The sequence below is a fragment of the Sus scrofa genome, chromosome 14 (genome assembly GCF_000003025.6).
Source record: "Sus scrofa isolate TJ Tabasco breed Duroc chromosome 14, Sscrofa11.1, whole genome shotgun sequence".
Classification (NCBI taxonomy): Eukaryota; Metazoa; Chordata; class Mammalia; order Artiodactyla; family Suidae; genus Sus; species Sus scrofa.
This window is the reverse complement of record NC_010456.5, coordinates 27,274,228-27,346,316: the sequence shown is the minus strand read 5'-3', so window position 1 is coordinate 27,346,316 and position 72,089 is coordinate 27,274,228. Positions and strand designations below refer to the sequence as shown.

General features: G+C 42.6%; 1 long non-coding RNA gene across 1 annotated transcript; it reads left to right on the top strand.

The window, feature by feature from the left end:
* LOC102165372 lies at positions 38,796–64,322 on the top strand. The gene is made up of 5 exons (XR_002338810.1): positions 38,796–39,402; positions 40,030–40,104; positions 46,281–46,402; positions 60,759–60,911; positions 64,121–64,322. It is a non-coding gene; the product is annotated as an uncharacterized LOC102165372 (long non-coding RNA).

The window sequence follows — 72,089 nt, the reverse complement described above, 5'->3', positions numbered from 1 at the left end:
TAAACAAGAGATGATTCTAGAGGCATGTAACATCATGTAAATGGGCATTCTTGCTCATAAAAAATATCTGTAGCAAAGGGAGTTCCCCTGTTGCTCAGTGGGTCGGGGATCCGGGGTTGTCGCTGCCATGGCACGGGTTCAATCTCTGGCCCAGGAACTTCCACATGCCACCAGTGGGACCAGAAATAATCTGTAACTAGGTAACTGAATCGCTCATCTGCCAACTACATGTGATGCAGACCTATTTATGCCTTTCGTCTCAACTAATTATTTATAGTGTTCTCCTTTCATGCTCAGAAATGTTCAAGTATAGAGAATAAGTTACTTCACCATCCTAATTATAAGCTTCTTTCAAGGCCTTTGCTTTCTTGGTGTTTTAATAGTTCATCTGATTTAAGGTGCTTTTCAGAATCCCATTGGCTGAGGAGACTAAGAGGGGCATCCTCTGACCCTGTACATGTGGCTTTGTACTTTGTGGGTGGAAGGAAGCAGGATGAAGCCTGGGATTCTGGTACAGCTGTGGGCAACATCATTTAGGTGTGAGGCTCTCACTTGGGATTGAACACTGGGATGCTTCAGGATGATCAGGCTACAAGTGATGTGCAGTTATAATGTAAGAGACAATGTTCACCAATAGAACCTAAAACCCCAAACAACTATAAAAATAAAACTAACATTTTTAGTCTCTAAAACTTAGCCATTTGTGGAGTTCCCATTGTGGCTCAGCAGGTTAAGGACCCAGTGCTGTGTCTCTGAGAATGCAGGTTTGATTCTTGGCCTCGTTCAGTGAATTAAGGATCTAGTGTCTCTGCAAGCTGTGACACAGGTTGCAGATATGGCTCAGACTCAGCATTGCTCTGGTTATAGTGTTGGTCCCAGCTGCAGCTATGATTTGACCCCTGGCCTGGGAACTTCCATATGCCACAGGAAGTAAAAAGGAAAAAAAAGAAAAGAAAAGAAAAACAAAAAACTTGGCCATTTGCTCCACAAACACAGTAGTTAATAGCTTTGAGGATTTTGTGTTTATGCTACCCTGTCTGCTTTGCCACGGGGAGAAAGAAGCTTCCTGTTCATTACAGTTGAAGCCCATTTCAAAGCAGTCATGCTGCCATCTGAAAGGCTAATTCCTTCTACTTTGATTAGTCCTTGGAGAGAACAAACTTCTTCAGAGACCCCAGAAGAAACTTGGGTCCACTGACCCTGTTACTAAGCTCAGGTTCAGCTGCTTGATGCTTGAAAGGAAATACTCCAGAGACAAATGTTGGTAGGAAAGGGAAGATTGCTTTATTCAAGAGTCTGGCAACCTAGGGAGAAGGCAGACTCCTGTCCAAAAGGCAACTACTTACCGACAATCAAGGGGCAAGAGCTTTGAAAGAGGAGTTTTGCAGGTGTATAGGCAGAGGGAGGGGGCTATGTGCAGAACAGCACAGCAGGCTCTGACAGTCATCTTGAAATTGGTCACACAGTGATCAGCATCACCTTGATTGCTTTAAGTGCAGTTCACCTTCAGTTCCAAGGTTCATTTGTTCCCATTTCTGTAAGGCCAGTTCTGAAAATTGTGGCCTCTTATGTCATGGCTACAATCTGGTCATCACGTAGTTAACTTCTTCCCCTTGGTGGGGGTTTCAGTATCTACAAGACAGCTTACAGGCAACGGCTCAGGGTAATACCTATAACCCTTGTGGAGGAACTAAATGTCCTTGGCTTTGTTCAGTAGCCAAACTATGTTATTTTGTCTTGTTTGTCTATTTTCCTTTGCTTATGCATTTTTATAATTTTTCCGATTCAATTTATTATTAGTTTAAAGTTTTTTATACAGAGAAGAGGCAGGCAGAGGACTTGCCAGGGGACAGGGGGGTCCTGTGCCAGATAGGCCTCATACGTTGCTGCTCAATCATAGCCTGACTGTCCATTATGAGGGTCTGGGAGTGTCTTGTGGTTGGCACCACCACCTGGTCAGGTAGCATCAGTCTGACTTCCTTAAAGGCCTCTGAGAATCCTGACCTAGGGTTCTAGCTGGCTAGTCTCTCTTGGCACCATAAATGGCCATTATAGTGCTTCTTCTTACACTCTGTACATACTTATTTATGTATTATGTGTTGAGTTGTTTAAGCTCTGTCTCTCTAGGGTGGAAGGCTGGGGTTACTTTGTCCATTCTTATTTATTTTATTTTCACTTTTTGGGGGGCATTATTTGTCATCAAATCATCCAGTGCTAGGCACAGAGTAGGTGCCCATCAAAGTAGGTGGTCACAGATTTTACTTTCTGTTATTCACATTTCTTTGCAAACGACTTTTCCACTGAAGAGTCATCAAAAAGTCAGCTCCCATCAAAAGGGGGTCTGTTTCTTCACATCTTGCATCTGGATTTTGCCTTGAGGAGTGCTCTGGATGATGGTAAACTAGTAAATACTGCTCAGAGAATTAAAAAAAACACGTGCCCATGGAAGCTTCCCTTCTCTTGCTCTGGAAATCCTTGGCCGCTCCCTCCAAACAAGCCAGGGTGAGTATGTGGCTGAGAACAGCACATGGCCTGTGACCTCCATTGCCTTTCTGAGAGCCAGGACCAGCTGCCAGACACAGAGTGAGGTCACTGGACCCTGGTGACTGTAAACACAGGCTAAGCCCCTGTTGCTGAAGCCAGACCACATCTCCAACCTGGAGAATCATAGGTAAACAACTAATTCTATTTAAAGCTAACATTGGTTGCTCATAGTTTGTTATGCAGGAAAAGCTAATTGGCATACCCAATAAATATTTATGAAACAGATGAATGAGTAATGGTCTCAGAACTTACCAAAAAATGAGACATCTGTGAGTATATATTTATTCATTTTTTTTGTATACCTCAAGCAATGTGGATATTATACATATTTATTCCCTTCTGGTATGCATGAAGGAATTTCAAGATTCCTATTTGTATTAGTCAGAGGAATAGTCTCAGTAGGAGATATGTAGACATATGGAGATTTATTATGAGAAATTGGCTCACATGATGATGGAGCCTGAGAAGCCCCATCATCTGCAAGGTTAGGGTTAGGGTGAGAGTTAGGGCCAGGTTTAGGTCTGCAGGCTGGACACAAGAAAGTCAGGGTGATTCCGGTCCTGATCTGATGACCTGAGAACCAGAAGAATCGACAATGTAAGTCCTAGTCCAAGGGCAGGGGAAAATGACGTCCTAGATGAACCAGGCAGACAGGAGGGGAAAGGGTCCTCCCTTCCTTCACACTTTGCTTCATTGAAGCCCTCACATTGGTTGATGCTCACCCACACTGGGGAGGGCCATCTGCAGAGCCACTAATTCTAATGCTAATCTCCCCCTCAGAGACACACAAAGGAATAATGTTTAATCTGGGCACCTGAAGCCCTGTCACGTTGACAGATAAAATTAACTCCTACACCAATAAAATACTCATTTTATAGAGCTCCCTGGTGGCTTAGTGGGTTAAGGATCTGGTGTTGTCACTGCTGTGGTGTGGATTCTATCCCAAGGAGCTTCCACATGCTATGGGCATGGCCAAAAGAATTAATAAAACTAAATACTCATTTTACCACTGTTCTTTCTGTAGCTCTTGCCTTACTGAAAATAACTGGTATAGATATTTCCAGCTGGTATCTGAATATTGTCAACAGCAGGATCCAGAATTTATTTTTATTTATTTATTTATTTACTTATTTATTTGCTTTTTAGGGCTGCACCTGTGGCATATGGAGGTTCCCAGGCTAGGGGTCGAATCGGAGCTATCGTTGCTGGCCTACACTCTGGCCATAGCAACGCAGGATCCCAGCTGCATCTGCGACCTACACCACAGCTTATGAGTGAGGCCAGGGATCGAACCTCAACCTCATGGTTCCTATTCAGATTCATTTCTGCTGTGTCACAATGGGAACTCCAGGATCTAGAATTTAGAGGTGAAGACATTGAGAGGTTACAGAGGATGGGGAACGGGCCTGAGGTCATGGGGCCATCAGCAATCGCAGGTGTCAGATCCAAGGGCTGGAGTACCCATCCAGAGGACATCAGGGTTGAGGGCAATGTGGCTTCCCCAAGTTCCAAGGGAGGCAAAGTCAGCATAGCTCACCCTTGAGCTTGAGTTAGGTCCGCATCAGAAGGCCTTGAAGAATAAGAAGGGCAGGTGTGGTGGAGATGACAGTGCGGTGAGGGTAAGATGCTGAGGTTGCCTGTTCATCCTCCTAACTCCAAGATAAGCTTCTCTTCTCTACCTGCTTGTTACTGTGATTCAGTCTGATGGAAAAATGATGCTCTTCGCTGCTGTGGTTGCTTCCCGTTAATTTATGTTCACCTTCGCTCCAACTCATGACTCACATCGACTCACATTTTTTTTTTTTTTTGCCTTAAATGCGCAGAAGGCGTGAATCACTGTGGAGCACCTCTATGATTTAGGGCATGTTGGTGGCAGAAATGCCAGAATGAAGATGATGGTCATTTACTTACGAACCCAGTCAGAAATTCCAACACAAATCTGTTCAGGATGAATTCACATGGACTTGAATAACATTCACGTGGAGTAAATTTCAGGGCCTGTCCATTTGCAGTACACATGGAGTATGATCCATAGATGTTATGGTTACAGTGTTACTCCTGCCCCAATGCTTAATTCCTGTCCTGTTCTATTTTTCAGTGTATAGTTAAATTGCAGATTTATAATTGTGATTGTGTTTCTGATCTGAAGCAAAGGGCCGAAACTTTTTTAATGACTGTGAAGCATGACTTTTTAAATGACCAAGTTGAATAAGACATAAACAACCCCAAAGAGGTGACAGACAACAAAGTAACTTTTTAACAGGATTTCTGCCTCAGCCACTTGGAAAGATCTTGGATTCTTAAGTGACCTTGAAAGAATACTGTTTCTGCACTTTGGAATCAGAATAATAATTATTATTATTCAATTAATAATAATTATTCAATAATAAGATTACTCCCCAATAATCTAATTATTCAACACTTAAAAAAGTACCTTCTGGGAGTTCCCGTCGTGGCGCAGTGGTTAACGAATCTGACTAGGAACCATGAGATTGCAGGTTCGGTCCCTGCCCTTGCTCAGTGGGTTAACGATCCAGCGTTGCCGTGAGCTGTGGTGTAGGTTGCAGACGCGGCTTGGATCCTGCGTTGCTGTGGCTCTGGCGTAGGCCGGTGGCTACAGCTCCGATTAGAACCCTCACCTGGGAACCTCCATATGCCGTGGGAGCAGCCCAAGAAATAGCAAAAAAAAAAAAAAAAAAAAAAGTAACTTCTCCTTCTAAGGAACAGATGTGCCTTTAGAATGGTCATGTCTTATTGAGACAAAGAGCTCATTCCTTCTCATTGGATAAAATGAAAAAGTTGAACCTTGGGAAGAATATGGTACAGTTTCAAAACAATTAAACTTCCTAACTGCCAATATGCTTTTTCCTTGAGAGTAAAGTCAATTTTGAACTTAATTTATGTTTATTAAATATATATTATTTTCTTATACATGTGTGTATATACTATATATTATTTTATTATATAGGTATATATAATACATACAAGAATAATACACATTATTTGTATATTTGTACATTTTAATATTGTATACAATACATAAAATAAAACATTCAAAATAAAATAATAAAATATATTATTTATATATAGTATATATGCTATATGTATAATATATAAAATTAAAATATATATTATTTTATTGTGTGTGTGTATACGTTTCTAAAGTCCCACCCCAAAAGATACTTTCCTACTTTTTCCTCTCTCTGACCTTAATTGTCAGAAAAGCCCTCGAATCCATTGACCTACCATGACATCACTGTTTATTGCCTCTTCAACAGCTGTTCTTTTCCTGCTTCCAGGACCCTGATTTGGTCAGACTACCAGGTTCCCAGCCCCAGGAGATGAATCAACTCTAGTCTAAGTCAGTGCTTCTTTGTGATTGGTCTAGACTTGCACATGTGACCCGCTTATGGCCCATGAGAGAGGAGGGGAAGTCATCTTGGGGTGCTGGGAAATATTTTTCTCCTTATGAAACAAAAAATATTCACACAAGGTAAAGACCTTTCTACCACCCTCCTATCCCTTCCTGCTTTCTGCACTTTGGAGGTTTTGGAGGACAGGACCCCTGGATGGGAGGCAGCCACCTTGGGATCACGAAGGATGAAGCCTTGGAAAACAGGCTCTGCGCCAAGGAGTGCAGAATGCAAAGAAGACTTTCATCTAAGCTCCAAGTCAACCCTGAGAATGCCCACTGTGGTGAGCAAAACCATAGCAAACATGTATGTCTTCAAGCCTAGAAACCTGTGAATAAGCTACTTTCCCCGCAAAAGAGAAGTAAGGTTGCAGATGGAACTAAGGTTGTTGATCAAGCAGATTATCTTGGATTAACAGGGTGGATCCCATGGCACCACAGGGTCCTTAGTTATGGAAGAGGGAGGGTCACTGTCACAGTGATGTCATGTGAAAAAGACTAGACTGGCCATTGCTGACTTTGAAGATGGAGGAAGTGCCCATGGGCCAAGAAATTCCAAAAGCTACTAGAAACTGGAAAATGCAGCAGAGCCTCCAGAAAGAAACACAGCCCTGTAGACATCTGATTTTAGCCTGGTAAGAACTGCGTAAGACTTCTGACCCTCAGAACTATAAAACAATATGTTTGTTTTGATTTAAGCCACTAAGTGTATGGTAATTCACTATAGCAGCAACAGAAGACTAATATAACCACCTATAGATGTTCAGTTTGAGAACAACTCTCTGTTTGAAACCACCCCAAATATGTTTTACTCTTTGTAGGATCTAAAGAAACTTGAAAGAAAGATGAAAACCACTGATTTATGTAAAAAACAGAACAAGTGTGTAAAAGCACATATGCGGTCATTTCTTTGTAGTAGAGTTTGAGGCATTAATTCACATGGGAAATATTTAGTGTATAAAATTTTGTATAAAATTGAAACTGTCTTACTGACATTTTAAAAAATCAGAACAGAATTCCAGATTTGCTTTCTGAAATTGGCAGCACTGTCAGTGATGTTTTATGGTAGAGTATGGTCCTTTGTATTTCTCCAAACTTTGAAAACTTAATGGATACAGAGTTCCTGTCATGGCACAGCGGAAACAAATCCGACTAGGAACCATGAGGTTGCAGGTTCAGCCCCTGGCCTCACTCACTGGGTTAAGGATCCGGCCACGAGCTGTGGTGTAGGTTGCAGACGCGGCTCGGATCCTGTGTTGCTGTGGTTGTGGCGTGAGCATCTATAGCTCTGATTGAACTCCTAGCGTGGGAACCTCCATATGCCTCGGGTGCAGCCCTAAAAAGCAAGAAAAAAAGAAAAAAGAAAAAGAAAACTTAAGGGATAAAGTTAGTTCCCGTGGTCTTTATGTTGAATTATATTAATATACATGCCCATACATTAGATGTCGTACAGATTAAAATTACAGTCCTCATTTGTCATTTAACCTTTCCAAGCACCTCTTTTTTTCTGGCCAATGGGAATTCGTAATCATGACAAGGTTTCTTTCCCTTGTGTGGCTTTGTCAATTTCTTTGTTTAGTTTATACCATTAATATCCCATCACTGTGTGGCTGTGTGTTACAGGAAACAAAGTTCTAGTAAGTGTGGTGGGTTCACCAGGCCCAGGGCCAGTCATGATTGGAAAAGCTCTAGGTATGCAGAATATGAAGCCATCCACCCATAAACCCCTAATTGTATGTAGATCATAAGTCATACTTTGAGGTTGTAGGAGCACGTTTCCTTAGGGTCTCTGGTGTGAGGAACACACATGAGGTTCCCTTGCTAATGAAGGTTGATCCATAAGCTGTTTCCTCTTCTCCAAACTCTCTTGTGGAGTGCCCATTCTCAGCAATCTGCTGCAGCCCTGGGTTCAAGCAGGTGCCCTCTGATTTACAGATCTACCCCATAACGATCTATCTGGCTCTGTAAAACCCTCAGCTTCTTGTCACCATCATGGCAGAGCGACTGCAGAGGGGTGACCATTGAGATTGCTGATGGGGAGATTAACCCACTGGCAAAGGTGACCCCTGTGGGATGGAGGTGGACCCAGACCTCCTGCTTTAGAGTCAGATCCCCCTGCCGGCTGCTGAGTGCAAATGTCTCTCCATCACCCCTTTGGTGGGAGAGGTGGATCCTCCAGGTAGCGTTGAGACCTGTGCTAACCTCAGAGCGTCCCCACCCCCACCCCCCACTGCCCAGCTCATGCTGGTCTTGCTGTGCTGGTCCTTGTGCATCCACAGCCCTCAACTGCCATCTGAGGAGCCCATTTTCTACCTGGGGTCACTCAGGGCCACTCAGTGGGATGAGAAGGCAGAATGCATCCAGTTACAGAAATTTCCTCTGGCAAAAACCAAATCTGTTTTGGTCCACCTCTTTCCATATGCCTCCGTGTTGTCATCCATCTACCTTAAATATAGGTGATATGTAGGTACGGAGGTTCATTTTCAGTATTTTTTAATAATTTAAAATATCTTGCTTTATGATTGACCAAACTTGAAAGAGGAACCTTGGTGTGGAGTAGGGGGCTCAGCATGCAGAAGTTCCTGGACCCGGGATCTAACCCATGCCACAGCAGTGAGCTGAACCACTGCAGTGACAATGCCAGATACTTAACCCTCTGAGCCACACTGGGACTCCCTGTTTCTGTGTTTTAAAATCTTTAATGTAGAACCCTTGGAGAGTGAATGGCCAATAACCAGATTAGATATACCTCTGTGTCCAAAAGAGGGCCATATCGTTTCCATTCTCAGAGCAGCACCAGGAGCCTGTATCTGTAATTCCTTGCGACCTGCACTAATGTTTTATGGAATCTGCTGCTACTTGGTTGCATGTGGGAGAGTGAGTCGCCTGTGGGCCAAGTGCATAAAACATAAATACAGCAGGGCCCCCTCACCAGCCCCCTGTCACAGCTTCCGTTGGGGAAAAAAGTCCAGCAAATTGCACAACATCCTTTTCACCCAAATTCAAATGAATGGCATGTTTTAGCATCCTTCAGTCTTTGTAAAACCAGAGTGTCATTTTCCGCTTTGGAGCATGAGAAACAAAGGCAATTTTGAGTTACTGGAGTGTGAGATTTTGACTTGCGGTTAACGTTTATCTATTCCTCTGTTGCATTGCTATGCTCCTGCAAAAGCCTTTAGATTGATCTTTGAGAGGAAAGCACAGCGCGGGTCCTTAATCTGACTGTCTCGGAGCCAACTGAGGGCAGTGTTCTCAGCACCAGTGGTGTAGGCAACTTTGCAGCGGTGCACTCTGCTTTGCTTTGTCAGATGGGCTACTTCTGCAGAAGAGCACAGAGGCTGCAGGGCACACTGTGGCCCTTTCAAAAGTGTAAACCTACTCCGTAGCGGATGCCTCAAATGCAATAAACTCGGCGTGTATGACAAGCGGTGTTTAGGATTTGGATTGAAAAATAAAATATTGCCCACCCTATTAGAAAACCGAGGATGGGAGTTCAAATTGTGGCTCAGTGGTAACGAATCCAGCTAGTATCCCTGAGGAGGCAGTTCAATCCCTGGCCTCGCTCAATGGGTTAAGGATCTGGCGTTGCCATGAACTGTGGCGTAGGTTGCAGATGCGGCTTGGATCCCACATTGCTGTGGCTGTGGTGTAGGCTGGCAGCTGTAGTTCCTTAGCCTGGGAACGTCATATGCCATGGGTGCGGCCCTAAAAAAAATCCAAAAAGAAAAAGAAAAAAAAAAGAAAGAAAGAAAGGAAACAGAGCATGTCACAGTCACCAGTGATTGCAGCCACCTTCTAGCTGGTGAGCCCTGAGGTAGCTCAGGAAGGAAACAAAGCATCCCTGCCATCTAGCAGCCATCAGACTGCAGCCACTCCCCATGGTGAGCCCTGAGGAAATTTGGGATTAAAAACTCAGGATACTAGATAGCTGAGGTGCCTATCAAAGGAATGATTTCAGTGAGCCCATACCCTTGCCTCTTCCTGATACCAGAAAGATGATACTGGAATCCGGGTGCTTGTTCACGGCAATTGAAGGTGGGGAGGGGCAACAACCTGGGGTCCAGAAAGATGTGGTTTGCTCCCATCGGCCTTGCTCAATTACCTCTATCAGTCCTTGTCCAAAAGGGGTCTTAGGGTTGGAAAAGTCTCCTAAGTTTTATGGTTTCTTTGTCCTTTTCTTTCCTTAGATTACCATTTCTCTCATTCCCTTTGTATCAGTTGAGGAGTGAGCTAGAGATTTGCGTTTCCTACAGTAGACAAAGCCTGTGGGAAATGTGCATTTTCTATAATAAAACAAGGCCTGGAGAGGTGTTACTGCCTGGAGCCCTTACACTGCAGTGGTTAATCAAACCACCATGGTTAATCAATATCTGTAACAAAGGAATGTATTGGAGCCCATGCTCCTACACTAACTACCTGAGTTAGCATTCTGTCTCATTCTCATGTATAGAAAAGCATTAAACTCCTTAACTTGAGCCATCTGGTTTTCTGTTTCTGTTAGTAGCAGTAATCTTTTATTCCTACTACCTGTTCTTTGTTGCAAACCTCCTATATACCCTGGCTTCCTCTCCCCTCCTCAGAGTAGTTTTCTCAGGGTTGCTTGAGATCCTGCCTCCCTGGCTTAAGTCTTCAGTTTTGTCCACCCAATAAAACTTCACTCAACTTTTAGAAGATATAATATGTTGTCAACATGATCAACATGATTAAGAAAATTCAAAGCAGAAAAACTGCAGAAGCTGAAAATTGGAAACTAGGAGCCTGTCAGATTCTTTTACTTGTCCTTGACTCATTTTTTGTTGTTGTTCAAAGGATTTCCTTCTCTGCAGCAAAGCTGAGGAAGAGAAAATGGCTGTTGGGGAGATGCAAAAATAGAAGAAGAGTTGACAATAAAAGTGGTGGGGAAAGACTCGATTTCTGAAGCACAGACTATCAGTAAGAGAAAGCAGAGAAGGATGGATGGGACAGTCTCTCTCTTTGACCCTGACGGATGGACAGTCCCCAGGGGGTCCTCAGCAGTCAATAAGGACCGGAGAGGTGCTGAGAGATACAATATTGGACCAGATATAATGGTCTCTGCAATAAGTCAGGAAAATGATTTCAGTAATGTTGCTGAAATTTGACTTCTGTCCACAGTGCCAAATAGAAATGCAGAGACAGAGTTTGGGGTGAAGGAGAACATTTCCATCCCAAGCTTTAGCATTTCCATCCCAAGCTATATAAAATCAGGGTGTGATGATCATTGTACAACTAAAAATGTAATAGAATTCATTGAGTTAACAAAAAGATAGCTTTATTGCTTTGCCAAGGCAAAGGATGCCACAGCAGGCAGATGCCTTAAAGACTGTGTCCTCCATTGGGGAAGAATTGCGGGGAGTTTTATAGTAAAAAGGGTAAGAATCAAGGTTGAGGACAAATACGCCTTCTTCTTTCTTTAGGGGAATCTTCAGTCATCCAAGTTGATGTCATGAGATCTCAGCTTGATCCTGGTGATCTTCCGGGTTATACCTCGATGTTTCCTAAAATAAAAATACTTGCAAAAAGGGCATAATGATCAGAGATTATGAGGCAGAATATTAACTCAGGAAGTCAGTGTAGGAACGTGGGCTCTGATACATTCTTTGATATGGGTATTAACATATTGTGGCTTAAGGGCTCCAGGAAGTGACACCTCCACAGGGCTTGTTTTGCTATAGGAAATGCATATTCCCCACAGACTTTGTTTACTGTAAGAAATGCAATGTCTAGCCCACTCCTCAACTGATACAAAGGGAATGAGAGGATTGGTGACTTAATCTAAGGAAAGAAAAGGACAAAGAAGCCATAAAACTTGAGGGACATTTCCAACCCTGGAAGCCCTATTGGACCGGGACTGATATGGGTAACTGGGCAAGGCCAATGGGAGCAAACCACATCTTTCTGGACCCCCCGCTGGTGCCCCTCCCCACCTGTATGAGATAAAAATCCCAATAGGACAATAAAGAAAGGGGCCCTTCTCCCCCCTCCCAGCAGCCCTGGGAGCTGTTTGCTTTCCTGTAATAAAGACTTTGCTTGCTTGCTGCCTGTGTGTTCACGGATTCAACTGCCCTGAGCAAGAACCTGGACTCTGGTATCATCTTTCTGGTATCAATTAGGGCAGTCTAGGAAAGTCCCTTTTAAAAAAATCATGTGCTTATCATCTTTGATCCACAGGCAGTTGTGCCCAGGGTGCCTAATCTGTCGCTTATGGATGATTGTGTTTAGGGTGCAATTAAGACAGGGAGAAACACAAGGATGGGCTCTAAGCTATTTGGTGTTAAACCAGTCATTTCTAAAAGAAGCCTAAGCAATATAACTTGTCTCTTAGGTGTGTGAGGTGCCTGCATCAGTAACACCTTTCATGTAACTGAACCAAGTTCACTTGCCTGACATGCAGCAAGCCAAGGGCTGAGACACCCATGTGTTGCAGCAGAGAGAAGGTTTATTCACAAGGCATTCACGCAAGGAGGCAGATCACAAATTCGAATCCCAGAAGGTGAGAGGCTCGGGATATTTACGGGGATAAAGAAGCAGGGTGGTCTGAGGCCCAGGGAATGTGTGCAAAGGTGATTGGAGGTAAGAAAAAGGTCAAGTAGGGAGTTCCTGTTGTGGCTCAGTGCATCAGGAACTCAACATAGGGTCCACGAGGATGTGGGTTCGATCCCTGGCCTTGTTCAATGGGTTAAGGATCTGGCATTGCCATAAGCTGTGCCATAAGCCTGCAGATGTAGCTCAGATCTGGTGTGTTGCCAAGGCTGTGATGTAGGCCTCAGCTGCAGCTCTGATTTGACCCCTAGCCTGGGAACCTCCATATGCTGCAGGTGTAGCATAAAGAGAAGAAAAAAAAAAAAAAAAAAAAAGACAAGGAAAAAGAAAAGGTGAAGCAATAGTTTTTCCGTGAAGGCACAACTAAGCTACAGGCTTCTTCATGGGAGGCATGTTCAGAAGATGAGGGCTTTATCATGCTCAGAGGAGGGGTTGTGGGTCTCTAAAGTCCAAAGATCACTGAGGGACAGAGCTGCCTTTAAGTTCTTGAAAAATAATTGGGGCACACTTCTTGTTGTTTAGGATAATGGATGCTTGGAGGACATGCAAGTTTTTGTAAAAACAAAGCGAGCTTGATCAGTGAAGGCAGGTTACAACTCATTATTTATTGAGCAAGTTATTAAGATTTAATGAGAGTTCCCCTAGTGGCTCAGTGGTAATGAACCCGACTAGTATCCATGAGGATCCCTGGCTTGCTCAGTGGACTAAGGATCCAGCATTGCTGTGAGCTCTGGTGTAGGTTATAGACATGGCTTAGATTTGGCGTTTCTGTGGCTGTGGCTACAGCTCTGATTTGACCCCTAGCCTGGGAACTTCCATATGCTATGGGTGTGGCCCTAAAAAAAGACACACAAAAAAATTTTCATGGGGAGTTCCCGTCGTGGCACAGTGGTTAACGAATCCGACTAGGAACCATGAGGTTGCGGGTTCGGTCCCTGCCCTTGCTCAGTGGGTTAACGATCCGGCATTGCCGTGAGCTGTGGTGTAGGTTGCAGACGCGGCTCGGATCCCGTGTTGCTGTGGCTCTGGCATAGGCCGGTGGCTCTGGCTCCGATTTGACCCCTAGCCTGGGAACCTCCATATGCCGCAGGGGCGGCCCAAGAAATAGCAAAAAGACAAAAAAAAAAAAAAAAAAAATTTTTTAATGGGTCTAACTGATGACTGCTCTTGCTTTCATTCAGTGAGCTAGAATTAAGAGTGAGGTGTTGCCACTTTATAAGCTGTGTAACCCTATGAAGTCATGTGAAGGAGATGCCAGAAATGCTCCTCCAAGTTATCTCAAGGGAAGTGAGCACACCTGTACATCAAAACATGGTTACAAATTGTTTATAGGAGCTTTATTCCTAACATTTAAAGACAAGAAATAATCTAAATGATCCATTCACCCCTGAATGAATGTTTAAAATGTTATGGTATATTTATGCATTAACATATTTATACATACATATTTATTTATGCAATGGTATATGTGTATGGTCTATTTACATGATAATTATAAATAGTAATTTATACAGTTTATACAATATGGTATATTTATACATCACCACTATGCTGATGTTAAAAAGAAAAAATAATTGGGAGTTCTCATTGTGGCTTAGCCCCACGTTGTCTCCATGACCATGTGGGTTCCAACCCTAGCCTTAGAGTGGGTTAAGGATCTGGTGGTGCCTCAAGCTTCATCATGGTCTCTCCCAGGAGATTGGATTTAGTTCCCTGTGCTTAGAAAACTGTTATTCTAATGCCAGACACTTGAAAATAGATTAGGGAGATAAGGTGTCAAAACAGGGTATCCTGTACATCATACAGGAGAGAATTTGGGGTTGGACATGGTGGAAAAGAGGATCTGAACCCATATATGGAGACTGAAACTCACAGGGCCTGGATGAAAAAGGCCCGTTGAGTTAACCCTTGAGCAATGCAGGGAGGGAGAGTGTCAACCCTCCAGGTAGTCAGAAAAATCTGCAGAGATTAGAGTTGATCCTCCATGCTGGGGGTTCCTCTGTACCCGAGGCTCCACATTCAAAGACTGAACCAACCTTGAACTGTGAAGCCCTGTGGTGTTTATTAATGAAAAAAAAATCCACATATGAGGGGACTCATGTCATTCAAACCCATGGTGTTTAAGGGTCCACTGTACTTAAGTCAGTCAAGTTTTCTTATCTCCCCAAAGACACCAGAGCTCAGTTGCAAGGAGTTTCTCGGTGACTCAGCGGTTATGAACCTGACTATTATCCATGCGAATGCAGGTTCGATCTGTAGACTCACTCAGTGGGATAAGGATCTGATGTTGCTCTGAGCTGTGGTATAGGTCACAGATGTGGCTCGGATCTCATGTTGCTGTGGCTGTGGCTGTGGCGTAGGGTGGCAGCTACAGTTCAGATTCGACCCCTAGCCCGGGATCTTCCATATGCTGCAGGTGCAGCCCTGAAAAGACAATTAAAAAAAAAAAGACTCAGTTGCAAATAGTGGCTATTCTTAGCTTGGCACGCCACACGAAGAAACACACATGATGTATGGCAGTTGCCCATGATTACTCCAGGAAGTGCCTGATATTCCAAGTCTTCATTCAGAGGTTGAAATGAAAATGTCCTATGAGCAAATGAAGGGGGACATTTTGATGACAGATGTATGGGCCCCTTTCCTGTAGAGTTGATTCTGTTGGTTCTTACCAAGGATCATGGTTTAATCATGCCTCCTGCCTCTTAGGTATTTTGCTTTGAAAAATGGAATTTCAAATTATCTTTGGGATCCCGTGAAGATTTAGGGACACTGCAGAAGTCATCCAACAAAAGGATATTTAGAACTTGTTCAATTCCAAAGTAGAATTTACTCATCTCTCTGCATATTTGACAGTATATATGTAATTTCTGTCTAGGTTGCAAAAAAAAAGTCCCCAGGGAAGGAGAGCCAAGTGAAATAAGACTTTCTCAATTTCTTTACTAAGACGATAACTTATTTGGAATCCAACTTCAATTTCACAAGTTCAAATTACCTCTGTGCTTTAAAACTGCTGGAAGAAATGGGGGTTTGACTTATGAAGGCATCCATTGTGCTTCACTGTGTTTAAAAATGTTGGGCCTTTTAGCCAAGGATAGCCAATATGAAAGACTGATCGATGCAGAGAACCAGACGGACTAAACAGCTGGGCTTTCAAAACAAGCCTGCAGATAGGAAGTGGTGACTGTTTTGGGAAAGTTGGAAATGAATTCCTCAAGGCCAGAAATCATGCTGTTCTAGTAAATAAAATCTTAAGTTCCAGGCACAGTTTTGTCGGGAGTGCATTGAGTTTGATAACATCGTGTTGGATGAACACCAGGAATCAATGGTGTATAGACTTGATAAGCACACAGCTGCTTGTCAAAGGGAACTTTATGTTGGACTGTATTCCATTCTATCACCACGAAAAGGGGAAGAAGGGGTCCTCTAGGCAGCAGGCAGATCAGAGAACTGTTGTTGGAAAAGAAAGAATAAAAATATCATTCCACAGGACAGAGAGAAACGTGTCATTGCTATTTTTTAATTTATTTTTTATTCTATGGCTGCACTTGCAGCATATGGAATTTTCTGGGCCCAGGATTGAACCAGAGCTGCAGCTGTGACCTACACTGCAGCTGCGGCCACACCGGATCCTTTAACCCACTGCGCCAGGCCAGGGATCAAACCTGAACCTCCACAGTGGCTCCAGCTACTGCAGCTGGGTTCTTAATCCACTGTGCCACAATGGAAACTCCAGCCATTGCTATTTTTTATTAAGTATAAGTAATGTCTGTTTAAATAGTCCTATCACACTTACAGTCCCATTTTGAAAGTCTAACACTTAGGAATTTCAAGAATATCCAACAGCATCACCTATAAAATTTAAATCTCCAATAAAGAGTTAAAATGTAGTTAAATGAATTGTCACAGAGAACAGAAAGAGACATTACAAAACATTATTGTATGTTCTCACACATGTTATTTGTTTAATTACTCCTATATTAATTACTATAAATTGCTGTTTTTAATTGATCTCATTGTCGTATTTAAATAATATTATTTGCATAGCATAAAAGTAAATTACACTGAATAATATATAATTTGGATTTTTTTTTTTTTGGCTGTACCTCTGGCATACAGAAATTCCTAGGCCAGGGATCAAACCCACAGCCACAGCAGTGATGACACCAGATTCTTAACCTGCTGAGCCACCAGGGAACTCCTAATTTTTAATATATAATGTGTAGATATCCATTTTAAATGTAAGTTAAATTAATAATAAACATGAGCATAATTATTTATGATGCCTATGTATAGTATTTCTTTCTCAGTTATCAATACCAATAATATTACGCTATTATATAATTACAACATTATATTTATTGCATATGATATTATTACAGTTTCCTTTTAAGTCAAGTAGATTATGTACTGGCTCTCTAAAAAGTCCATCATCCTATTCTTCATCTCAGAGACACATAAATAAGTCTTCTGCTTTGACTCTGGTCATCAAGGAGAGAAAATGTACTTCTGTTGTTACAAGGTCTGTTGGAGAATAGCCCATGTTCTCTGAAGATGCAGATTGAGACAGGAAATAGGCACCATGCTAAGGACTGTCCTGCAGGCGACCACACATGGCTGAGGAAGGGCAGGAGACACAGCGTCCACCCCGTGTCATCAACACCCCCAGCAAGTCATTCTTCTCTACTTTAGAGACCTGGACAGTTGAACACTCTAACAGTGTGGCTCTTAAGACCCACCTGTCCCAAGAGGCAGGGAAAGAAAAGTGTGAGAAGATGATGTACAGCGGGTTTGGCTTTAGAGTCTACTGAGGCCAGTCAATGTCACCCCCCCTCCACCCCATCCCAGAATGGGACACTTGGAAATGGATGGGGAGATTTGAGTTGTCGTGTCAACTGGGGAACATGTTTGGCATTTAGGTGTCTGATGGTGAACATCAGAAATGCCTATAGTGGGACCTCACAATGACAATGGTGCACCCCAGACACCTGTAACATCGCCCATAGAAAAGCAGGGACAATGGATCATTTGTTTCTCTTGTCTGGGAAGCTATCCCACCACCAGGGGAACCTACAGACCACCTCCCTAATGAAGTTCACCTGCATCCAACATCTGTGAGGATACAGAAGCATGATCACTCTGTGAATCACACTGCTGTATAGCTAAAACTATCACAATATTGTAAATCAACTACACTTCAATCAAATAAATTATTACTATAATAATGTTCATTCTTTCCCACCCCACTCCCACAAGATAAAAAGATTCTGGAGTGGCCTGTTACGTTTCTGACCCTCTCCCTACAAAGAGATCAGCTTGGCCAGATGGTCCCTTTGAGGTTTATAGCAGGAAATAAGAAGGCAAGAAAGATAAGAAGCATGTGGGCAGGAGCAGAAGAGAAGGTTTTCAAGCAGGTAGGGGTACAAAGGAATCACAGCACCTTATGTGTGTGGAAGAAGATAAGAAGGGAGGGAAAAGGAGATTTAGAAAATATCACATGGTTTGCAGATACCCTGCATTCTTGGTGTCTGTAAAATGCAATATAATATGTGCATTATTTCGAAATGAATTTCTAATTCAGTTTTATTTTTAACAGAGGTATAGGTTAGCATTTATGAAAGCACTTTTTAAACTTTTTATGTTTCTAAGATGGAACAAATGCATAAATATATTGCAGAACCAGGTTTCTTAATGTTGGGGAGAAAAGATATTTGTATGGAAATGGAGGGTAGGAATGGACCCTGTGGCATTAGATGGAATTAGGTACTAGTATAAAGTCCTATGTACACACAAGTGCACGTGTGCACATAAACACAAATACATATATGTGTGTGCAAGGACTGGTACACACACATGTATTTCCCAGCTCCATCCACCGAGAAGACTTAGGAGCAGTGACACCCCAGGAACAATGAGAACACCTAGTACCCATATTTTGGTTCCTAATGCTATTCTTTAATAATAGGAATCGGGGCTTTTAGGGAAAACATGCTGACTCCAAGGCTGAGGCAGAAGAACTATTGGGTGAGCCTGGAGCATCTTGTGGTGCTCAGAAGAAAGGAAGTACTCCCATATGACAGAAATACACAGAGAAGTCACAGTAACCAACTTGAAAGAGCTTAGCCAGGGCAACAAAATAACTATGACAGTGTTGGATAAGGACTGATAGAATAAAGTATCCATAAATCAATATATCAAACAATCAAATAATGGTAGAGAGGAGTCAACTTGTCTGAGAGTAGAATCCCAATTAAAAATGCAAAAAGGGAGTTCCCTGGTGGTGCAGTGGGTTAAGGATCCAGCTTTGTCATTGCTATGGTGTGGGTTCAATCCCTGGCCCAGGAACTTGCACATAATATGGATATGGCCAAAAAATAAAATAATATAATAAAATAAAATAGCCTAATAAATACCTCTTGAAAAGGATTAAACATGCAAAAAGGATGTGTGAAATGGAAAATCCTCGTTAGACCAATGCCACAGGAATAACTGCTGTGAGCAATTACCCCCATATGATGCTAAAATAACACACTCACCAGACGTCAAAGAGCTACCCATGGCAAACACTGGGGTCACTAAGGATCATGGATCTATAAACATCTGGGAAATTCAGCAGTAAATTCCCCTAGAAGGAGTCATTATTATCCAGAAGTGGTGTCCCAGCCTCTAGCACCACACTCTTGGGCCGTTTGAAGGCAGAATGCATCTTATTTGACATACAGTGACCAAAACATCTGGAGAAACAAATTGGGGTGAGGCCTTTCCAGATGTGCTAATGAAACATGTGTGGTCAGGACTAGACAGAAGCTAAGACAAGGTCGAGAAGCCCAGGGGCTTAATTGGTTTGTCTTGTAGGAAAGGAGGGCGGTGGACCGTGCGAATCAACCCCGAGTATCAGGGGGAACAGTCATTATATGCTTATTAGGGCACTAGAGCTTATCAGGCAACAGAGAGGATAAAGCTGGTCCACCACCAGCTCCGCCTGAATCGGCTTTCTCACGTGAACATCCTTCTTGTTTTTCAGTGCCGTGAGTAATTAACTTCATAGAACAGCTTCGAGTCCAAGAAGTTCTGTGCTTCAAGCCAGAAATCACTGTACAGGGAATGGAAATTTAAATGCCTAGACTCTAGATTATAGAATGTACACAACTGAACAGAAGAATTCCTGTTGTGGCTCGGAGGGTTAAGAATTTGACATAGTGTCGGTGAGGATGAGGGTTTGATCCCTGGCCTCGATCAGTGGATTAAGGATCCAGCCATTGCCGCAAGCTTTGGTGTAGGTTCCAGATGCAGCTCAGATCCCACTTTGCTGTGGCTGTGGCATAGGCTGGCAGCTGCAGCTCCAACTTGACCCCTAGACTGAGAAATTCCATATTCTGCAGGTATGGCCCTAAAAAAGAGAGAGAGAGAGAGAGAGAGAAGGGAATTTCTCTCCAAACATGGGATTTATTCCAAATGTCCTGTTAGGATGCCTTTGATAACATCTTAACATCTGGGAACACGTGGCATGTGGCAGAGACAGGGAGTGCCCTATGTATAGTATGCAATTATACATGGCTTTCCTAGCTTCTCTTGCACCTAAATTCTAAACTGGGGCTGCTGACTTGTTCTGGGAGGGCAAGTAACATATGTGGCTTCTGGGAAGTACTTAAAAGCCCGTGTTTTCTCCATCCATCACTCTATCCTCTACTGCCAGGACCTGGTGGGGCCACTTGCTCCAGCCGTGCAACGACAAGAGGGAAGAGACCAGAATTGCATCACATGTGCGTGAGGGGTGGACCCTTACAATTTCAAGCCACTGAGATTTCAGAGTGTGTGGTTGCCAGGGATAAGTCTCCTGACTCCTCCCAGTGCCTCTCCCCAAGCCCAGGGCAGCAAATCCAGGGATGCGTAGTTTTCAGTCAAACCATCTAGGAATAAAATGTCTGTGCTTCAGGAGTTCTCTCTGTGGCCCAGTGAGTTAAGAATCTGACTGTAGCAACTTGGGTCACTGCAGAGGTTCAATCCCCAGCCTGGGAACTTCCATAAGCGTTGGGTGCAGCCATAAAAAAAAAAAAAAAAAGGCTGGGAGTTCCCGTTGTGGCGCAGTGGTTAACAAATCTGACTAGGAACCATGAAGTTGCAGGTTCGATTCCTTCCCTTGCTCAGTGGGTTAAGGATCTGACTAGTATCCACAAGGATGCAGGTTCGGTCCCTGGCCTCACTCAGTGGGTTAAAGATCCGGCGTTGCCATGAGCTGTGGTGTAGGTTGCAGACGCGGCTCGGATCCCGAGTTGCTGTGGCTGTGGTGTAGGCCGGCAGTTGCAGCTCCGATTCGACCCCTAGCCTGGGACCCTCCATATGCCGCAGGAGCCTTCCCTAGAAAAGGCAAAAAGACAAAAAAAAAAAAAAAAGTCTGTGCTTCAGCCAGAGGCTACTGTAGAGGTGACAGAAATGCTAGTAACCAGACTCGAAAATAGGCTTTGTATGTTCTCGGTGGCACAATTCCCAAATTTCACAGAGGGCGGGAGCTCCCTGGGTGTGGAGTGATGAATTATGTTCACCTGGGCTAAGCAGATTCCATAAATCATAAGAAATTTTTACTGACTCTACTGCGAATAGAGCTTGAGCCCAGAGTCTGACATTTCACACACCTTAAATTAAGAATAATGGGTCCTTCTTTGACCATTTAACCAATAGGTAGAATAAAACATCAGAGCTGAAAGGGCTTTTAAAAACGGTCTTAATGAATCCCTTCAGTTTATTCCAAACATTTATTATGTGCCATGGACTGCGATAGACACTGGGAATTCAGGAATGAGTAAGACCCATTCTCAATCCTCAAGGAGCTCCTATTTTAAGTGAAAAACAAATACAGTGAGATGCATACAGGAGACATATAAAGAGTATGGTGGGGCTTGGTAGAGGGGTGGTTAACACAGCTTGGGGTTAAGAAAAAGCTTCCTGGGGGCGATAATACATCAGGTGGGTCATGATGGATGCCTGGCCAAAAATACAGGCCAGACGTTCCAATGAGAGAGGTTTGTGGGAGCAGAGGCATGAAAGTGTGAGAAAGCCAGTATGTAAAGAAATGATAAAGGAGTTCCCCTTGTGGCTCAGTGGCTTGAGGACCCAACATTGTCTCCATAAGGATGTGGGTTAAATCTCTGACCTCATTCAGTGGGTTAAGGATCCGGCTTTGCTGTGAGCTGTGGTGTGTGTCACAAATGTGGCTCGGATCCAGCCTTGCCGTGGCTGTGGTGTAGGCCGGAGGCTACACTCTGATTAGATCCCCAGCCTGGGACTTTCCATATGCCGCAGATGTGGCCCTAAAAAGAAAAAGAAAAAAAAAAGTAATAAAAATACCAAACACTTATGTAGTTAGTGTGTGTCAGAGCTCGATCTAGGTTCTTTGTACCTGTGTATTCTATCACATTTAATTAGATATTGATAGTATATAAGGTGGAGAAATGGCAGTGTGTGAAACTGGGCAGTATTAACCAGAAGGAAAATCTGTTTCTGATGGGATATATCCTTATTAGCAAAGGATAAATTTGTTTAAAGGGCTTTAAAGGCACTATTATCTGATTCTATAGGAGAACAAATACTATATAATTTTAAATAGATTGAATTATATCCATGTTTTGAGAGTTTGGTATCCTGATTAATAATACATATTTTTTTAAAGTTGCTCATCAATTTTCACTCCTGCTTTTTTCATCCAGAACATAGTATACATATATATTTTTTTTCCTTTTTTTTATGGCCACACTTGTGGCATAAGGAAGTTCCCAGGCTAGGGGTCAACTCAGAGCTGCAGCTGAGGTCTACACCACAGCCACAGCAACACCAGATCCAGCCATGTCTGCGACCTACAGCTCACAGTAACGCCAGAGCCTTAACCCACTGAGCGAGGCCAGGAATCAAACCAACATCTTCATGGATACTATGCCAGGTTCTTGACCTGCTGAGCCACAACGGAAACTCCAGAACATAGTGTATTTGAATAAAGATTTTTACTCCTTATTCATTTTGTTGGTACATTATAATCATGTTTCTAAGCTAGACTACCACAACGTATCTATAAAAGCTTGCAGAAGTTGCCTTGCAGCACAGTGGGTTAAGGATCTGATGTTGTTACTGCAGCTGTTCAGGTTGCTGCCATGGTGGGGGTTCAATCCGTGGCCTGGGAACTTCTATATGCTGGGGTGAAAACAGAAAGAAAAAAAAAAAAGCTTGCAGAAAAAAAAAAAGGAGAGAGAGAATGTGTGTGTGTGGGTGGGGGACTAACTATAGTTATCCTTTTTCTTAACTATTTGTGTTTTCCTGCCCCAGCCTCCACTTAAACATTTACGATTTTTATAAAGGCTTGTAAAAACATTAAATGGAATTGTGGAATTTGAAAAATCACAAGAGAAACTAAGATTAAAATGTGCAGAAAGAACATTCAAATATTCCCAGGTCAGGGAGTGAAGAGGCAAGTGTGAGAGAGGCTACTTTCTTCCAATGACAAAAATTAACTGATCCCAGTGGGTGAATTGAACTTGAACCTGGTGAATGTAGCTGTCTTGGCTGGAAGGAAAGCAATGACACAAGGGTCTCTCTGGAGGGGCCCCAGTTAAAAGAGTTCCTCCTTGTTTGAATGACCAAAACCAATGGATGGGAAAGAAAGAGAAATCAGTGATGCAGTGATGTTGCTAGCTCCCCTTTGGCGAAGGACTGGTGTGGAGTGAAGTGAAGTGAAGATGGAGTTAAGGAAGCATTTCGGCTAAAAGTAGAGTGAATTCCTGGAGTTCCCACGGTGGCGCAATGGGATTGGTGGCATCTCCAAAGCACCAGGTCACGGGTTCGATCCCCAACCGGTGCCGTGGGTTAAAGCGATCCAGCATTGCAGCTGTGGTGTAGGTCGAAACTGTGGCTTGGATCTGATCCCTGGCCCTGGATCTCCATATGCCGCAGGGCAGCTAAAAAAAGAAGAAAAAAAAAAAGTAGATTCCTAAGGGAAAGGGTTGGAAAGTTAATAAATACATAGAAATCTTGGGCCTGTGATGCTAGAATATTTGGACCACGTCTCCTGAAAATCACCTGGCAAATCAGTGCTATTAACCAAGGACACAAAAGTATAAGGAAGCAGACAAAGAGAAAGCTGAACCCCCTCAATCTGATGGAGAAGCCCTGATGGAAGAATATATCCCAGACTTCAGCCAGTTTGTTAACAGTTGGTCTGTGAAGAGGCATCGCCGTCTGGGAAGGTGTGTGCCACCATCACGATCCACATGCTAATTTCAGGATGAAGAATATTGAGCCATTCCATGGCGGAAGCATGACTGTAATCTGATTTTGTATTTTCCTAGTGCTTTATTTTTATGCTTCCTGTCTTGTTTTTCCTTATCACTGAGACATGATATAGTCACCCTGTCTGTGCAAGGAGCCGGATGGTATTCGAAGAAGAACATCCCTGATTGGGAGTTCCCACTGTGGTGAGGTGGGTTAAGAATCTGACGGCAGCTGCTCCAGTCGCTGTGGAAGTGCGGGTTGGACCCTGGCCTGGGGCAGTGGATTAAAGGATCTTGCATTGCCACGGGGGCAGCATAGGTCTAAGCTGTGGTTCAGATTGGATCCTTGGCCCAGGAACTTCCATATGCCACGGGAGCAGCCATAAAATTAAAAAAAGAGGAAGAAGAAGGAGAAGGAGAAGGAGAACAACAACATCCCTGATTGTATGCAGATGGCCTGATTCTCAAATAGCGCCCCTGTGTTTTGGGATGTAATGTCATATATTTCAAATCATGGAGCATTTATGATGAGGAGAAAATCATTGTAAGAAATATTATGTCCATATGGTTAAATACGAAATCTGTGTTAAGATGGGGTTTTATGTGTTTTCAAATATGGTCTAGACTCTAAACCCTTGGTGGATGTCTTTAATATATAAACAACTCTAACAAGTGGGAAAAGGAAAAAAAAAAAAAAGACTATAGATAGAAAATATACCAAAGAAGAAATTGAATTGAAAAATAAACTTCAGCCTTTCCATTAAGGAAATGTACTAAGTATGCCATCTAGACTGACAATATTTTAGTTATGTATAAAATTATATGCACAAAAAGTAATAACCCAACTTTGTAGTTAGGTCATTGCCAAAAGACACACACTGAAAACTTAAATTTTCTGGCTAACGAGAGAGAAAAAAAAAAAAAGAGGTAATCAGGTGATAGAATATTGAAGAACTTTCTAAAGTAATTTATGTGTGTTTGTCATTGACTTCAGGTACCCAGACTGGATTCATTGTACCCTCTAACAGCCCATTTTATCCCCATGGATCACACACTGAACGTTAGCCACCAGAGCAAACACAAATCAACATTTTAATTTACAGTCTTTAATGGAAAATATATATTAAACTGTCCACTGTGTGGCACTCTTCAATGGAAGGTATTTGAAACAAATTACTCAAGTGCTAAAATAAGATTAATTAGGACAGTGGCTTTATCAACATTACTTAATATCACTCTGTAGAAATGGTGGGTGGTTTGGTGTGGCTTGTGGAGGCATCATTAAAGTCAAGCAATTACAAGTCTCAAGGTGTTACACTACCTGGCCACAACCCACCTATAGCTTGGGGATTTCTCTCTGTTATCCGTGGTCCCTGTGTTTTTTCCTAAGTGGGAATAGTCTATATGGACAGTTTATAGTCTAGAGTAGGAGGGGAGGGAACTAGGGGATTCTGTACCCCAAGACCCAGGCCAGGGTGGGAGAGTCAAAACTCATCCACCTGTGCTTTAAATGGGTACATCTTCCTAAATCACACTCCCAGAAGTTGATTAAAAATAGGTAACAGAGGGGTTCCCTAGTGGCTCAGCAGGTTAAGGATCTTCATTGTCACTGCTGTGGTGCGGGTTCAATCCCTGGCCTGGGAACTTCTGCATGCCAGGTGCAGCCAAAAAAAAAAAAAAAAAAAAAAAGGAGGTATCATAAAGATTCTTTTCTTGGCAACTAGTAAATTAAACAAGCTCCAAGTAACACAAAACATCATCTCTATGCTGGGTAACATTCTTTCCAATTTTCTCTAAATGCATAAGAGAGCTTTCTTGAACATCATTTTGTTAGTTGAAAACTCCCAAATTTCTTCCCCAAACCTAGAACTGTGGATTGTTACCCAAATGTATCTACCGATTTTGGAACTGAATGGCTGCACTTCGGAGATGCACATTATTTACTTCATCTGAAGCACAGCAGGGTCAAAGGAAAACAAGATCATCTTTCCTCCAGTCTCCAGGAGCGAGAAGAAGGAGGAAGGAAAATCAATATGTCTGATCATCATTCTTCTTCATGCAGAGTAAATAGGTTGCAGTGGGTCATTATTCATCGCTGCTGGTGGAAATTGCATTATAAGTACTGGAGAAGCAAAAAGCAAATTTCGAGAGCAAAATATGTCCTTAACTGCATGGCTGAACAGCCTGCTGAGGGATTTTTTAATTGCATAGACTACAGTTTCAAGATTTGCAGCACATTCTGCAATGATGCTGGGCCTATCGTTTCTAGGTTGTTATTCCTTTTGAAAAATCAATTATTACAATTACAGTCTAGCATCTTCCCCACACATACATGTCTTCAGGTGGAATCTTGAAGAAAGGCTTGGACGTTAATATATTTTTTGGTGTAGCTTGCTTCCAGTTAAAAAATGCCAAGGGCTCAAAGGGATGTATTATTTTTGTTTTGTTTTCTTGTTGTTGCTTGTTCTAGATCAAGGTTCTGCACAGGTTTTTTTTTGTTTGTTTGTTTGTTTTCTGTAAAGGGCCAAATAGTAAATATTTGGGGCTTTGTGGGCCCAAAAGACAAACTCAAGAATATTCTGTAACTATTCCTCTATCCATTTAAATGTAAAAACCAGTTTTAGCATGTGTGCTTTGCAGGGCAAGGGACAGACTACAGGCTGTGGTTCTTGACCCTGTTTTAGATGGTTTCTAAAGACCTCAACTGACCCTGATCTTGGAAGTGTATGTGGCTTGCTCCAGGCTGCCCAAAGCTATTTAGAGCAATTGGACTAATTCAAGCTCCCTGTGGTTTTCCCCAGTGTGCCTAGTACATTAGATGTCTCTTGGTGCCATAACAATTTAGCACAACTTAATGGCTTAAAACAGCATATTTATTATCATACAGTTCTGGAAATCAAAAATCTGAAAGGGGCATTTTGTGAGTGAAATCAAGGTGTTAGCAAGGCTAGTTTCTCCCCAAGACTCAAGGGGGAGACCATTTCTTGCCTTTTCCAGCTTTCAGAGGCTGCTCACACTCCCTGACTGATGTCATGTTTCTCCATCTCCAAAATCAGCACTGTAGCATTTCACATTCCTCAGTCACACTGATCTTTCTTCTGTCTTGTCTTTCATTTATAAGTGTAACAGAGAAGAACAAACCTGACTCCTTCCTGGATCTATTCCTTTAGCTCTAACCCTTGTGCTCTGTTGACTATGCTTAGTCATGCTGGCTGTGCCCCTTGTGTGAAAGAATGTTGCCTAGAGCCTGGAATATACAGGAGAGCCCATTCTTAAGGCTTTGCCTTTGAAATGTGTAGCATTTTTTCTTTGCAATAGAGTTAAACAGTTGTAGAACAGAAAATAACAACTGTCTGGTTGGAGGTTTATAGGAACATAGTTACCTGACATAGGTGGACACCTGCAAGAACAAATGATTCCTGCACCAGGAGATTGCAACAACTAGCCACACCCCTTCTCTTTTAGTGTAAAAGAAACCTGAATTCTAACTCCAGTAAGGTGAGTCTTTGGGACACTAGTCTGTCATCTTCTTGGTCTACTGGCTTTCTGAATAAAGTCCTCATTCCTTACCCAACACCCTGGCTCAGGATTTACTGGTCTGCCATGCAGCAAGCTATACACCCTTGAACTTGGTAACATAAGGTCGTTTTGGGTTATTATATATTCTGTGGAGCCCACCCAAGTAATCTAGAATAATCTTCCTACTTTAAGGTCAGCCTATTATCAACTCTAATTCCATCCATGACCCCAATCCCTTTTCCTGTGAGACCTAACATATTCACAGGTTCCAGGGATTGTGGGGGCAAACATCTTTGGGGGTTAAAACCATAACCATGATTCTGCCTCCCATACGTTGCTGTAATTTATTTTTTTGATTAGAACAAATAAATTCCAGTGGGCAGCAGGTTTTTTTTTAATTATTTCCCCAATACAATTTTTTCTACTGTACAGCATAGTGACTCAGTTACACATATATGTATACATTCTTTTTTCTCACATTATCATGCTCCAGTTTTAATTAATTTTTTTCTTTTTTCTTTTTTTTTTTAAAGAGACATTACAAATAGGAAATCCCACAGATCAAACTGTAGGTTTTTCCCAACTTTTATAGGTGGACAATCTTTTGATGAAGTGTGTTTATAGCTGCAGGTCGAGCTAGAGGGCTGTTCTGTTTATAGAGGTCATAGTTTGTAACCACATTCTCCTTCTTCAATATCCACCCCCCAAGACACCACCAAGGTCACACAACTCCTCTTTCTGTCTCAAACTATTTAAATAATACATAATTTAAGGTGTCTTTTTTGGTTATGACCCATATTTAAACTGTAATGATACACAATAAGCAGCCAGTTTCTGCTTTCCTCTTGGTATGGTTAGGCTATTTCTGGCTTCAATGCAATGCTACTAAGTTGCAGCCCATAGACTCAGCCAAGAGTACTAACTCTGCTACAGTAGAGAAAGCGTGTTGGCAAATGACTAATAAATATAAAATTCCAGTAGTTCCCATTGTGGTGCAGTAGAAATCAATCCAGCTAGTATCCATGAGGATGCAGGTTCAATCCTGGCCTCACTCAGTGGGTTGTGGATCTGGCATTGCTGAGAGCTGTGGTGTAGGTCTCAGACAAGGCTTGGATCCCACATTGCTGTGGCTGTGGTGTAGGCCAGCAGCTGTAGCTCCAATTCGACCCCTAGCCTGAGAACTTCCATATGTTCCGGGTGCAACTCTAAAAAGATAGATGATAGATAGATAGATAGATAGATAGATAGATAGATAGATAGATAAAATTCCAAAAGGCTTTCATTAGCATCAGGGTGCAATTTTAGCACACTCAAACACTGCTCCAATGTAGCATGTACCGAGTTTAATCATACTGATCAGCATCCTTATTAATTAGTGTAAAAATAGCTGTGCACTGCAGAAGCTCAGCCAGAGAGAGGCAGCAACTGCTTCTCACCTGACCTTTCTTTGATGAATCAAACCCATGACAACTGGGGTTGACAACTGGAATTAATACCTGGAGTTGAATTAAGTCCATGACAAGCAGAATTGTGACCCTATTTTTGTGTTAATGTGACATAAACTCCAACTGCCCCTTAATTTTGGAGTAAGTCATAGATAGCTCTTTATAAGCAATGAAGCCTCCTGATTTCCTTGAGTTTCCCCACATGGTTATTCACAACTGAAACAGCCAAGGCTGCACATACTCTCCAGGTTCAAGATTGTGATGCAGGCAGAAGAAAACAGCAGCCCCCATTGACAAAGAGGTGGGCTCATTCATGGATTTCTTTTCATCCCTGAAGTTGCTATTTTGCTCCCTGTTCTTTCCAAGACATGTTCTTTTTTTTTCTTTCTTTCTTTTTCTTCCTTCCTTCCTTCCTCCCTTTCTTTCTTTCTTTCTTTCCACTAATATCCTTTAATGGTGGCCAATTTGCTTTCTATATAACTTTTTACATTTTTTTTTGTCTTTTTGCCTTTTCTAGGGCCACTCCCATGGCATATGGAGGTTCCCAGGCTAGGGGTCTAATTAGAGCTGTAGCCTCCAGCCTACACCACAGTTACAGCAACACCAGATCTGAGCTGCATCTGCGATCTACACCACAGCTCATGGCAATGCCAGATCCTTAACCCATGAGCGAGGCCAGTGATCAAACCTGCAACCTCATGGTTCCCAGTCAGATTTGTTAACCATTGAGCCACGACAGGAACTCCTCCTTTTACATTTTTTTAAATTAAAGTATATTTGATTTACAATGTTGTGCTGATTTCTGCTGTACAGCAAAGTGACCCAGCCATACATATATATACATTCCCTTTCTTGTATTATCTTCCATCATGGTCTATCCCAAGAAACTGGATATAGTTCCCTGTGCTGTGCAGCAGGATCTCATTGCTTATTTATTCTAAATGGAATAGTTGGCATCTACTAACCCCAAATTCCCAGTCCATCCCACTCCCTCCCCCCTCCCCCTTGGCAACCACAAGTCTGTTCTGTATAAGCCCTGCTTTTTCTATTGAATTCTGTTATGACAACAAACTCTACTCTCTTACTTTTTGTTATGTTAGCCACAATTGGGTTTTGCCGCTTTTGCCAAAGACTCAGTGCCACCTTCTCCTCCATGACACTGTTTTCTGTCATCCAGTCTCCTTTTCATAGATCTCACCCTTTCTCTTGTTATTCCCTGCTCCATCCTGAGCACTTGTCTTTCCTAGAAAGATATAACACTTTACTGCTAACTTTTATTTACACATCTGTCTCCTAACATATCCATTAAATTGTAATGAGTGAGGTAATGAACCCTTAGCAGATTAAATTGGTTAGGGAGGCAATGATTTGGAGGAGCTAAGAGGATGAAATGGGAGTCTGTCTGAGATGAATTCTTCTCATGTTCTGGAACTTACCCCAAACAAACCATCAAAACATAGATAGGAGATCAGGAGGAAATGCACAGACGCACAGAAAACTGGAGGATGGTTTTAAAGCCATTAATGAATTTCCATCTCTCTGCAGTATATAAAAATGTCACATAAAAGCATGGCTAGAAAGACAGCCTTGTCAAGATAAAGCCTTTCAGCACCTTTGGGACAGCGGGGAGCATATTAAAATGTCACCTCCAGTAAAGATGGGGTTTGCCAGCCCTGCAAAAAATGTTTCCACAAATGCTATAGGAAATGCTACATTTAATCTTCATTCTAGTCTACACTTTTAAATAAATTTTATTTGGGGGGAGGGAATTGTGCCGAAAGTACAACATACCATATATTCCTTTTCCTCTACCTAGTTTCCTCAGCTATTAGTGAGGTGCATTTCTCGAAATTGATGAACTCATATCAATATGTCATAGTCCATAGCTTACATAAGTGTTCATTTTTTTATATTGTACCTTTCTATGGTTTTGACAAATGCATAGAGCCCTGTATCCACCATCATAGTGTTAAACATAATAGTTTCACTGCCCCCAAATTCGCTGGGCTTCACATATTTATCTCCTTCCTGCCCCCCAAAACCTGTCTCCATAGTTCTGGCTTTTCCCAGAATGACATAGAGTTGGATTCATACAGTATGTCACTTTTTCAGATTGGCTTCTTTCAGTTAGCAATATACATTTGAAGTCTTTCCATATCTTTCCGTAGATCCATAGCACATTACCTTTAAAATCTTTAAGCTATGCTACACGCATTTTTTTTTTTTTTTTTTTGGTCTCACACGTGGCATACGGAGGTTCCCAGACCAGGATCAAATCTGAACTGCAGCTGCAACCTACGCCACAGCAGTGACAATACCAGACACTTAACCCATTGCACCACGATAGCAACTCCATTTTTTCCCCAGTTTTAATAAGAAGTATTTGACATACATCACTGTATATGCTTAAGGCAGAGAGCATGATGGCTTGATTTACAGATATTAGTGCCTGTATTTTTTAAAAATAAAAACCCTACTTTTTCTTGTCACGTATTTGTTAGGGAACACTTTCCTGCAGGTCTCTTTAGGGTCTCAATGTATTACTGACATTGAATCAATGAGTTGAAATCAACATTTTATGCATGTATATATGTATTTTTTTGAAACCCACATTTTATTTTTTCTTTTTGTTTTTATATAATGATTTTTATTTTTTTCCATTACAGCTGGTTTACAGTGTTCTGCCAATTTTCTACTGTACAGCATGGTGACCCAGTCACACATACAGGTACACATTCTTTTTTCTCACATTATCATGCTCCATCATAAGTGACCAGACATAGTTCCCAGTGCTACACAGCAGGGTCTCATTGCTAATCCATTCCAAAGGCAATAGTCTGCATCTATTAACCCCAAGCTCCCCATGAAACCCACATTGTAAATGATGTAGAATAGATGAGAATGAACAGAACGAAATAGAAAGGGCAGAAAAGAGAAGAAAATATTAAAACTCATTGCATTTAACAAGGAAATTACAGATTTGTAAAATTTTGTTTCCGTTGTGAGTGAGTGAGACATGAAGTGTATTTCTTACTATAGTATCTGCAGGGCATTGGTTCCAAGCCCCTGAGGATATAAAAATCCAAGAACCACAAGGGGCAGATGCTCAAGTTCTCTAAGATAAAGTGGCACAGTTTTTGCATATGACCTATGCAATCCTCCAGCATACTTTAAATCATCTCCAGGTTACTTATAATACCTCATGCAATGTAAATGCTACTTGAATAATTGTAAATACAATATAAATACTATGTAAATAGTTTCTGGGGCATGGCAAATTCAAGTTTTTCTTTTTGGAACTTTCTGAAATTTTCATTTTTGAATGTTCTAGGTCGGCAGTTGGTTGAAAATCAAGTCACTAAGTTGTTTTCTGTCTGTTGTTTGTTTCTTATGGACACACCTGCAACATTTGGAAGTTCCTGGGCTAGGAATTGAATCTGAGCCACAGCTGCGACCTACGCCATAGCTGTGGCAATACTGGATCCTTAATCCACTGCACCAGGCTGGGGATTGAATCTGTGCCTCCACAGAGATATCAGGGACCCTTAACCCACTGCACCACAGTGGGAACTCCTCAAGTCACTAAGTTTCCATGGTCTCTGTTACACATACATGGTAAAGTAGAACAGGTGATAATCTGACAACTTTTACCATTTTTTTCATGAGAAAATGACTATAATCGTTCACTACAAGCACATGTATTCATATATGTTTGCTATGGGTTGCCCTGATATAAAGGATGTATAAAACACTATTTACAGTTAATAATAAAAGTACTACATTCCTTATTGTAAAATTCATGTAGCTAACCGATGCTGTGTTTTTGTTGATTTTTGTGGCTCTTGTGTCTCAGTGGACAGAATGTGTTGGCAGTTTAACCATGATTTGACCAATGGCCTTGAATCTCAGTCTGTTCTTCCCATTAAGCTCATTGTCCCTATCTCTGATATGGGACCAGTGATGAATGGTGCTTTGTCCTCGTGTGATTCGGATTCCTTAGACTGAAACCCCTTTCAGCTTTGGCACTGCTCATTGCAACAGTGCTAAACTATCTCTTCTGCTTTTGGAAGAGTTACAGGGATTGGGACATTGTTTGGTTTTAAATTACTTGCTAATGGTTGTATTTATAACAAGCTCACAAAATGCTTGGAAATCAGCTCTTGCAAGCTGGCATGATCTGGCTTTTTGTACATCCCTCTTACCAACTTTCAGTTGCCTTTATTTTGAAATATGGGTAGGCTTAGGTATAAAAATGGCTGTGAAATTTTTTTATTGCCTCCATTAATTTGTAAAGGGGTTTGCGTCACCCCCTTTGATTATATATAAATCATCCTTGTTCCTGCCTGCTGTGCATTGTCTGGATAAAAGAAAATTAGATGCTGCACACTAATTATTCATTAATAAGTGCGGATTAGTTGGTGCGCAGACAAGGCTCTTCTAATGAAAGTCTCAACTGGGTGATTGGAGAACCCAGCCAATGACTTTGAACAACCACTTCTCACTGCGAATGGTGATTAATGAAAAGTACATCATGTAATAAATTCCACCACTGACATTGTGATTGGAAAAATCACTAGTCTGAAATGTCCCCATTTCAGATTTTAGAAGTAGAAAACTGCAGTTTCCTAGAGCCAGTTGTCCCAGGTCAAATTGTAGATATGCGACTTACTTACTACATGAATTTGGGCAAATTACTGTCTATGTGCCTTAGTTTCCTCATCTGTAAAATGGATTGTAGTGTCCATAGTTCCCAAGTATTTGTGACAGTCTGGCGTGAAGTAGGCAAGATGTAAGTGCCAGTTGTAATGACCATTGTGTTACTGAGTCCAAGCTTATGTTGCTCACTGCATGACAGGCCAGTCAATCAAAAGAGCAGGTGTGGGGGCGAGAAATAGAGACTTTATGTGGAAAGTCAGCAGACCAAGAAGATGATGGACCAGTGTCCCAAAGAACCCTCATGCCTGGGATTGGATGCTATTTTCTTTTATAAAGCAAAGAGGAGGAGGTGAGGAGATAAGGTAAAAAGGTGATAAGTTATCACAAATGTTTCCTGATTCTGGCCAGACTTGGGATGTGGGATGTGTTAATGTCTTCCTTCCTACAACCCTTCACAGGTGGTCCTGGTCATGATGTTTCCTGTGAGCTGACAAAGGTATTTTAGCTTAACACTCTGGCCTGGGAGGCAAGGTCCTTAGAGATGGGCCATTGCATATAGTTTAAGCTATGGGCAACATCCCTTTAGTGATTATCTTGTAGCAAAAGTTAACCCACTGCTCCAGCCAAAGATCAAACTGGCACCTCCACAGAGACAAGTCAAATCATCACCATACTGCACCACAGTGAGAACTCCAGAATGTGTAGTCTTTTGACTGAGATGCACACATGTATATTTCACTTACCATGGTCAAAGGTAGGATACATAATGTATACTTTCACTTCCTGTGTAAATTTAATCTGCTCTCTTACTGGGGTTTTATACCACAGTTCATTAGTTCTTAAAATGTTCACATCATGCTGCATAAAAGCAGTGCTGATGTGGTAGGAACTTTCCAAGCGAGGGTGCCCATGGGACAATTAGATGGGCCAAGTTCAGATCATTTGAATCAGTATCAGAATTTTGTAATACATGACAACATTTACTACCCTTGATTGGTTCAGTCTTCTTATTTTTGAAATAGGGATAAAGGAGTTCCTGCTGTGGTGCAACGGGATTCAGGGTGTCTCTGCTATACCACGGCTTGGGTTTGATCTGCCAGCCCAGCCCAGTGGGTTAAAGGATCCAGCATTGCTGCAGCTGTAGTGTAGGTCACAACTCTGGCTCAGATCAGATCCTTGGCCATATGACGAGAGGCAGCCAAAATAAATAAATAAAACAATTTTTTTAAAAAGGGATAAAGCATCTATCTCTCAGCGTTATTTTCATTACTTAATGAAATAATTCCATGTTTGTGTGTATACCTGTATCTGTACGCATTATCTAGGGGTACACAAATTATGTGAATAGTTTGGCACAAAATAAGCATTCAGCACATTTTAATCACTTATTCTGCTTTATTTCTATTGTTCCTAAAATCGGGGAAAGTAGGATAATAGCTACTGCTTGGCAACTGTTATGCTTACCGTTCCCCTTTGAAACACTTTAAAAAAAAAACACATTGGTTTTAATGTTTTTTTAAATGGAGCAATCAGCCATAGTGTTTCACTTTGGGCAGATTTATACTTTTTTTTTTTTAATCTCGAAACTGCGGGTTTATAGTAACATTTATGAAAAGACTGCAGTTTCTTTTCCGTTTGACCGTGTTACCATAGTAATTCTTTTGAAAAATCAAGTAATAGATGAGGCCTCCATGGTGCCTCAAGGTCTGTTGAGGGAGATAAATGAGATCAAGAGGATGCTGAGAGTGACTGTTCCTTGATGTGCCTGCAGCCAGTGTCATTCATGGCTAAATAAGGAAAGAACAGCCAATGCGAACACACTTAAACCCTCTTGCTCTGCCTTCCTGCCTCTCCAGGCTTCTCCTGCATGTGTGCGTCCGTATGCATGGGTGTATATGCACATGTGTGTATATTCACATACGTGTACATATCTATGTACACACACAAGCACAGATATTGCCACTCAAAGTGTCAAGAATACTCAAGTTCCACAGAAACACAATGGAAAGAGAGAAGTTATGGGAGGCTTTTTTTGTTTTTGTTTTTTAACCACATGTTCAAAGTCAGAACTCACACTGAAAATGGAGTCATGGGTATACATGGAAAACAGACATCTCAGTTTTGGAGATTTTGCATGAATTCCATAGCTCTGACGGAGATCAGAGTACATTTGAATATGGCATCAAAGAGAAGGCTGGGAAGTGGCAGAAGGATTGCTGGACAGGGCGGCAATGTGGGCTGGTGGGCAGAGGAGTTCTTGAACTGGCTGTGTTAAATCAAGTTTATTTTTATTTTATTTATATTATTATTATTTTTCCTTTTTAGGGCCACACCTATGGCGTATGGAAGCTACTGGGCTAGGGGTGGAATTGGAGCTGCACCACAGCCGCAGCAACACAGGATCCGAGCCACATCTGCAACCTATGCCACAGCTCACAGCCATGCTGGATCCTTAAACCCCATGAGTGAGGCCAGGGATCAAACCACATCCTCATGGAAACTAGTCAGGTTCTTAACCCACTGAACCACAATGGGAAGTCCTAAATCAAGTTTAAACTGGGATGAATGACCTTCCAATCAGCATGTCCAAGCTCTGGGGGCAGTACGGCAGTGGTCACAGAGCCTGGGACCCAGGCAGGAAGAACCAAGGGCACACAGCTTCCACAGTCACCCCAGTGCAGACACTCTCTTTACTCCGCATGTCTGTTGCTTTGCAGGTGCATCGTCCCAGAGTTACCAGGTAAAATCATTTCTCCAAGAGACGTGGAGTTAAAGGTGATAGCTCCCCATTTCAAATGCAGACCTTCCACTTATTTCTGTTTTTAACACTGCACAGGCTAACACTGAAGGGGCAAAGCCGATGAGAAACAGGCCCTTAGAGAAATTACTGCCTGCAGAGATCAGTTTCAAGCCTCCAGATTCCGTGTCTGGTTTGGGATTTGAGCTGCATGGAATTGTCTCAGATGAGCGGGCAGTATGCTATGAGCACAGCCGGTGGGCCCAGGGGCTGGAGGTTTGGAGTGTTTCTAGCTATCCTCCTGACTCAAGGCCATAGGGATTGGCTCCTGCTACTTAAGACATGGGCTTCACGTCTGAGCCCAGAGGCATGGAAAAATGAACTTGTGTAATTGATCATGAAGCACAGAGCACAAAGCCTCCCAGCATATTAAGGGCATTATCAGTGGAAGACGGATGGATGTCTTTCCACCCCCACTAATGTCTCAGCTCGGTGAGGAATTTAAACCTCAGCTTTGAATTTCAAATTTAACAGGAATACCAATGATGGGGGAAAGTAAATTTAAGTAACTATACAAGTTTCTCCTGTTAGATGCAGGTCAAGCTTCCTTGCCTATGTGTGGGCATGGTCCCTATTAACCATTAACCAAATAAGACTTGCAAGTGCAAATGAGGTCCACATGCAAACAGGATCCATATACAGATGGGGTCCATGTGCAAATTGGGTCTATATGCAAATGAGGTCCGAAGTCTAATGCTGCCCTTGCCCTGGCTACTGGTCCCAGCTTGTCCCTAGTTAACCTTTCACCTGTTCTATTGTAATCCTAAATAGAATCAGGGACACATGTTTTAGCAACTTCATGAAAAGAAAATAAAAATCAGAAGTATCTACTGATTTTCTTTTCTGTGGACAGACATAAGGTAATTTAATGGGTTTTTTTGTTTGTTTGTTTTTAACTCAAGAATATACTGTTCTCTACCAGTTCCAATTGAATATCCAAGGAAGAAAAATAAATGATTCCATATCTCAGTGAAAGATTGAAGGTAAAGATTTTTTTAGGGGATGAATCCCGTCAATAAATACTCACAAAACAGAGAACAAAATGTTAGCACATTTTTTTTTTTTTTTGGTCTTTTTAGGGCAGCACCCACGGCACGTAGAAGTTCCCAGGCTGGGGTTCCCATCGGAGCTGCAGCCACCAGCCTACCCTGGATCTGAGCCGCATCTTCGACCTACACCACAGCTCGTGGCAATGCCGGACCCTTAAGCCACTGAACAAGGCCAGGGATCGAACCTGTCCTCATGGATGCTAGTCAGATTCTTTAACCACTGAGCCACAATGGGAACTCCAGCACAATTTTTTTTGTTATCCAAAGTAAATATACTTTATCTTTGAAGTGGGGTAAGGATCTGTGTTGTGTTGTTGCCTGTCACTGTCATCTTGTTTCATTTTACTTTTTAAACAAGTCAACATTAGGTTTTTTTGGTTTTGTTTTTTTGGGTTTTTTTTTTTTTTGTCTTTTTAGCTATTTCTTGGGCCGCTCCTGTGGCATATGGAGGTTCCCAGGCTAGGGGTCGAATCGGAGCTGCAGCCACCGGCCTAAGCCAGAGCCACAGCAACTCGGGATCCGAGCCGCGTCTGCAACCTACACCACAGCTCACGGCAACGCCGGATCGTTAACCCACTGAGCAAGGGCAGGGACCGAACCCGCAACCTCATGGTTCCTAGTCGGATTCATTAACCACTGCGCCGCGACAGAAACTCCAACATGAGCTTTTACATTCCACAAGGGCAGATACCAAAAACCATTCGATGCAGCAACATCAAATGTAAATCACCTTGCAGAAGACTGGTGATGTAACTGGTTTCCCAACACACGTGCCATCCTGTAGCCCTTGCCTGGAGACTCTTAGCTTGTGCCCAAGAATCGTGCACACCTGATTGGCATTCTTAGAAGATGATGATCCATATTGGGATGTTTGTGAATTTAGAGATGTGCAAAATTTAGAAAATACAGAAATATTTTCCTCCTTTGCCCAAATCATGCATAAGTCTTCCCTCCCTGAGCATCCTTTACTTTTGTTGGATCCGGTCTGTGTTTCCCAGCATGGGGGAGTGGGGCTCAGTCACCATACCAGCTGCTGTCAGGTGGCACCAGGTGCAACATAAAATAACATTAAATCACTTAGAGAGAAATCATTTCCATTTTGATTTTCTCTCAGTTTGGATTCCATCAGGAGGAGAGTCTATTTGGTACTGCCAGGGTTTTACACTTTTTAATCTCCTGATTTAGCCAAGACAGACCCAACCTCAGGCTCAGAATCTTTTTTTATGTGACAGTCTTTCAAGCATTTGATATTATTGAATAATTTCATTGTATTTTACCATTCTGTGTCAATCAGAATTCCATCAGAGAAACATGACTAAAATGCATATGATAGGGAGTTCCCATTGTGGCTCAGTGGTAATGAACCTGACTAGTATCCATGAGGACTCGGGTTCCATTCCTTGGCCCCGGCATTGCTGTGAGCTGTGGTGTAGGTAACAGGTGTGGCTCAGATCTGGCATTGCTGTGGCTGTGGCATAAGCTGGCAAATGAGCTCTGATCTGACCCCTAGCCTGGGAACTTCCATATGCCGCAGGTGCCGCCCTAAAAAGACAAAAAAAAAAAAATGTGTATGATAGAGTAAAGAATTTATTATAGGAATAAGAGGTGACACCAAAGTTTCCGTCAGGGAAACAATGGCTGCCCTCCTACCTGGGAGATGTTTTTAGTTGTGCTACTGGTTTTTAGCATCTCATGGATAGAGGCTGAGGATGCTGCTGATTGTCCCATTTAGGACAGGCCAACACAACAAAGATGGTCTGGTCCCAAGTGTCAATTATACCCAGGTCAGAAAAACCATGCCTGATACAGTTGGAAGAGGAGCTGGTCAGGTATGGAACTGTTTGTAGAGGGCTATGCCTCTGCCCTGGGGATAAAGTGGTTTTCCCCTTGGAGTGTAATATAAAGGTTCTTTTGCAAACAAATGCAATCAGTAAACAGATGAGTACATTCAGAAGCAAATACTAAGAAAAGGAGGATGTAGTGCTCAAAAAATGCCCCAAATCCCTAAGGAGTGCATAATTAACATACTGGCAAAACATTAAAATTTAATATTCCTTATTTCAGCCTTATTCCATCTTCCTGAGGGCAACACTCCAATGTGGCCTGAGCAATATCCATTCATCCTGTGTGTCAGAGTGGCAGTGCTGTGAAGTAGCCACAAGCGGAGGTAAAAATGAAGACGGCTTTTCACAATCTTGCTTACAGAGGGAAACAACTAGGTGACTAGTGTTGGACAGTGAGAATTAAATGGAAGCTATTCAGTAGGGCTTCTGGGAAAGCTCCTTAAAAGAATGCTGACTCAGTTTGGCACTTAGCCTTTAATGGTTTTCCTGTTCTTTGGGATGTTGATGCAATAGCCGGTGCAGCAGAAGCCTGTTGCCACAATGAGACGACTCACTGAGGACGAAACCAGCTAATAAAGATGGCAAAGCAGAAAGATAGAATGAGCCTAAAAAATAATGACAGTGAGGTTCCTCTAAGATAGCTTTGTACTCCCCACTGAAGAATTTTCTGTTAGGTAAGAGGAAGGAAAAAAAAATCTGTCTTGCTTAAGCCTCTCCTGTTCTTTGTTATTAATATATGTAACTCCAGCTCTCACACCATCTATGTCCTAAGTCTGTGACTCATAAGTCTCTCTTAGTTTTCAACTGAAAGCATGCATAAACTGTTCACCGTTACTGCATCTCCACATTTAACTTCACCTGCAAGCTCTCCATTTCCAGTAAATAATACTGATAACTTTTGTTTTCCCTTTTTCTTGCAAAATTTGGTGACACATACTATTTATTTGCAGGAAAAAAAACCTCTGACATTTTCCCCTTGCTATTCCAATTGCTAAGCCAAGGGGACTTGCTGCCTACAAATAAAGGTAAGCATTGGTACCAAGCATTGTCTGTCTAAATTTTATGACAATTCAAACCCCACATCTTTATCTGTTGTTACTTAATGGGAAAAAAAAAAATCAGTGATATTATGTTGCCAGAAGTTGGCTTCTTTCCACCAGCACGGAATAGACATGTGGAGATAGAGTTTTGAGTGAAGGAGAAAAAGATAGCTTTTATTGCTTTGCCAAGCAAGAGAGACCACAGCAGGCTGATGTCCTAAGAACTGTGTCTTCCTCTGGGGAAGAATTACAGGGAATTTTATAGTTTAAAAGGAGAAAAACAGGGTTTCAGATAGAAATCAGGATTGGGGCAAACCTGCATTCTTCTTTCTTTGGGGGGGACTCTTAGTCATCAAAGCTGGAGTCAGGAGATTTTGGCATGATCCTGGTGGTGGTCTTCTGGGTTATTGCCTGGAATAGTCAGGTGATTGTGTTCGGGGGCAATCCAACGAGGGGGAAGCACAAGGAAGGGCTTGATAATATTCATATCTAAAAGAAGCGTAAGGAGTATCACTTTTCTCTTAGGTGTATAAGGTGCCTATGTCATTATGTGTCTCCTTTGAGAGGGAACCAGGATCCTGCCCCAAGAAAGTACTGTTATTGCTTGACTGCTCCTCCCTGGTCTCCGGATCCCCTTCCTTCCCTGATCAGCAACTGTCTGAACCTGCCCCTTGAACTCAGGGAAGGTCATGGAGGCTGAAGGAGGCCCACTTCCTAAGAACAAGAAATGGGGGACACAGAAAGGCTTTTGTGCCCAGGAGCGCCACAGGGATCCTACTCGGTTATATTCACATATCAAACATCTAAACCAGTGGTTTTCATCTGGAAGCTGTCAAGTTGGTCCCCTTGGAAAAATACAGCAACTCAAAGACATTTTTGGTTGTGACCTTGTGGAGTTTGTAGTAGGAGGTAAAGCCCGGGGATGCTGACAACATCCTGCAATGTCTTTGTTAGGACAGCCCCTAACAAAGAACCATCTGGCCCAGGGTCAGGCGTTCGTGTCAGGAAGCCCTGATTTAAACAAGACAGTCTAAAGGTTTAAGAGGCTTTCATGTGAGGGAGCCATGACCGTGTGAGAATCGAGGCGGTAACTCTTTCAATGAGGTGAAAATGATGTTGAAAACATGTTCTTGTCCGTGCTCATCACTGGCCCAAGTACCAGCTTTGCTGGGTGATTCCCAGGACGCAAAAACCTTCCCAGAGAAAAATGGGGAGCGCTCCTCTCTGCAAGTAATTTCCATTCTCAGCACCTTCTCAGCAGGGGGCTGAGAAGTGAGTGTGTGACCACTTGTCCAGGGACTTGAAATCAAAAGCTCCAAATTTACTGTGTGGACGATGTTGAGACTGAATTTTAAAGATTAGTCTGGAGAGTTCCTGTCATAGCTCAGTGGTAGTGAACCCGACTAGTATCCATGAGGACGTGGGTTCGATCCCTGGCCTCACTCGGTGGGTTAAGGATCTGGCATTGCTGTGAGCTGTGGTGTAGGTCACAGACAAGCCTCGGATCCCAAGTTGCCGTGGCTGTGGTGTAGGCCAGAGGCTACAGCTCCGATTAGACCCCTAGCCTGGGAACCTCCATATGCTGCAGGTGCCACCCTAAAAAGACAAAAAAAAAAAATTAAAGATTAGTCCAGGTAATAAGGTAGGTTCAATAATTGACAGTTTTTTCACAAAAGGTTCTAAATTGCAAATCAATGCTCTCTATTCTCTGCTTCTATGAATGTATCTATTAAAGAGAAAAAAAATCCATATATGACCCTTGACAAATTTTGCAAAACACTGATTCATCTCTTAAGAGAAAAAAAAAAAAAACAAAACCTTGACATCATGAATACCAGATATATTTAGAGAATGAAATTCTAAAGATGGTTAAACATTGTAGGAAAATCTGTATATGCCTGCCCAGATATTCATATTTTTTTTTTCAACTGTAAGATAGTTTGGTGGAAAAATGTTCATTAACAGAAGTGATGGGCAACTATTAATTTTGATTCCCTAAATTTTCTATTAGAGCAGGGGGAAAAAAATGAAAGAACAATTCTGACTCTTTTCACTCTCAGAGTTTAGTTTGACATTCACGAATATTTTGACTATATTCTCCAACAGGCCTATCAGAGGGGGAGAGCCCCTCATGGCAAATATCTGTGAACTTATCCACAGAGGCCACATTTAAGGAAAAGCTTGACTACACCTAATCTGAGCTTGAAAGAACCTCTTACCATTCTGCCAGAATGTGAGAGGGGCAGATGCCTATAGGATCTGCTCTGAGATCCTCTGCCCTCGGAAAGCTGTGAGTAAAACACCATCTGAGGAGTTCCCATTGTGGCTCAGTGGGTTAAGGACCCCACCTCATCTCTGTGAGGATGTGGGTTTGATCCCTGGCCTCGCTCAGTGGGTTAAGGATCTGATGTTGCCACAATTTGCAGCTAGGATTGGTGTGGCTGTGGTCTAGGCTGGCCGGTGCAGCTCTGATTCAACCCCTAGCCCAGGAACTTCCATATGCTGCAGGTGCAGCTGTAAAAAGAAATAAAGGGACCAGTGTTGTCACTGCTGTGGCATGGATTTGATCCCTGATCCAGGAACTTCTACATGTTAGGAGTGCAAACCCCCCCCCACCCCCGCCGCTGCCGCCGCCGCCGCAAAAAAGGGAAAAACAGACACTTGAATTCAAGCAACCTTAAGCAACCAGAAAATTGCTCTCGTCACATAATAGTAAGTCCAGTGCACAATAGGCAAAGGGTTCCGTGGCTGGTTGGTTCAGCGGCTCGGTGGTGTCGTAAGAACATCCACTATCAGAGGCAAAGGAAACGTTTAAATGCTCTTCTTTGTACTCTGTGCTGGGAAAAGACAAAGGCTGAGCCCAGAGAGGATGCTCAGTCACTAGGACACAGAAAACTTGAAAAGAGATCAAGGAAAAGCATAGATTAAATAGATTGATATATACATTTAAAACCTTCTCATAAAGTAAAGCCCAGACACAGAGCTACACAAGTGAATTACAAATATTTCAGAAGAATGAACATGGGGAATTCCCCTCGTGGTGCAGCAGAAATGAATCCAACCAGGAACCATGAGGTTGAGGGTTCGATCCCTGGTCTCACTCAGTGGGTTAAGGATCTGGTGTTGCCGTGAGCTGTGGTGTAGGTCGCAGACGTGACCCAGATCCCCCATTGCTATGGCTGTGGTGTAGGCCGGTGGCTACAGCTCCAATTGGACCCCTAGCCTGGGAACTTCCATATGTTGTGGGTGTGGCCCTAAAAAGACAAAACACCAAAAAAACCCCCCAAAAAACAGAAGAATGAATACAAATTCTTCATAAAGTCCTCCAAAACATTTGAAGAGGAGGGAACAATTCTCTGTTTATTCTTGAGGCCCAGAATTGCCTGACACACAATCCTGCAAATACCTCACCAGGAAAGAAAACTATAAACCAATAGCCCCATCAATATAGACTTGAAAATCCTGAACAAAATGTTAGTAAACTGACTTGTTTGGAATATATATAGAATATATATGTGGAATATATGAGTATACACACATATTTTATATATACATACATATATATATATATATATGTATATGTGTTACGGCAGCTGCCCAGCAGCCCTGCGCTGCAGCGTATCAGCTCTGGCGACAGTCCTGTGGCTGTAGTGTACCAGCTGCAGCAGCTCTGTGGCTGCAGTGGATCAGCTCTTTTACCCGGTGAGAAACCAAGCGAGCCCTCGGAGAGGTGGAGAACTCAGGTTTATGACGCCGGCGGGCTCAGAGGAGATCGCTCTCCAGAGTCTGAGCCCCTAAGAGGGGTTTCACAAGGCTTTTGTGGGCTACGTCTTGCTGGGTCCATGCTTGGCTCATTGGATCGGAGTGACGTCAGGCAAGGTAGTCGATGTGGAAACAAATTGACAGAAGCAGATTCGTGGGGGAGGGGTGGTTGGGGAGGTGGATGGACTTTGCTTAGTCATCATGGCCGGGGTCTCTCCTTTCTACATTTTTATTGGGACATTTCCTCCTACATATGCACTCACACACCCACACACGGAAAAATAATAGACACCATGGCCAACTGGGATATTTCCTGAGTTCACCATTATCTTCACCTCCTTCGCCATCAATGAGGAAACACTTCTATTTTCCAGAAAATATTGATATGCAAAGATACTTTTTAAAATAGGTGATGAGGAAGCGGCATATTTATTCTGTTTTCACAGATTCAATTCATTAGGTGAAACCTGGAGCAAAAGGCATTTTAATGAAATGCTTTGCAAACCAAAACTGGAAAAAAAAAAAAAAAGATCAGCATGGCTGTTCAACATTGTTGAATTGACTAAACCATGATTACATTTCTGAAAATAAAAATCTTCGCCTGAATACAAAAAATAATTGTAATTAGGATGGGGGAAGAGCAAGAACTGAATTAAAAATGCTCATCTTTTATTAATCACATACATTTTTCATCAGGAGACTATTTTTATGAGCTCAGGCTAATGTAGAAACCATTATTTTACAAAACTGTGGAAACAGTCGGCCCATGACAATTTAATGCTGTTTTCCAAAACTCTCATTTGGCGGGAGCTTAGATAAGCCAAGTTTACGTGGGTGTGTTCTTCATTTCTTAATCATCAACCATCTGTGAGGTAGTTGCCACAAGCCAGTAGTTGACACGCAGTCATGATGTGTTACTAGCTCCCACCTAATGATCCCTAATGTCCACTAGGATGCTCTTAGAAGGAAGAGAACAAAAAGCCATGACCCTGGGCAGTGACCACAAGGTTCCTGGAATGTGTCCGCCCAACATTTAAGCTCATATCTTCTGAGCTAAATCACATGAAAAAAAAAGCTTCTCCTTCTTGAATGCTTGAAGATTAGAAGGGTAACCTTGAATGCTTAGTGGGCTGGAATCTATCTATCTATCTATCTATCTATCTATCTATCTATCTATCTATATATAATGTATTTATTTATTTATTTACTGGCTATGCCCTTGGCATGTGGAAGTTCCTTGTTCCTAAGCCAGGGATTGAATTCACACTACAGCAGTGACCCAAGTCACTGCAGTGAAAATGCCAGATCCTTAACCTTCTGGGCCACAAGAGAATTCCTATGTATTTTTCTTTTTTGGCTGCACACACAGCATGTGCAAGTTCCCCAGGTCTGGTTTCAAACCTGCTCCATAGCATGGAACTGAGCAGCAGTGACAATGCAGGATCCTTAACCACTAGGCCACCTGGGAACTCATGGAATATTTTAACTATCCTTTATCACCACACTACATAGGACTTCACAGACACAGAGCAACAGAGAAATAAAGCAATGAACACAAGCTTGGCAGATACTGCAAGGGAGCCACAGATAAGAAACTTTGGCCTACACTTATCAGACTCTAAAATTCTTTCTCTTTCCATTATACCCCCTGCACCTGTGTTAGTAGATAGAAAAACAGACTTTTCTAGTAGCCACTAAGAAGGAAAATAAGAAAAGTCACGCTTTGGGGAGATTCTTTATTTGGAGAGCATAGAGAATTAAGTCAATGGCTTTTAATGAGGGGACAATAGACTAAGATTTTGTTTTTAGCTCTGGGTAATATAAATCCCTATTGCATGTATAAATATGTAAAGAAGTTAGGTTTTCAGGAAATAAGAAGGCTGGACATGGACAGTTTATAGGTGTCATGGTGGTTCATGTTGGCATCAGGAGTCCAGATTCTTCCCTCATTTTTCCCCCCTGTTCAGTAGGTGACTCTTCTCACATGGGCACAAAATGACTGCACCACCTCCATCCTTTGCATCTATATTCCAGGGAGATAAAGGGGGGTGGTGCCAACAAAATTCTTCTCACAAGTCTTTGATTTTTGTTTGGATAGGTTTGCTGTTCCTATAAAAATTTCAAGTATGTGACCTTGGTTCTAACTGGGTCACATGACACTTAGTTGCAAGAGAATCCAGAAAGTATTTTTGCTTTCCAGTCTCTCTAGTGAAGAAAGGCAGGGAAGGAGCAGGATGACTGTAAAGTGGCCAACTCAAAGTGTTTGCCACTGAACTGAGTCTTACAATAAAATAGGGAATGCTACCAAGACCCCCAAAGAGTGATCTGTACATTCAGTGAATTTGATTTCATCTTATCTTAGAAATGATCACGAATACTGAGTGAATTTGTTTTTACAGGTTCCTTTAAAAACATTCCGTTAACCAAAAGCCGTATGATTGTTTGAGGAGGCACACATCCATTAAAATGAATATGTCGGGGAGATGCCAATCAGAAGACGGCTGAAGAATTATTGCTAAATGTGAGTTTGCTGCTCAAAGAGAAATAGCAAAAAAAAAAAAAAAAAAAAAAAAGTGTTAGCATTAATTACTAGGTTTACAGCACTTCAGCTCCACTCCAAAATAAATGAATAACTAAGTAACGTGTGGAGAGCTAATCTGGCCAGTTGTGGGACGATGGTTTGCTATGCAATGGAGACCTGGGTGTGTTACAGCATTTAAATGAAATCTGCTTTCCGAAAGAGAGAAGCCGTCATTCATGCTGACTTGACAGGGTGCTTCATCTTGGGGAACTCTGTATATTTTGCCATCCGGTGGTAACATCTACCCTTCTGCTTTCGAAGGTCAACAATGTAGCCTTGTTTTATGGAGGTATTTTGGGGCTCAGTTGAATGACTTAAAGGGATGATCATGAAAAGAGGGAGAGCCCCCGGATCCAATGAATTGGGAGGTTCTAAAGACGCATCCCATATATTCCAAAAGAAGAGGTTTTCCTCCCAGTAAATCAAGGTCTTCTGAAGCTCAAAGGGGCCTGTTTCCCATGCTGATGTAGCAGGTTCCTTTGAACCTCCTGTCACTGTCTCTTTCATCTTTCCTTGTCCACAAGAGAAGGGCACTGGCCTTGAAAGAGAAATGGAACCCTAGGACATGTGAACCTCAGAAGAATGGAGGCTCTTGATGGAAACTGAAAACCAGGTGAATGCGCTTTGGCTTCTTCGTGGAATCTGCTTCTTGATCTTCAATTAAGGTGTCCCTCTTACCGTTCTGAATCCCCGTCCAAATGTCACCTCCTCAGGGAAACCTTCTCACCTAGCACACCACCATTGCCAGGCAACCATGTTTATGTCTTTCCTAAAGTTTTCACGGTTTGTTCTCAGTTTATTCATGTCTCTGTTTATCTGTTTAGTTCATCTCTCCCATTAGTTTTCCAATGAATTGGCAGCAGGAACCATGCTTATTTATTTATTCTTTTAAAATATGCACTGATCATCTTCAATTTCTTTCATGAGAGTTTTCTCGTTTTCAGAGGACAGGTCTTTTGCCTCCTTAGTTAGGTTTACTCCTAGGTATTTTTTTTCTTTTTCATGTGGTGCTAAATAGGATTGTTTCCTTCATGTCTCTTTCGAATACTTGGTTGGTAGTGAATAGAAGTGCAGGAAATTACTGACTATACACACACATACGTATATACATATATATGTACATACACATACACACACATATATGTATTTTTATGGCCTCACTGGCAGCTTATGGAAGTTCTCAGGCTAGGGGTCGAATCTGACCTTTAGCTGCAGGTCCGCATCACAGCCCTAGCAATGCCAGATTCAAGCCACACCTGCAAACTATACCACAGCTTAAGGACAACACTGAGTCCTTCACCTACTGAGCAAGGCCAGGGATTGAACCCACATCCTCTCAGACACTATGTCGGGTTCTTAACCCACTAAGCCACAACAGGAACCCCAGATTACTGTATGTTAAATTTTGTGTGTGTGTGTCTTTTTGTCTTTTAGGGTGGCACAGGTAGCATATGAAGTTTCCCAGGCAAGGGGTCTAATCAGAGCTGTAGCCACCGGCCTACACCACAGCCCAGTAACACAGGATCTGAGCCACGTCTTCGACTTACACCACAGCTCACGGCAACGCCAGATCCTTAACCCACTGAGCAAGGCCAGGGATCGAACTCAAAACCTCATGGTTCCTATTCAGATTCGTTTCCGCTGCGCCACGATGAGAACTCTGTGTATCCCGCTTTTTAAAATGTTGATATGGCCAGGAGTAGTCATATGGGGAAAATTCAATTTCTTTCAGAAACCACACTTTGCGTTAAAAAAAAATTAAGTAAATCCAGTGTGGGAAATCAGCTACAATGTGTACCGTGTAAAAAGAATTATGCGTGTGTTTAAATCTGCTCTGCCCATTCAGCTGATCAAATTGTAAAATGCTGTCATGCATTCATGGTTACATTTGGATGCGTTGTGAAGGGCTTTCTGGAAAGCTGTGTATAAAATTACTTATTTTGCATATTTAATTTTAATATTACAAAGTGAGAGGCTTTTTTACGGGTTGGTACCTAAATGAAGCTGGCTTAAAGAATAAGAATTTGAAAATAGACATGCCTTTCCTACACAGGCGTTACTGGAATACGTATCTGAACAGGATGGATCTAATTACACATAAGCATCTTCATTTTTTGTTAACTCGCAGGCGTTTTTTAGTGTGTTGTTTATTTTTATTTTTTTATTATAGCTGATTTGCAATGTTCTGTCAATTTCTGCTGCACAGCAAAGTGACCCTGTCTCATATATATATATGTATATATGTATACGTATATGTATATACACATTCTTTTTCTCATATTATCCTCCATCATGTTCCATCACAAGTGACTAGATATAGTTCCCAGTGCTATACAGCAAGATCGCTTGCTTATCCACTCCAAATGCAATAGTTTGCCTCTGAAAACCCCAAACTCCCAGTCCATCCCACTCTCTCTCTGACTCCTTGGCAACCACAAGTCTGTTCTCCAAGTTCTTTTCTGTAGGTAGTTTCATTTGTGTCATATATTGGATTCCAGATATAAGTGACATCATATGGTATTTGTCTTTCTCTTTCTGCCTTACTTCACTTAGTTTGACTCTAGTTCCATTGCTGTTGCTGCAAAAGGCATTATTTTGTTCCTTTTTTATGGCTGAGAAGTATTCCATGGTGTATATATACCACATCTTCTTAATCTATTTATCTGTTGTTGGACATTTAGGGTAGTTTCCATGTCTTGGCTACTGTGAATAGTGCTGTGGTGAACATAGGGGTGCATGTACCTTTTTCAATGAATGTTTTGCCTGGATATATGCCCAGGAGTGGGATTCCTGGGTCATATGGTTCTATTTTCCTTTTCCTGAGGTACTACTGTTTCCATAGTGGAAACTCCATACTGTTTTGCGGTTGTACCAATGTACATTCCCACCAACAGTGCAGGAGGGTTCCCTTTTCTCCACACCCTGTCTGGCATTTGTTATTTGTTGACTTGTTAATGATGGCCATTTTAACCAGTGAACTCAGGCAGTTTTTATTACATTATCGGGAATTAATGATGGCTGAATAATCTTTACGATCACAAACTTGTAAATCATGGGTTTTAGATTTTTTTTTTCATGGTGAACACTCCCTTGCACTTCTGGTATAATCTTAAATTTTCTTAGAGTTGAATGAGTTGCAGTAACAAACAGGAATGTGTTTCAGATGGTGAAATTATTTCTGCTATAAATTAGAGTGGAATACAATGCCCAGACATCTTCAGCTTGTTATTTTCTATTTACAAATTTTAATTTCTTTGGGTTGAATTTTAAAAGTTTTATTTTCTATCTTAAGAGAGATTGTCATTTCTAACTCTTTTCCTCTCCCTTTTTTGAATAATTGATGAAACGCTAATGAATTTTTTTTTTTTAATGGCCACACCTGTGGCATGTAGATGTTCCCAGGCCAGGGATCGAATCTGAGCCACAGCTGTGACCTGTGCCATAGTGCAGTAATGCCAGATCCTTTAATGCACTGCACCAAGCTGGGGATCAAACCCACACCTCCACAGCAACCCAAGCCACTACAGTTGGATCAACCCACTGTGCCATGGTGGGAACTCCTCTATTGAAATTTTTAGCAGGAATGTGGTGAGGAGTTCCCTAGTGGCCTAGTGGTTAAGGATCTGGCATTGTCACTGCTGTGCCTCTGGTTGCTGCTGTGGCGGGGGTTTGATCCCTGGCCTGGGAACTTCTGCATCAAAAAAAGAAAAGAAAAGAAAAAAGAATGCAGCGAATACTAGTTGGGATGAAAGATAAGGGCCTCATCAGGGGTCCGGATGGATGTTCCAGGAGAATGTGGGGCTCAGAGCGAGGCCTGCCTTGATGGCAGCTGCCATTTCCTGCGTTGATGCAAAGGCAGAATGACCTGGATTCTGAGTTGGGTGTCTTTGCAGCCTTAGAGCTGACCTGGCAAGCAGTGTGGAGGATGTGAATGTCTGCACATTAATAACTGTTACACCTGCAACACTAGTTTCTTGCCTCTCTTTCCTAGTCTCCTGTGGACTCCTTAGGCAGCTGTTAGGCCTCAAGGCCCCTTCAAGGAGAGAGAACTCAAAGTATTACCAGACCCTTATCATCGCCCCACCCATCTCCCCCTCCCCCACCTTGAGCAACCTGCCCAGCTCCTTCCTGCCCCCTACTAGGAAAGGTATGTGGACCACTCCTCATCCCGCCCCTATGGGGCCTTATAAGCCCCCAACCAACCAGCTAGTGTATCACAAGGACCCCTCTTTCCACGACCAATCAGCAGGTCAGCAGGTGTATCTCGAGACCTCTCTTCTCCCTGGGCTATAAAAACAGCATCTCTCATCTCAATAAACTCTTCTCTCCCTTCACTTTGCCATGCCAGAAAATTCTTCTTCCCAACCTGAATACAGAGACCATAACAGCAGCCTCTGTGACTATCCAGTCCCCATGCACACCAGTGTTTTTTTTTTTGTTTTGTTTTGTTTTTTGTCTTGTCTTTTTAGGACTGCACACACAACATATGGAGGTTCCCAGGTTAGGGGTCCAATTGGAGCTGTAGCTGCCGGCCTACACCACAGCCACAGCAACGTGGGATCTGAGCCATGTCTGCAACCCACACCACAGCTCATGGCAATGCCAGATCCTCAACCCACTGAGCGAGGCCAGGCTTTGAACCCACATCCTTGTGGATGCTAGTCCAGTTCGTTAACCACTGAGCCACGATGGGAACTCCAACACATACTTCTTTAATGAGGGAGCAAATGGTCTAAGAGGGCCCCAGATGGCAGCTGCGGAAGCCCTGATCCTGCCACGCTGGAGTGAAGAGCAGAGCCGGGCCTGGAGGCCAGGATGCTGAGTGCTGCCTGCTGCCATGGTCAAGACTCAGTGAAGGGTCCTCAGCTTTGGAAGCCCTCACCCAGGTGGGGCCAAATCCTTCACACACAAAGAGATGCAGTGACTCAGGCCCTAAGCTCATGCCTTCCCTGATTCCCTTCCTCTTGACCCGGGCAGCAGCCCTCTCTGCCCAGGAACAACAGCTGAGGTTTCTGTCCTTCAGAAGTGTTAGAAATCAAGCATCCCTTTCACATGCAAGTTTAAGTGATAGACTGTCATTCAGATCAAAGAGAAAATGAGAAAGGCTGGGACCTGGGAACCAGGACCCCTTGGCTACAGTGGCTGCAATGTTTGTACCTGGACAAACACCTCCTCAAGCAACAATATACAAAGAAACAATAAGGGACTAAAACTAGCTGGGTGCATATACAGTTAGGGGAAATTATGGGTCACAAGATACAAAAAAACTAAAACCCCAACTTCCACTTCCCAAGAGCTAAGAGAGAAGTAGGGTGTCAGGAGCAAAAGCAGGGCTCTGCGCAAGCCCCCCGCCCGCCACCACCACCCAAGGGGTAGGCAGACCACCTAAGCCATCCCTCTGGCCTGACTCCTAGACCGACCCCTACCTCATCCCAAATTAGGAACCAGCTCCCCCCACTCAGAGAGGGAGCAAGCAAGGGAATCTGTTGTTTGTTTTTGCTCCCCCTCTGCTGCAGCAGGGGACCCAATAAAGCCTTGCCTGAATTTTCCTATCTGGCCTCGTATCAATTTCCATTGCTTAAGGAGGCCAAGGAACCTGGCTGGTAGCAAAAGCAATTAGAAAACTATAAATGGAGAGAAACATCTGATTGATTTGGGAGCAGTTTTCCTCTGGCATCTGGGGTGCTCTGCTTGTTTGGTGAGTATCAGTTCTAAAAATGAAGAACAAAGAGGACCCGTTGTGGCTCAGCAGCTTAAGAACCTGACATACTCTCCCCGAGGATGCGGGTTTGATCCCTGGCTCACTCAGTGGGTTAAGGGTCTGGTGGTGCCACAAGCTGCAGCGTAAGTCACAGGTGTGGCTTGGATCCAGCATGGCTGCTCCTGTGGCTGTAGGCCAGGCAGCCGCAGCTTCTATTCGACCCCAAGTCTGGACACTTCCATATGTCACAGGTGTGGCCCTAAAAGTAAAAAAATAATAATTTTTTTAAAAGTTGAAATTAAATAATAATAATATTAATGACATTTGAAGTACTGTTCAGGTGGCAGCTGGGTTCTAGAAGTAAAGAGTGTCCCAAATGGAACTGCACCTCACTTATCTGGATGTTTCAGGCACTTGTGATAGACAGGATACTCAGTGTTCATTGAAACAAGAAATTGTTGGAGTTCCCATCGTGGCGCAGTGGTTAACGAATCTGACTAGGAACCCTGAGGTTGCGGGTTCCATCCCTGGCCTGGCTCAGTGGGTTAAGGATCCGGCGTTGCTGTGAGCTGGGGTGTAGGTTGCAGACGTGGCTCCGATCCTGCGTTGCTATGGCTCTGGCGTAGGCTGGCGGCTACAGCTCTGATTACACCCCTCGCCTGGGAACCTCCATATGCTGTGGGAAGCAGCCCTAGAAAAGGCAAAAAGACAAGAAAAAAAAAAAAAAAGAAATTGTTACTAAACACAAGTTTGTGTGCTGGACACACAGTGAGTCCAAACAAACTGCAACGTGGGAGTTGGGAGCAGAGAAAGCCTTATTGCAGGGCCATGCAAGGATGACAGCGGGACGAAGCTACTCACTGAAGATTGAGTGGAAGAACACAGTTAGGAGAACTCAGGAAATGTTTCTTAGAACCTGTTCTCTCTTTTTTTTTTTCCTAATTCATTGATGTATAATTGATAATTCCAACACTCTTGCCATGTCTGGTTCAGATGTTTGCTCCATCTCTTCAAATTGTCTTTTTTGCCTGTTCATATGCCTTGTAAATTTATTTCAATCGCAAACGTGATGAACCCACAAAAAGAGATGATGCAGGGCTCAGTGGTAATGAACCCGACTAGCATCCATGAGGACACGGGTTCGATCCCTGTGGATCTCACTGAGTCTCTCTCAGTGGGTTAAGGATCTGGCATTGCTGTGAGCTGTGGCGTAGGTCACAGACTCCGCTTGGATCCCCCCCTTGCTGTAGCTGTGGTGTAGGCCGACAGCTGCAGCTCCTATTACACCCCTAGCCCAGAAACTTCCATATGCTGTGGGTGTGGCCCTAAAAAACAGGAAAAAAAAAAATTGGTGTGCAGATATCTCTTTGAGATCCTGACCTCAGTTCTTTTGGATATATACCCAGAAGTGAAACTGCTGGATCATATGTAATTCTGTTTTTTATTTTTTGAGGAAGCTCCATACTGTTTTCTATAGTGGCTACAACATTTGATGTTTCCAACAGTGTGCAAGGGTTCCAGTTTTTCCACAGCCTCATCAACACTTGCTATCTTCTTCTCTGTTTTTTTGATATATGCTAGCCATCCTAATAGGTGTGATATCCCATTGTAGTTTTGATTGGCTTTTCCCTAATGATTGGTGATGTCGAGAAGATTTTCATCCATTTGGTGGCTGTTTATGTATCATCTTTGGGAAAATGTCCATTAGGTCCTCTGCCCAAATTTTTTTTTTTTTTTTTTTTTTTTTGCTTTTTAGGGCCACAACAACAGCATATGGAAGTTCCCAGGCTAGGGGTCAAATCAGAGCTACAGCTGCTGGCCACAGCCTCAGCCACAGCAATGCAGGATCCAAGCTGAGTCTGTGACCTATACTGAGGCTCATGGCAACACTGAATCCTTGACCCAATGAGCAAGGCCAGGGATCAAACCCACATCATCATGGGTATAGCCAGATTCATTTCTGCTGAACCACAACAGGAACTCCCCTTAGCCCATTTTTCAATTGTGTATTTATTTTGTTTCCATTATTGAGTTGTAGGAGTTTGTTAGGAGCTATTTTATCAGGTTGCATTTGAAGGGTGTAGGCTGGATGCAGCTGGTGGACCCCAATATCAATTATAAAACATTTGCAAATGTTAGTATGTCAAGAATTCTAGAGGCACACAAAGAGAGGGGACATTGATTCTGCCTGTGTGTATATCCACAGGGAGACAGGCAAGGTTGTGTGGCGAAGATGCTGTTTGAGGCGGTCTTGGAGGAGGGCCAACCACTTGCAGAGTAAGGATGAGCTGGAGCTCCTGGGGGCCCAGTCACCATCTAAGAAGCCTGAAGATGTTTCCATTGCCATCTCATTATCAGTTCCTTTCAGAACAACTGAAAGAAAGAAAAGACAGATTTATTCGCCGAAGCGATGGAGAAGGATATTAGGACAAACGTCTATGTGGAAAAAACAATCCAACGTACGCATTTCTTGGGTGAAAAGATACACAGCGTTTTCAGAGGCTTTTCCCCCGCTCATCTTAATGAAGGTGAATTATTTAACACAGTTAAATAATCTCCAGTTTTCAATTTAATGAGACTTACCAGCCCTACGTTTGGCACATTCTCTTCTATTAAGCTTTCAGCTAAACCCCAGAGATAAAAGGTGTTTTACTTCAAAGAAATCTGATTTGTTTTTTATCTAGTATATTCAACTGGCATAAATTCAGGCATACCACATCAGACCTCAGTGAAATCTGTGTTAGAAGTTTCCCTTTGTTTTCAAAGTCCTTATAAATAGCTTTCTTCCAAGCTATACCTGGTCTTTGTGAACAGAATGAGTAAGGTTTGAGTGTGTAGGTAAACACATTTGTAGGAGTCTGTAGATTTAGGGCCTGGGCTGTTAAGGCAGATCTGGAAACTGTAAGAGAATAGCTAAGTAAACTAAAAAAATATTAGAGAATAGATAGGTTTTTTTAAAAAAATAGAAAGTCAGTTTATCTAGATGTGTGACCATGACAAGTCCAGTTGTGCTCACTCGACTGAAAGGTCACTGTGTACTTTGGGGATTCTGTAGGGTTCCCCCCCAAGCACTGCCGATAGCAGACACAGCTGGGCAGGAGGACATGTGACAGAGGGGAGGCAGGGACCATCTTTGTCACTGATCCACGTGCCTCTCAGTCTATCCAACAGAGAGGGAGCCCACAGGCTTGAACAGTCTGTGCTGGGAGCCACGATGGAATTTATTTCCCCTGATCTTGACTAAAGATGGAATTTATTTCCCTTGACCCTAGGAAGGGGTTGAAGTTCGGTTTGAAATTAGACAAGAGAGCTGCCCACAGCCCCCACTGTCTCTGATTGCTTGTGCAGAGTCAGAACACAGGCACAGTCTTTGAAATGGAATGGGCTTGATTCAAACTTGTCCTTGGCAAGTCGAGTGTCTTTAGTCAAGCACTTCTCGTCTCTGGTCCCACCTTTCCCCTTGAAAAACATAGGGGCAATTCTACTAGCATTTTGCTGGCAGTACCATATTCAATCCACACTACCAGTGTAAAAGTAGGGTATGTTGATATTCCCATTTAGAGAAGAGAAAAGCGAGACTCGGAAAAATGAAGTCCAGCCAAAGTCATTTGGCTAGTGACTGGCAGGCTGAGGACTCAAACCCAAGCCATCCTTCAACCCCATCCCTTGGCTGTTAGCATACACAGCCTGCCATGGTCCTATCAGCAGGGAGTCGGGAATTTGGAAAATCTGTTGTTAAAAACACAGACTGTTGGAGTTCTTGTTGTGGCTCAGTGGTAGCAAACCTGACTAGGATCCATGAGGACGTGGGTTTGATCCCTGGCCCCACTCGGTGGGTTAAGGATCTGGCATTGCCGTGAGCTTTAGTGTAGGTCAAAGACATGGCTCAGATCCAGTGTTGCTGTGACTGTGGCGCAGGCGGGCAGCTACAGCTCCAATTCAACCCCTAGTATGGAAACTTCCATATGCTACACAAGCGGCCCTAAAAAGACAACAACAAGAACAACAACAAAAACCATACAGAATATGGAATTCCTACTGTGGCTCAGCCAGTTAAGGACCTGATGGTGTCTCTGAGGATTTGGGTTCAATCCCTGGCCTCGCTCAATGGGCTAAGGATCCAGTGTTGCTGTATGCTTCCAAGTAGGTCACAGACTTGGCTTGGATCTGGCGTGCCTGTGGCTATGGCGTAGGCTTGCAGTGGCAGCACTGATTTGACCCCTATCCCAGGAACTTCCATATGCCACAGGTGGGGCCATAAACAGGAAAAAAAAGAGAGAGAGAGAGAGAGAGAAACACAGGATGCATTCTTTTGATCATTGATACATTGCTGGAAACTCCAGGTTTTTCAACCTGGAATTACTGCACGTAACAGAACTGAGACCTTCACCTCTTTGTTCAAACCTCCTTTACTTAATTACTCAAGCCTCCCTTACCTTCCCAAATGCTGCCATGCTTCCTAAGGCCCATAATCTAAACCACTACATCTCAAAAGTTACCCTGAAAATGTTTGCTCTGGCAAAATTTGAGCTGTACATTCTTACTGCCTGGGAGGTGAGAAAGCTGTCAAAGTGGCAAGGAAGGAAATGAACTTGGCTGTGAATTGGTCAAACCCTTGTTAACAGAAGACTAATCAGCGTGGAGAGAATCAAGTGTAAAAGTAATTTCATTGTCATTTTTTTCCTATGTAATCTGAGAGGGGATTTTTTTAAATGGCTTTTTTTTTTTTTGGTCTTTTTGCCATTTCTTGGGCCACTCCCGTGGCATATGGTGGTTCCCAGGCTAGGGGTCGAATCGGAGCCATAGCTGCTGTCCTACGCCAGAGCCACAGCAATGCTGGATCTGAGCTGCGTCTGCAACCTACACCACAGCTCACAGCAACACCGGATCCCCAACCCACTGAGCAAGACCAGGGATCGAACTCGCAACCTCATGGTTCCTAGTCAGATTCATTAACCACTGAGCCACGACGGGAACTCCTTAAATGGCTTTTTTAAAAATAATAAATGCCTTTACATGTGGATTAAAATGGACTTTAGATTACTGAATTTCATAGTTTAATTTAAGCAGATAAAGTAAAATATTAAATATTAAGAGTTCTTGCTGTGGCTCAGCAGGTTAAGGACTCGATGTAGTCTCTGTGAAGATGCAAGTTTGATCCCTGGCCTCACTCAGTGGTTTAAGGATCTGGTGTTGCTATGCCTGTGGAGTAGGTTGCAGATACAGCTCCGACTCAGCCCCTGGCCTGGAAACTTATATATACTGCAGGTGCAGTGGTAAAAAGAAAAAAAAATAAATAAAGATAACCTAAAAAACAATAAAGATAACCCACTCCTATTACTAGATTTTTTTCCAAAGCGAGACATCCAGGTAAATTGTGTTGTAAAAATTCATCAAAGATTTGGTTTGAAACCATACAGAATAACACCCAGTTTATTGTGAAAGTTGGAGGCACATTGGTCTAGCTACTTATGCAATGAAATAGCCATAGATGTTTCTAGGACACATTTGCCATCTGGGGACTCCTTTTCACCATCACTCTGGGGCTCCCTTTACCTTCTCCTTGGATCACCCTCCTTTTTACCCGATTCCATGAATTTTTCTTGCTTGCTTTATTCCCTCATTTTGATAGCGCCCCTTTCTCTAGTAGCATCCTGAATAAGAGTCTATGATAGATCATTTTCTGAGATCTTCCCTATCTAGAAAATGTCTTAATTCTATCCTATCCTTGTTCACGCCCTATCAAATTTGATAAATCAATTCCTTTCACAATTTGAAGGGCATTGCCCAAGAGACAAATAGCAGAAGATTGCAGAGTAGGAGATTTCAAGAAGATGAGATGAATAGAATAACTCTCTCTTGCCAAACAGACAAAGAGGGATTAGATGATTTTAGAGAGTTTAGACTTAAATGAATGGTCCTGATGAGTGGTAGAAAAACACACACAAACACAAGATTATAATTATTATTTTTACTGAGGTATGGTTTATTTACAATGTTAATTTCTACTGTACAGCAAAGTGACTCAGTTATACATATATATATATATATATATATTCTTTTCCTTATGTTTTATCACAGGATACTGAGTATTGTTCCCTGTGCCACACAGTAGGACCTTGTTGTTTATTCATTCTATATGTAATAGTTTGCATCTGCTAACCCCAAACTCACACTCCATCCCTCCCCCACCATGGTCTCGGCAACCACAAGTCTCTTCTCTATCTATGTCTGTGAGTCTGTTTCTGTTCTGTAGATAGGTTCATATGTGTGATATTTTAGATTCCATATATGTGAAAATCATATGATATTTTTCTTTCTCTGACTAATTCAACTTAGTATGATCATTTCTAGGTCCATCCATGTTGCTGCAAATGGCATTATTTCATTCTTTTTCATGGCCACGTAGTATTCCATTGTATATATGTACCACGTCTTCTTTACACAAGATAATTATTAACTGAAGAGAAAACAACTAAATATTCAGGAAAGCAAAATATTTATAGGATACTACAATTATCATTGTGAAGAAGATTTAGCTAATCATACATATGAACAAAATGCAACTGAAAATGCAAACAGACAAGGACCAGATCATGGGTGATAATAGAACTTTGACCCAAACCCCCAGCTCAGCAACAACATGTCCAGGAAACCAAATCACAGCCTCACAGCTACAAGGTCAGAGCAGTCAGCACATGGTCCATGACATCTAGCTTCCATTGCCAATTCAGGACAACCAATGAAGAAAACCAAGCATGCAACCCAATCCCTTACATAAGATGCCCCACTTCTTGTTCCTCAAGCCAACAAGCTCCCACCTGAGCACACCTGCTGCCTTCCTCAGTCCTCCTGCCTCTGCATCTCTGCCCAACATAAATGATGGGGACTTTCTCACCAGAACAACCTTTGAGCTAAACCTTCTGTTTGCTGTCATGGTGGTGGTGTCATCTGTTTCCACAATAGAATATCAATTCAGCAGATTTATAAGGATAATGCAAAGCATGGATGTAGTGATGGAGAAGAGGAGAAAGAGACGACTAAGTGTCTTGAGGGTGTGGGGGAGAATAGACAACACCAAAACAATAAAATAATGACGTGCTAACACCAGTATGTTACTTGGCGCTTTGGGAGCAAATCCCAAAGAATCAGCTATCAATGCTTGCTTTTTCGAAGGGACGGACAATGGACAAGCCTGTTAGAGTTAGCTGACACCACGTGAAAATAGGACTTCAATAAAATTAAAACAAAACCAATCACACTTTAGAAATCTGATGACTAATTATATTGATTTCAGTTAACACACACACACACAAAGCCCTCAATCACAACACTACATAATTTCAAAGGCTCCAGGTCCTGAAGGAGACTTTTTTTTCCCCTTTAGCCACACCTGTGGCATATGGAAGTTCCCGAGCCAGGAGTCAAGCCACAGCCACTGTAAAAGCAATGCCGAGTAGTTATGTTGTGAGCCACATGGGAAGTCTGAGACATTTATCTCTGTCTGTGTGATGGGGGAGGAGACAGAAGAGAGAATGTGAGATGAAGAAAGAAAATGAAATAAAAGCAGCACCTTGCATGTTTTATACAGTATGCCATGAGGAAGATGAAAAAATCACATCTCTGCCCTTGGAGGTCAAAATGCAGAAAAGAAAGAAAGGAAGGAAGGAAGGAAGGAAGGAAGGAAGGAAGGAAGAAAGAAAGAAAGAAAGAAAGAAAGAAAGAAAGAAAGAAAGAAAGAAAGAAAGAAAGAAAGAAAGAAAGAAAGAAAGAGAAAGAGAGAAAGAAAGAGAGAAAGAGGGAGGGAGGGAGAGAAGGAAGGAAAGAAAGAAAGAGAGAAAAAAAAGAGCGAGAAAAAGAGAGATAGAGAAAAAAAAAAGACTTGTTGAGGAGTTCCTCTTGTGGCTCAGCGGGTTAAGAACCAGACATAGTATCCATGAGGATGTAGGTTTGATCCCTGGCCTCACCCAGTGGGTTATGGATCCGACATTGCCATGAGCTGCAGTGTAGTTTGCTGATGTGGCTTGGATCTGGTATTGCTTGTGGCTGTGGCATAAGCTGATTGGACCCTTTGCCTAGGAACTTCGATATGCTGCAGGTGCAGTCATGAAAAGGCAAAAAAGAAAAAAAGTTATTGCAATAAAAAGAAGTGAAGAAAATGTAAACATCCTTTCGGGAAACTTGGCAGGAAAATCCATGGTCCTCTGGGCAGTGAGTTTGGTTCTCTCAGTGGATCTTGGATTAACCTAGGAATTTAAAAGCCTGTAGTCTATTAACTTGGTATTCAAGTCACCTCCCGCTGCCTCCTACTTTCAAGGTGACCTTGGACACGATTCAGAGTTTTGGTTTTCTTCCCCATAATGGGGAAGAATAATAATACCTACCTCTTAGGTTATGGTAAGAATTAAATGAGATAATATACAGAAATCTTCTAACACCAGGCTTGACAAATAATCAGGTCTTTGTGAATGCTGGAAAGTATAAGTTGCACAACGCTTTGTGTTTATTTGGCTTTTTAATGGGATTTCCAAAATTCTGTCCTATGAGGAAAACAGATGTATTTTAATCTCCTTTCTTTCTCTCCCCACTCTGCAGCTCTCAACAAACACATCTGCATGTTTCATTATAATCGAGTGAGAAGAACACGTTTGGGTGAGAAATATGAAGACAATGGGAGAAAGAAAAGAGAATTTCTGCGTCTCAGCTATGACATTGGTGCTGAGCCTGCAGACAAAATACCTGGATGATGTGAGTAATGCTCTTAGATCAATGTCTGGGAAATAGGAGTTCCCACTGTGGCTCAGTGGTAAAGAACCCAGCTGGTATCCCTGAGGGCTCAGGTTTGATACCTGGCCTCATTGGGTGGGTTAAGGATCCAACATTGCTGCAAGCCGTGGAATAGTCACAAGTGCAGCTCAGATCTGGTGTTGCTGTGGTTGTGGCATAGGTCAGCAGCTGCAGCTCCAATTTGGCTCCTGGCCTGGGAACTTCCATATGCCACAGATGTATCCAAAAAAAAAAAAAAAACCCAAGCAAATAAACAAACAAAAAAACATGAAAGTGAGATTTTCAAATGTAGCAAGAGGGAGAAAAACGAGCAGCCCAAATGGTCTGTTACCGCAGTCACCACCGAGATCTCTACAACGATTGGGGGAGGGCTGGTTCTTTATCCAGGCGTGTGGTTGTACTCATTGGAGATAGTCAGCTTCGAAGCGGATGCCCCTTTTGAAGTGCTTGCCTTTAATGGAAGCTGAAATGAAGCACTTTCATTACCGAGGGACAAGCTAGCCATTCGGGGTTTACACTACCACCACCACACCCTCAAGCTTGTGTCTTGGCAAAGTCCTGCTCAACAACGATCCAGCCCCATGACCCTCCCTGCCCATGCAGCAGATGAGCAACAGGTGGAAAACCCAGTGTAGTTAACAGGACAACTGGCCCTAGGGTCAATGGGCGTGATGTAGCAGATTCCCCTGGTACCAAAAAAAAGTGACAGTATCTTCATAGTGTGAACTGGAGCTTGGCACTTGCCATCTGCCTCTTCATGGATTGAACCATGAGCCACTGCAGCTGCCGACCCTCAACACCCCCTGAAAGAGCTCAGGGTGGAGACCAGGAGTGAGGGGCTCTGTGTGCTGGTCTTCAGATAGTTAGATATTTTCAGGAGAAGATTTTATGAGCCCAATTCTTGCATTTCCTGGTATCTCAAAAAGTACTGAAATCCTTCTTGGTGACATCTGCCCCCTTGTGACTAGTAGTGACCTTCCCGAGACCAGCAGCAACCTTCTGTAAAATGTGTGCTTAGTTGCATGTACCTGCCCCTTCACCAAAATCACATATGTAGTAGCCTTCCCCTTACCCCTCTGGAGTAGTATTTCAGAGCAGTCTGAAATGCTGCCTCCTGGACTATAGTCCTCATTTTGCTCCAAAGAAAACTTAGCTCTCAACTTTTAAGTTGCATGTGTTTTTTTTTTTTTTTTTTTTTGAGTCGACAATAGCATCACTGTGAAAGAAGAAAGGGTTTAAGGCAGCATCCTTAGAGAATAAAATGCACTTCACCTGCAATGGCTCCATGGGTCAGAGACAGAAGCTGTGTTAGCTGTAACAGTGGTTCAATGAACAAAGCTGTCCCCAGATGAAAGGAAACTCAGAGTGTGAACAATGTGGTTGCAGTCAGAGAAAAAAAGGTGAAGATTTTTAAAAATCTGGGTTTCCAGTATCATGGGAGCAGCCAGATCCACAGTGGGAAGCAGGAGCAAAGCAAGGATGTGGCTTCTGCAGTGATTTTCTGCCTTCTCTCATGCAATTTGGGAGACCTGGATGCGCCCTTCTTGTACTGATCTTGGAGCTGAATTACCGTGGATCCTGTAACGCAAGGCAACTTTGTTTTCGCTCTCTGATGGACGGACACCAGTCACTCTGCCTTTCTGTTTCTCTGTTGTCATAAATGATGCTTAGCCCAATCCAAACCTCAAAGTCCCAGAGATCAAATACAAAGTTTAAAAATAAAATGCCTACATGATGTGAAACAGGCAGACCCAGGCAGACCGCTTTATGGTTTTCTGTACATACATTCCAACTGTCCTTTAGAAAGAATTCCACCTTTTCTAATCAGAGGAAAACTGCCTCAAAGGCACAGGAGTGTAGTTTATATTTTTTACCAAATGTTAGAAATCAAGCATCTGTTTCACATGCAAGTTGAAGTGATGGATTGTTATTTGGATCAAAGGGAGAGCAATCGGAAAATTGTAAATGGAGAGAAGCATCAGGTTATTTTGGAAGCAGCTTTCCTGTGATGTCTGGTATACTGGTTTGGTGTGTATCCACGCTAGAAAATGAAGCACACTGTAAGCCAGCTATAATGGAAAAAAATAAAAATCATTAAAAAAAAGAGAAGAGGTTGAGATGTTAAAAATTAATAAGAACCTTTGAAGTAACATTCAAGGGGCAGCCAGGTTCTAGAAGTAGACAGTATCACAAATGGGACTAGGCCTCATCTATCTGGATGTTTCTGGCACCTATGATAGACGTCATACTTAGCGTTCATTGAATTCAGAAAGAAATTGTTTCTGAACAATTCGTGTGCCAGACACACAGTGAGGCCAAACTGTAACTTGCGAGTTGGAAGCAGAGAAAGGTTTATTGCAGGGTCATGTAAGGAGAATGGGTGGATCACACCCCTCAAAACCTCAACCTCCCCAAAGAGTCCCAGCAAAGCAATTTTAAAGTCCGGGTGGGGAACAAGCATCCCAGGGTGTGTGACTGGCTCATGCTCAAGTCTCTTATTGGTTGAGGTTGATGTAGCGGGGTGGTGTCATAGGGGTTCACATTACCCATGCTTAGGTGCCAGAAGGTCTGGGGGCTACATACATATGGTCATCAAGCAGTTGATTTCTTCCATGTGGTGTGGTTTTTAGCATCTGAAAAACTCAGGAAATATGCATGCAGTACTGTTATCTGGGTACTTGAGAGAGGAGATACAGCAGAGGTTATGGGGAAGAGGGGGTCTCTTCCTTAAAGACCCCATAGGGCCCAGCTTGGTTACAATTTCTCCCACACCACATGCTTTTATGTTGTTCTTTTTTCATGGCCATACCCACAGCATATGGACTGAATCCAAGCCACAACTGCAACCTACACCACGAGTGCCACAATGCTGGATCCTTTAAGTCACTGTGTGCCAGGTGAGGGATTGAACCTGAACCTCCACAGCAACCTGAGCCACTGCAGTTGCAGTCTTAACCCACTGCAGCACAGAGGGAACTTCCCACATGCTCTTCTTAAAATGTGGTTTGGATACCCCTCCCATTGGAAGGTGTGGTCTGTGTCCCTGTGCCTTTGCATCTGGGCACTCCTGTGATCGCGGTAGAAGCCATACTATTTACTACCTGATTTCCAGGACCAGGGTGTAAAAGGCTTTCTCCCAATGTTTTATGTACTCTCCTCTTGGAGCCTAGCTGACACGCCGTGAGGAAGCCCAAGCATCCTGTCCTGTGGAGTTAGAGAGTGAGGCCCCATCTCATCACCCTGGTTGAGCTTCCAGCTGACAGACAGCACCAATGTGCAAGGTAGGTGAGCAAGTTACATTGGAATGGAATCTTCCACTCCCCATTGGTAAGGCACAGAGCAGAGAAGCATTAACTCTGCTAAGCAGTGTGCAATCTGCAGATTTGTAAACAAAATAAATTTTTTTTTTTTTTGGTCTTTTTCCAGGGCCGCACCTGCAGCATATGGAGGTACCCAGGCTAGGGGTCTAATCGGAGCTGTTGCTGCTGGCCCACACCAGAGCCACAGCAATGCCAGATCTGAGCTGCGTCTGTGACCTACACGACAGCTCATGGCAACACCAGATCCTTAACCCACTGAGCAAGGCCAGGGATTAAACCTGCAACCTCATGGTTCCTAGTCGGATTCGTTAACCACTGAGCCACGAAAGGAACTCCTAAATTCTTATTTTTAAGCCATATGTTTTGGGATGGTTTAATTTCACTGCATCAGGCAACCTGAGCTTCCCCCCGCAACTGAGTTGATGTTTTGTACAATGAAGTAAAGAGGTGAAGAACAGATACATTTTTTTTCTTAGTTTAACGCTAATGACCTTAAAGTTTCATTCCAGATTTAGAAGTTAGATTTTAGTAGATTATTTTCACAGGGACACAGGATATTTTTGTTTATAAGTTTATTTTCTTCCATTTTTTTCCATGAATATTTTAGAAGGAAATAGAACCAAGGTGAGAAAGAAATGGTACAACAGAGAGGATGCAGTCAAGACCACCACACTCTAAGTGACTTCAAATAATATAATGATTGTCTCTATATTCTTGTGGGATGATAGATGCCCAAAATACAGAATTTAAAACCCATAGTTTTTATTCATAAAGACTGTACAGCAAGAAAGAAGGAGGGACATGCTCACCACCCACAGGCTGAGACCATTGCACTTGATATTCCAAACCATCCAAATTGCAGGCTTTTCCACCTGAATTTGTGCCAAATGTCTCCCATTCCTTGAATCATTCCAAACATTCTTTGTGATCTTCAGGGGAGAAAGTGCTTTTTAGTCATCAGGAAGCTGACTTTGAAATAAAATGTAATATGCATTTGAAAAGAGGTCAGTATATCTTTTAAAAGGAGATCAAATATACCTTTGAAAACAAGGGGAGCCCCAGTATTTGTGCAGAACAAAAAAAGAGTGTGACTTTGAAAATCCATAAAGGAGCCACAATGGCTATTTGAAGGAGAAACAGTAAAGATATCTTTTTATTAATTGAGTTTTTAAACAAATTAACAACAGGAAGTTCTATTGACCACAGAGCCTGGGTTCACATCTGTATTCCCAGGTCTTTGTGCATAATAGACAATCACTAAGAGTTTGATAAAGAAATACTGGCTAGAATTATCCAAGGCAAGAATTCAATATTCACATCAACCTTATGACCTGTGATACTGCTTATTATCAACTATTTCCAGGATGAGCTAACTGTGGTATAGAGATAAAAAATAACTTGCCTTGGGAGTTCCATTGTGGCTCAGTGGAAATGAATCTGACTAGTATCCATGAGGTCACAGATTCAACCCTGGCCTTGCTCAGTGGGTTAAGGATCCAGCGTTGCTGTGTGCTGTGGTGTAGGTGACAGATGCAGCTCAGATCTGGCGTTGCTGTGGCGTAGGCCAGCAGCTACAGCTCCAATTCAACCCTCCCTAGGGGCCCTCCATATGACGCAGGTGCAACCCTAAAAACCAAAAATAAATAAATAAATAATAACTTGCCCAAAGTCACCAAAGTGAGAAAATAGTAGATCTGGGGTTTGAACCCTGGAAGCTGGATGCCAGAGTCTGAGCCCCCAACTTTTCAGAGATGAGTCTGGAGTTGGGAGAGAAAGGAATAAAAAATTAAGTAGGAACAGGATATGTGAAAAGAGAGGTAGGAGGGACCCATCACCTTGACCATCAGAAGGTTATCAGTGACCTTCTAGGGGCGATTTCAGAAGAAGGTTTGGATTGGAAGGATGAGTGAATCAGAATGAGGAATAAAGGAGGGCACAGGATGTTGAGGTGAGATCTGGTCCGTTGAAACTAGCAAGGAGATAACTTCAGGGATGCAAGAGCAGATAAGGACAATGAGTGAGACAGTAGATGGAGTGAGGTCCCCCCTCATAGTCTCTGTTTCTTCTCAATTGAGAGGCAGGAGCCTCCCTGGGAGTGGGGAGTGTGGGAAATGACTGGGAGATCAGGAAAGGCACTTGGTGAGGAAGATGTCTGGATTCATGTCCTCTGAGAGTTGAGTGGCCTTAAGAGTCTTCTTGGGGATGGAGACCATGAACTAGCAAAGAAATCAAGACTATCCCCTCTAGCTCCTCATAGCCTGGGCACAGGTCTAGTCTACGTGGGTATCTGAAGTTATCAGGAGTTTTTAATTGGCTGGGTAGGCATAATGGAATATAAGGACCAGGATGTAGATGACCTTGGTACAAAGATAATTAGGAGGATTGCTTTTGAGATTCTCATGGTACAGAAAGTTCATCAAGAAGGGATGTAATGTCGAAAGATGAATGGATAAAAGACGTGTGATACTATACACAATGGAATACAACTCAGCCATCAAAAAAGGGGAAATAATGCCATTAGCAGCAACATGGGTGGACCTAGAGATGATCATACCAAGCAAAGTAAGTCAGAAAGAGAAAGACAAATTCCGTATGGCATCACTTACATATGGAATCTAAAATATAACACCGATGAACTTATCTATGGAACAGAAACAGACTGACAAAGAGAGAACAGACTTGTGGTTGCCAAGAGGAGTGGGGATGGATTGGGAATTTGTGATTACCAGGTAAAAACTATTATACATATAGGTTAGATAAACAACAAAGTCCTACTGTATAGCACAGGGAACTATATTCAATATCCTGTGATAAACCATAGTGGGAAAGAATAAAAAATGTATATATGTATAACTGAATCATTTTGATGTACAGCAGAAACTAACACAACATTGTAAATCAGCTGTATGCCAATGAAAATTAAAAATTAAAAAAGGGGAGTTCCCATCGTGGCGCAGTGGTTAATGAATCCGACTAGGAACCATGAGGTTGCGGGTTCGGTCCCTGCCCTTGCTCAGTGGGTTAACGATCCGGTGTTGCTGTGAGCTGTGGTGTAGGTTGCAGATGCGGCTTGGATCCCGCATTGCTGTGGCTCTGGCATAGGCCAGTGGCTACAGCTCCGATTTGACCCCTAGCCTGGGAAACTCCATATGCCGTGGGAGCGGCCCAAAGAAATAGCAAAAAGACCAAAAAAAAAAAAAAAAAAATTAAAAACAGGAAGGGCTGTCATAGACAGGAAGAACAGGGAGGGTTGAAAGAGAATGGGACCAAGTGAGATTTAAGGGCAGATACAATAAAGGAGGGCACAAGAGAGATTGTAGGGGGTGTGACTCGAGACAGGGCTTCACTGTTACGAGATCTCAGTGTGAGTCAGCCCAGGTGGTACAGGACTTAGGTCGAGGCTGTGGGGACAGCTGCTGACATGCCATCCATAGGATTGTGCAGGCTTCCCAGGGTTGCGCCAGCCTGGGGGCAGGGAGGTTGCTAAGTTCGTCCCAGCATCTTGCATAAGGAGCTCAATGTTTTCCTCCTCTGGGCTTCAGGGAGGTGCCCATTTAGCCAGTAAAAAGAAAAAGTGTAGAGAGGGAATAGGATGGACTGGGAGTTTGGGGTTGGCAGATGCAAACTATTACATTTAGAATGGATGGGCAATTGGGTCCTGATGTATACAACAGGGAAGGTATAGACAGTGTCTAGTCTCTTGGGATAGAACATGATAGAGGACAATATGAGAAAATAATGTGTGTGTATATAACTGGGTCACTTTGTGTTCTAGCAGAAATTGACAGAACATGGTAAATCAACTATATTTTAATTTAAAAGAAAAGGAAAAAAATGCCAGTCATTCCCAAACAACTTTGGATTTATTTGCATTCTGAATTGTAGTTTGGTTTGGTTTGGTTTGGTTTGTTTTTTTGTTTGTTGTTTTTTAGGAATGACACTCTTATGTGAAATATTTTCTTTATACATGCTCGAATATTTTAAAATATTTAACTGTATAGCGTGGAGATCATATGAACCAATTTAGACACTGATTTTACTACCCCGAATTTAGGTTAAATTGTCTGTAAAATAAAGATGCTCACAATACCTATATCATAAAGTAGCAGAAAGATAAACGGAGAGCGTATTTGTTAAAAAGTCTCATAGATAATATCCCCCCTCTTTGGTTCAGATCCCGAGTCCTGATGTTAGAGTGAATTAGTTGAAAATTGCTGGTCTTTTTATTTTCCTGGCTAAATTGGTACCATAATGGAGCAATATCATTAGCTAAGTTTACAATCTATTCAGCCAACCAGCTGTGAAATAATGTGGTGCTTGACGATTTATTACTAATTTGAGTGGTATCTATTATTTCCAATTATTCAAATACAGTCGTATTTAATTAGCATTTTGTATTACACACTGGTTAAACTGACCTGTTTAAAATTTGAATGATTACTTCCAGGAGTTCCCTGGTGGTGCAATAGGTTAAGGATCCAGCGGCATCACTGCGATGGTTCGGGTGACTGCTATGGCATGGGTTTGATCCCTGATCTGGCATGCTTTGGGAGCAGCTTAAAAAGAAAAAAACAGAACAAAACAAAACTTCTATATGTATCTGCAGAGCTGGAAGTTTTCTGTTCTCTTATTGGTTTTCATGAGGACTTTTCCAGGGAAATGTCTTCGTAAGTTCCCTGGGCTGGGGATGTCTCTTTGGTTCTGGATACCAACTGATCAGTGCTATAAGGATTCAGGAAGGAGAGCTGGTGTGCACTGGGGAGGTCTGGAAAAAACCCATCTCTCTTGAGGTGAATGGAGTGGAGAGCTTTGAGGGCAGAAAGGCTGAGCACAGAGATAGGTGTGGGAGCCCAGGAGATGGCAGGAGGCAGTGTGATGGGCCTTTTCCCCACAACTTTGGATGTCCTCAGTAAAGGGACTAAATGAGGGTTTGTCAACTTTGGCACTGTTGACGTCTGGGGTTGGATAACACTTTGTTGTGGGAAGGCTTTCCTGTGCCTTGAAGACTATTTAATAGCATCCTTGGCCTCTACCTACTAGAAGCATCCCCTTCCCAGTCGTGACAACCCAAAATGTCTCTAGACAGTGCAAAATTTCCCCCTTTTGGGAATCACTGAACTAAACCTCTGAAATCATTGTTGGGTTGGAGCATTCGAGAAGCAGAAGAGGCTCATTTTGGTGTCTACCTTGACATAAGGAAAAGAGAAACAAAAACTTGGACAGAATTGCATGAGAAGTGACCATGAAGCAGTGAGGCCCCCAGATATTTGAGATATTGTGTGTGTGTGTGGGGTGTGTGTGTGTGTGTGTGTGTGTGTGTGTGTGTGTGTGCATGGGTGGGGAGGGGAAGCATCACATGTTCTGGTGGAGGGTCACCATGTAACGTTGTGCGGGTTGCAGGCAACTCGGGGCGGGGGAGGGGGGGTGTCACAATTCATATTCACAGTGATCTTAGGTTTTTTAAAATACTCCAGACAATATTCTGACAGATAGGAGCAGAAACATTCTTGAGAAAGTTTTTTGTCTGTTCATTTGTCTCTCCTCCCCATTCACCTTTTATTTTATTTTATTTTTTGGCTATGCCTGGGGCATGCAAATTTCCAGGGCTAGGGATCAAATCTGAGCCACAGCAGTAACCAGAGCCACAGTGGTAACAATGTCAGATTCTTAACTCACTAATCCACCGGGGAACTCCCCAGTTCACCATTTAAAAGTACCACTTGGGTGAGCTATGAAGCTGTACATGAGAAAAATCACATTTGTGTAAATACTTAGTGAAAGGGAGGTTTGTTGGGAATGGTCAAGTTGACAGCAGAATAAGTGAAAGAGTGAGATTTGGAAGAATGTGTAAAAAATTGTTAATGGTGGAGTTCCCGTCGTGGCGCAGTGGTTAACGAATCTGACTAGGAACCATGAGGTTGCGGGTTCGGTCCCTGCCCTTGCTCAGTGGGTTAACGATCCGGCGTTGCTGTGAACTGTGGTATAGGTTGCAGACGCGGCTCGGATCCCGCGTTGCTGTGGCTCTGGCCTAGGCCGGTGGCTACAGCTCTGATTCAACCCCTAGCCTGGGAACCTCCATATGCCGCGGGAGCGGCCCAAGAAATAGCAACAACAACAACAAAAGACAAAAAGACAAAAGACAAAAAAAAAAAAAAAATTGTTAATGGTGCTTCCAACAGATGTGTAAGCTCTGGGCCCAAGGATCCTAGGGTGACATTCTCGTTATATATCTATGAATCAGATGGGTATAACTTCTGCACTTAAAAACAAGGAAAATCAGTTTAAAATGCAATAAATTTGAAAAGTGCCTTTATAATTAAAATCACACAAAATACCTCTGTGTGTGCAGGTTGGGAGCTTCAAGTGCTATAAATGACTGCATAGAATCAGGATTTTCCCCAAGGGATTCTTTTGCTGGAGAAGTTTGAATATTTCCAGACCCTGTCACAGACTTGCTACAACTTGTCTCTACCAAGCCCAGTGGAAGCTCCTTTACATAGTAATTGACTGAGGATTTTCTTTGGGTCCACAAGCCCCAAGAAGATGTTGCCCTTCCTCCCCTCTTCCCAATTTCCGACTGATGGTTGTGCTAGATTTAATTCCATTTATTTGCAATTTTACTTAGGGATATGCCATAGATTAAATGGAAAGGTGGGTGATGATGAAGATGACACAATTTTCACACCCACAGACTCTACAGACATGGATTTTATTAGATGTAAAAGTTAGTCCATCATAAATCAAATTCACACTCAGATTTCCCATTAGCTCCCAACAAGTTCGGATCCTGCTAAGTGACACAAGGCTCTTGAAGGAAAGGCATTGCCAGACATGGCCATTTTCTCCTCTGACCCATCCAGAATCCTCTATAAGAAAAAAAGGATGGAAATTATTTCCTATACCTTCAGCTCAATCATGTAATGAGGATGGCCTGGCTCCTTTAATACCTGCAGCTCAGAAGCACAGTTTTCGAGGTTTTAAAATGGTTGACCAAGTTTATGAATCCTTTCCAAGGAACCACTGATTTGGATGCCTCGCCTTTTAAATCAGAATCCCAGGTTAATCAGGCAACACAGCAGGATGGATGGAACATGTCTTATTCCATGGGACTTCATAGGCTTTCCAAATTCATTTGTTCTTCCTCTCCTCTTTGATGCCTATACTTTGAACTCCATGCATGTCACATAAGCGGAAGCTACTACTGAAATCTTTCCTCTAAAGATTTATTAGATTTCATATATATGAAATATAAATATATATATAAAAAATATATATGCTTATTTCAGAAAAGCATTCCAAATACAGAAAGGCTTTTGGCTGCTTTCTTTCCTTATCAAAAGATTCATCAGGAAAATAACCCCCTTAAATGGTTCCACGAGTGTTGAAGAGAGCTATTGAACTTGTTTCACAAAATTCAACCCAGCCAGCTGAGAGTGAGGCCAACTTTAGCAAAACCGTACCCTAAGGCAAAGGCTTTCATAATTTTGCACCCAAGAAGTGAGGGAGATTGAATGAACCATCCAGGTAATAGACATACAGGTCAAATCAATGATAGACATTTGAGCTCTGGGAATGCAGTAGACCACGTGGGAGGCAGGAATACTTAGGACTTGGAAGAATAATCAGTTTGAGGTGTTCCTTGGAAAAGCAATACACCTGAGAGTTGCCTAATTGTGGTCTTGAGCCACAGGTAGGAAAGAGACTCATGGATCATCGCTTCCTAAGACAAAACTATGTCTTTGCTCAGAACAAAGCATTGAAAGAACCTCATGGAATCACTCATTGATTCATTCATTCTCTGAGCATGCATTGGGTGTCT